General features: G+C 58.3%; 5 protein-coding genes across 5 annotated transcripts in view; 3 read left to right on the forward strand and 2 right to left on the reverse strand.

Moving 5' to 3' along the window:
- LOC133750540 (2-acylglycerol O-acyltransferase 3-like) overlaps positions 1-10,008 on the forward strand; it is a 16,166-nt gene extending 6,158 nt beyond the window's left edge. The window contains exons 2-9 of the mRNA XM_062180114.1: positions 6,139-6,343; positions 7,498-7,692; positions 7,909-8,016; positions 8,098-8,168; positions 8,401-8,605; positions 8,843-9,017; positions 9,565-9,767; positions 9,854-10,008. Coding sequence (XP_062036098.1) covers positions 6,139-6,343; positions 7,498-7,692; positions 7,909-8,016; positions 8,098-8,168; positions 8,401-8,605; positions 8,843-9,017; positions 9,565-9,767; positions 9,854-10,008 — 1,317 coding nt within the window. The remainder of the gene's footprint in view (positions 1-6,138; positions 6,344-7,497; positions 7,693-7,908; positions 8,017-8,097; positions 8,169-8,400; positions 8,606-8,842; positions 9,018-9,564; positions 9,768-9,853) is intronic.
- Positions 10,009-32,390: 22,382 nt separating this feature from the next.
- Positions 32,391-34,817, forward strand: LOC133750541 (2-acylglycerol O-acyltransferase 3-like). Its single transcript, XM_062180115.1, has 7 exons — positions 32,391-32,499; positions 32,717-32,824; positions 32,904-32,974; positions 33,211-33,415; positions 33,653-33,827; positions 34,374-34,576; positions 34,663-34,817. Exons 1-7 carry the CDS (start codon positions 32,391-32,393, stop codon positions 34,815-34,817), a joined length of 1,026 nt encoding a protein of 341 aa, XP_062036099.1.
- Positions 34,818-43,784: 8,967 nt separating this feature from the next.
- Positions 43,785-49,258, forward strand: LOC133750542 (2-acylglycerol O-acyltransferase 3-like). The gene is made up of 9 exons (XM_062180116.1): positions 43,785-43,890; positions 44,093-44,200; positions 44,281-44,351; positions 44,585-44,789; positions 45,019-45,193; positions 45,750-45,952; positions 46,039-46,184; positions 49,032-49,125; positions 49,173-49,258. The coding sequence occupies exons 1-9, from the start codon at positions 43,785-43,787 to the stop codon at positions 49,256-49,258; spliced, it is 1,194 nt and encodes a 397-aa protein (XP_062036100.1).
- Positions 49,259-50,874: 1,616 nt separating this feature from the next.
- LOC133750594 (2-acylglycerol O-acyltransferase 2-B-like) lies at positions 50,875-52,388 on the reverse strand. The gene is made up of 5 exons (XM_062180175.1): positions 52,178-52,388; positions 51,861-52,064; positions 51,556-51,730; positions 51,291-51,475; positions 50,875-51,114 (listed from the first exon to the last, which is right to left on the reverse strand). The coding sequence occupies exons 1-5, from the start codon at positions 52,347-52,349 to the stop codon at positions 50,960-50,962; spliced, it is 891 nt and encodes a 296-aa protein (XP_062036159.1). The 5' UTR covers positions 52,350-52,388; the 3' UTR covers positions 50,875-50,959.
- Positions 52,389-55,091: 2,703 nt separating this feature from the next.
- LOC133750543 (2-acylglycerol O-acyltransferase 3-like) lies at positions 55,092-57,506 on the reverse strand. Its single transcript, XM_062180117.1, has 7 exons — positions 57,386-57,506; positions 57,060-57,167; positions 56,910-56,980; positions 56,473-56,677; positions 56,070-56,244; positions 55,333-55,535; positions 55,092-55,246 (listed from the first exon to the last, which is right to left on the reverse strand). Exons 1-7 carry the CDS (start codon positions 57,504-57,506, stop codon positions 55,092-55,094), a joined length of 1,038 nt encoding a protein of 345 aa, XP_062036101.1.
- Positions 57,507-67,228: the final 9,722 nt, after the last annotated feature.

Raw genomic sequence — 67,228 nt, forward strand, 5'->3', positions numbered from 1 at the left:
TGCCTGTGAGGCAGAGGCTGGAGTGACAGGCTCTTATCACTCACAGATGATTCACTGTGTTTGGTAATCTGTGCAGGATTCTGAGAGGGGGGTCTCTTTCCCATGTTTGAGTGTTTAAGAGCTGCACACCACGCCAACTCTAGCCAAAGGAGACACGCACAGCACTGCTGCCATAACAATGCAAATTCCTAGCACCTCAGCAGCTGATGGCATTCTGCAGGGGTTCCCTACGTTAGACAAAGAGACAGTGGTGTATCAGATCGTACATATGTCCTGTGCTTAGTGGGGGACTTCCTTGATTTGTTAGGTTAAGGCCGTATGCCCACACGGTGTCTCCGGAGCGTCACCTCTCTCGAGTGAGGGAAGATGACTTGGTTGCGAATTCTGGGATGATCAGTCCCTTATGTGAATTCACCAGACAAACCGAAAGTAAAAGGAGGAGCCAAGAAGCAACGTATGCTTCTGGGCGCTGTGTGCCTAACCTGGGGTCACTTAGAGGACAAGGACAAGGAAAGGGGCATAGGAGGGGGTTCTGTGCTGTGCTCACCCTCACAGAACCGAACAGCACACAAAACACCGAGGGGCCTACTTGCCGAAATCAAGAGGGGACTTCTCCGTGTCCAACATGCTGTCTCTCTCTCAGTCACATTGTCGCCCCAGATGTTGCTGTGGATTCGTTCTGAGAGGAGGAGCTTGGTGGGGACAAGAGGTGAGGGGTCACCACACAGACTCCGGGAGTCGGGTGAAAGCGGGCCAGAGGCGAGCAGCCTGCAGACTCGTTTATTTCAGTGGGTACAGCAGCTTAAATAGCCAAGGCAGCCAATCCGGTCAAGGGGCAGTCAATGCCCTAACCAATCACAGCCTGTTGCCAGGCAGGCTCTGTTGTCAGGTGGGTTTCCCAGGGTTTTTGCAGGGGGTTTCCGAAGCCCCTCCTGAAAACTGACGCTCGCTTGCCAGCGGCCATCTTAGCATGACCTTCTCATTCCACCACAGCTTTGTTGCTCCAATAAAGGCTGAGATAGACAGAGATGAGAGCCAGGGGGCCCCTACAACCACTCTTGTTGTCATCATTGCTGGCGTGGCAGTACTGAGACCAGTGGTCCCAGAGTCAGTCTTCATCAGTTTGGTGTCACAGCTAGTTGCTAAGAAATGCTGTTAGAAGTTCAGATCTCGGCCTCAGTGGTACATGAGGTCATGGTCATGCCTCCACGGAGAGTGGCAGGTTTGAAGTTCCACTGGAACCAGGTCACACAGAGACAGAGAGCCTGGGGTCGCAGAGGCCTCTTGCAAATGACCCCAGGTGACCCCAGCTCCTCCCTCCAAGGGATCCACACATTTCCCCTTCTGCCTCCCTGGGGACTGAGGCCCCACCACAGGGACATTGAAGGGGACACTCAGCACAGTGGGTATGGACAGAGCATCCTCCGTGCTCCCCAGCGCTGTGCGCCCCTGACATAAACAGGCAGCACATGCGGGCTGTCCCGGGCAGCTACTTCATCCTTCCCTTTCCAGTCCAATAGTCCCTCATCCTGTGGACAACGCTGGGCGGTGCCCTGGCCTCTGGGGTCACCCGGGGCGAGAAGCGCTGCGGTCACTGAAGCTGCTGATGGAAGTGCGTCCCTCAGATGGGAATCAAGTGTCCAGCACGGGTCCCAGGGTGCGAATCTCGCCCTCTTTGGCAAGGAGGCTGCAGGGGCTCTGGCCTGGGCCTGGGCCTGGTGTGGGGCTGGGGAGAGTGAGTGGAGCTGAGTGAGGGCGGCCCAGCTCCTCCATGAGCCTTGTTAGGAGCTGTTTGGAGCCCGCGAGGGGCGGGACTGGGAAAAGGGGCCCCAGGTCCTGACGTGGCTGGGCTGACCGAGCTCTGCGCTCTCTGCTGTCCCCCGTGCACTGTGGATTTCTGTCCCCGTTGTCCCTCCAGGAGCCTTCAAGGCCCTGTGACAGCTCAGTGTTCTTGCTGCCTGCTCTGTGTCTCACTTTGCTGTTGTAAAAATGGATGCAGTGTCCATCTGAGAGGCTCAGGGACCCACAGCCGTGGGAGCCCCCGTCCTCTGGGTCATCCACAAATGCCCACAGCGGCTTCAGGGCCGGGGCTGAGGTGAGGACCTGGTGTCTCCACCCAGGACTCCCTGTGAGTGACAGGAACCAGTCAGGGCAGCCGGTCCCGCTGTCATTGGCAAGGAGCTGGGTCAGGAGCCGGAGCTGGTGTTCACCCAGGCACTCGGGCTGGGCCAGGGTACTTAGTGCTAAGCAAACGCAGCCCTAGGCCCTGGCTCTCTGCCCATGCACCTGCCAGGCGGTCCCTGTGGGAGCCTCCTTATCCTCTAAGCTAAGGCAATGGGGAAAAACAGTAAAGAAACAGCCGGTGGGGTGAGGACCTTGGCCTGGGTGCGCTTGCAGTCCGGGCCTTGACAAAGCCTCTGTGCTTCCTCCTTTGCTGGGGCGGGAGCGAGGCCAGCCTCCTGCCGACCACTACACAGCCCACCGGGCACGTTCCCCAGACACCGGGGCTGCCCCAGCTCTGTGAGTGTGTAGCGTGCGCACTGAGCCCGCCCAGGTGGCCTTGCCCTTCAGAGGGGGGCTCTCAGCCTCTCAGAGTCATCCCCAGCTCTGCTGGCCATTTTCCTGGGTTCCTCCCTGCCATCTCCAGCTCCCCGCATTTCCGCCCCTGCCTCTTCTGCTGTGGGGGACTCTCCGTGCCTTCCTGCACACTCCGTGCCCATGCCCACGCAGCCCCTGCACACTGAGCATCTCACACCCAAGCCCAGTTGCCGTGGAGTGGGGCCGACTTGAACGCTGGCGTCTGAGGTCCACGCAGGGCTCCAGAGCGAAACCGCTCAACCGCGTCCCAGGCTCCGCCTCCCTGTGCCCTCAGTGCTGCCAAAGACCACCCTGCGGGCACCCTTTCTGTCCCCAATGTCCGCACTCCGGCCTGGCTCAACCCAGCTCATCAAGGTTGAGGGCAGCATTCCAGAGATGGACTCAGCAGGGACCCACCCCCTAGTTGGAATGGGGTTGCACATCCTGCCAGGACCCCTCCATAGCCAGAGACCAGAGTCAAGTGAGGATGGCACTGGGGGTCCCGGGTGGCTGGCTGCCCTCCTCGCCCCTCTGGTGGTGTTTGACTCCACCTGCACCTGCATCCCCAAGTCCAGAGAAACCTGCCACCCCAATTGCCACCCACATTACCTTCCCCTCACTCTAATCCCCCCAAGTGCCCCTTCAGGGAAAAGGGCAGAGGGGAGACCCCACAGCACAGCCCCTCGTGCACCCCCAGGACCTGGGGATCAGCCCCTCCCCCACAGACTTCCTGATCCCGCCTCTGCCCCCAGGGCAGCCTTCCACAGGCCCACCCCTAGGGCCTCCCCTGTCTTCCAGGGGTCCCAGTGCACACTTCCTGATTCTGAGATGGTGGGAAGGGGGGACTTGGGGGTGCTCTCTGGCTGGAGCTGGGTCCAAGAGGAGCCTCTGCCATGCATGCTTACCGGAGGGCACCTGAGTTCCAAGGAGCCAGGTGTAGCCGCTGTGCTGGGTGGGAAGGGGCCAGCTCCTGCCATGCCTTGGCTGGAGCCCCTGACCAGCCTTGGGCCCTATCTCACCTGTGACCAGCTCACTTTGAGCCTGGGAGCTTCCAGCCCCACCTCACCCCAACCCCCACCACCAACCACAGACCCCAGATGCAGGCTCCCTTAGGAAAGAGTCCCCACCCCATCCCTTCCTGAGAGCCAGAGGGAGGAGGGGGAGCTGTGGGCTGAAGTCCTGAGGTGGTCAGGTGACTTCCGGTGAGCAGGTGGCTCTCTCCTTCTCCACTGAGGGGTGGTGGTGTTACCTGTGAATGGCAGGGTTCTTATCTTCACACAAGAAAGAATTCAGGCGTGAGACAGAGTAGTGGAAAGTAGAAGTAGCAAAGTTTATTAGGTAAGGGACATCCGTAAGAATGGATGGGCACCTCTCCAGACAGTACCTGAGAGAGAGTGCGCAGTCACTCGGATGGGGGAAAGGAGCGAGGTTACATGGTTGAGTGGAGAGATTACATCTGACCAGGCCAGGCTGGCGGCTCAGCAGAGAGGCAGAGGGCTGAGCGTGCAGTCCGGTTGAGGCCGGTGGGGAGGGGTTTAAGGAGATGGGTCTTTGTGGTCACACATCTCCTCCTGAAACAAAGGGTTTTATGGCTGTAAATATTAAGAAGCTCCTATCTGAGTTTTCCCCTGAAGGTATCAGACAGGAGGAAGCCTAGCTGGCGCCATCCTAACCCAGGATCTGGACCAGGTCTGGAGCAGGGTATTTGAAATGCAGATACTGGGCTGCATCTGGGAGATTGTGGAAGATTTGTCAGGCAGAAGGGGCAGGGACCCCCACCTGGCAGGTTATCAGGTAGAAGGGGGCAGGGCAGGATGCGAGGGCCAGGCTGCCCCTGAAACATTATCGTGACAACTTTGAGAAGTAAAAGCATATGCTGGACATAGATGTCTTCTCTTTGGGCCTGTCATACACACATAAGCTCATACCTAACTTCTTACCTAACAGTGGGGCATTGCTGGGGCCACCCGGGAACCCAGCTTGTGTTTCCCAGAACCGGGGAGCAGTGGCTCAGGTCGGCTGGGGATGCAGAGGGGACGTATTTTCTGTTTTAAAAATCTTTATTTTATTTTTTAAAAGGAATATTTATTTATTTGAAAGGCAGAGTTACACACAGAGAGAAGGCGAGCAGAGACTGAGAGAGAGAGGTCTTCCATCTGCTGGTCACTCCCTATTTGGCCACAATGGCCAGAGCTGCACTGATCTGAAGCCAAGAGCCAGAAAGAAGCCTCCTCCAGGTCTCCCACATGAGTGCAGGGTCCACAGAGTTGAGCCATCTGCTACTGCATTCCTAGGACAAAGCAGAGAGCTGGATCAGAGGTGGATCAGCAGGACTCGAACAGGTGCCCATAAGGGAAGCCGAAATTGCAGGTTGTGGCCATACCCACTATGCCACAGTGCTGGCTCCAATAAATCTTTAAAAGAAAAAGAAAAAAAAAAAAAAAAAAAAAAAGAGGCCGGCACCACGGCTCAATAGGCTAATCCTGCGCCTGAGGCACCAGCACTCTGGGTTCTAGTCCCAGTCGGGGTGTCGGATTCTGTCCCGGTTGCTCCTCTTCCAGGCCAGCTCTCTGCTATGGCCCGGGAAGGCAGTGGAGGATGGCCCAAGTGCTTGGGCCCTGCACCCGCATGGGAGACCAGGGGGAGGCACCTGGCTCCTGGCTTCAGATCAGCGTGGTGTACCGGCCGCAGTGGCCATTGGGGGGTGAACCAATGGAAAAAGGAAGTTTTTCTCTCTGTCTCTCTCTCTCACTCTTCACTCCTCTGCCTGTCAAAAAAAATTAAAAATAAATAAATAAATAAAAAGAGCTCACCCCTGTGCGAGGCCCGCTACAAGATTGCAGCCTCTTGCACCCCCCTCCACAGGGGGGTGAGCACAGCCTCATCCCTCGTTCCACACCTGGGCAGCTGTCCAGGCCCAGAGCTCTGTCCCCAAAACTCAAGCCAGTGGGATCCGGCTTGATGCCTGTGTGTAGCGGAGTGGACTTGAAGGTGGGAAGGATCAGAGCAGATGCCCCTGCCAGTGTTCCGTGCAGGTGGAGGAGCCGGGCTGCAGAACTGGGCTTCTCAGGCACATTAACGTTTCTTTCTCACCTTTCCGCAGTCCCTTGCTCCCTCCTCCTCCTCTTCACATGACTCTGGTCCCTGTCTGTTCTCTGCTTGATTGGATCCACGTGGACAGGGACACAACCAGCCAAGGTGACCTCCGGGCAGGGCTCCAGGTGGGGGGAGATATGGAGGGTGCATCCGGGACTCTGCCACCTGCATCTCTGCCCGCAGGGGGAAGGCGGTGTGGGTGCACAAGGAACTCAGTGATTTGGAAACACCAAAGGGATTATTTTCCACCCATCCCAGAGACACCTCCTCCCCCTTCCTTATCACACTGCCAATACTCCCCCTTCCCTGTCCAGCAGCCTGAGACCCGCTGCCTAGGCTCACAGAGGGGCAGGGTGGACAGGTGCACCTGATCCCCTCCCAGGGCCTTGACCTCTGAAGTCAGCAGGGGCAGAGGCAGCACCTGCAGCTGCTGTCTCCCCTCTCTGCCTCCCTCCTCTCCTGCAGCTGGTGAAGACAGCAGAGCTGTCCCCCAGCCAGAACTACGTGCTGGGGGCCCACCCCCACGGGGTCATGTGCACCGGAGCGTTCTGTAACTTCACCACCGAGTGCAATGACTTCTCACGGCTCTTCCCGGGGCTGCAGCCCTGGCTAGCCACACTGGCCGGCCTCTTCTACCATCCTGTGCTCCAAGATTACATCACATTCACAGGTGAGCCTCAAAGTGAATGAGAGGAAGCAGCCCCTGGCCTGACCATTCCCCACCACTACAAGGGCCACCACCCAGATGACGGGACCCAACCTGAGCACTGACCACGCTCTGCAGGGGCACAGATCGGGGAATGCAGGGTTTGGAAGAAACAAGATGTGGGAGTGAGGGAATCGGGAGCCACAAGGGAGCGGTAACTGCCTCCACTGCTCATGACCCAGGATTGCATCCTCTTAGGCTCTGTGCTGTCTCAGCCCCAGTGGGGCCAGGCAGTGGTCATCATGATCAGGGTGCCCAGGAGGCTCCATACAAGGCCCCACGGCGGCACAGCCTGGATCTCCTGAATTGCAAACTTTTCATGCGCCGGGTGCTGAGGCTCAAGTGAGTGGGCAGTCCTGGGTTCCCGTATCAGCCCTGCGACAGCCCCTGGGGTCCCTTTTGTGACCCGGCCTCCCAATCTGGGCCGCGCCTCTGGAGAGAGCATTGTCCCTGCCCTGCGAGAACCCCTAGGATGTTTCTTGGGAAACGGCTCCAGTCCTGAACTCCATGGCTGTGGCTCCTGTGAAACAGGCAGACCAGGGGATCCCAGTGACCACTGTCCACCCGCAGAGGGGGCCCCAGACCCGGTGCAGCGATGCCCATGGCCCAGCCGGCCTCAGGAGGATGCGCTGCACACACTCTACCTGGAGTGACTCACACAGCTGCACAAGGGGAGCAGGTGCGCCACGGCGTCCACACAGATGGGCATCTGGTCCTCCCCTGGGCAAGGCGCTGACATTGGCCCCAAACCAGAGCCTTCGGTAGGGGAGTGGAACTCAGGTGGGAAGGCACCTGCAGCATCTGTGTGTCTGCCTGCACGGTAGGTGGTCCAAGATGCAGTGGCAAGAAATGGAGAGGCTTCCCAGGGAGCCCCGAAATTCCCAGAGACCCCCAAAGAGGCCAGAGTGGGGTCCTGCTCTGTGCAGTCTCAGTTGGGCTCCTGGTACCTGGCACGGTCAGGGAGTAAATGGGGCTGAGCCAGGCTCTGTCCACTCCCTGCATCCAAGTGCTGCCCCTCCCCCTGCACACCCTCCTCCCCCTTCCAGCCCCTCCCAGGCTCAGCCCACATTAAGGAGCATTCTCAGAGGGACTGGACACTCCTGGGGCTCCAGACACAGGCATCTTCCTGGACACAGCCTGGACCCTGGCAGAGGGGACGCCTGTGACCCCACCTGGAGCCCTGCAGGCAGAGGGAGGCACCGGGATGGCCGACGCCACAGCCTCCACGCCCCCTCGCCCTGTGAAGACGCTGAAGAAGCAGTGGCTGGAAGTACTAGGCGCCATGCACTATGTGCTTGCTTTCGTGGTCCTAGGTGAGAACAAGGGGGATGCAGAGGTGCCTGGGGCTGCTTGGTGGAGAGGGACTGGCTGGAAACAGCTGGGCTGCTGTCCGGGACACTTGGGTCAAGGGGCGGGACAGGACCAGGGCAGATGCCCTAGCTCAGTGTTCATAGAGATGGAGGAGGGCTGGAGCTGGCTAAGAACTGGACTTCCCATGGGAATTCATTTTTCTTTCTCACCTTTTGCAGTCCCTTTCTCCATTGTTCTTCTCCTCTTCCTCCTCTTCACACGGCTCTGGCCTCTGTCTGTTCTCTACATGCTGTGGATCTACCTGGACAGGCACACACCCAGCCAAGGTGAGCTCTGGGCAGGGCTCCAGGTGGGGAGAGATGGGGAGGGTGCCTCGGGGACTCTGCCACCCGCATCTCTGCCCACAGGGGGACGGCTGTGGAAGTGGACAAGGACCTGGGCCATCTGGAAACACCAAAGGGATTACTTTCCTATCAAGGTGAGGGGTCACCTCCCCAGAGAAGCCTCCTCCTCCTTCCCCACCCCACTACCCTGCCCCTGCCCCCCTTTCCCTGTCCAGCAGCCTGAGACCCGCTGCCTAGGCTCACAGAGGGGCAGGGTGGACAGGTGCACCTGATCCCCTCCCAGGGCCTTGACCTCTGAAGTCAGCAGGGGCAGAGGCAGCACCTGCAGCTGCTGTCTCCCCTCTCTGCCTCCCTCCTCTCCTGCAGCTGGTGAAGACAGCAGAGCTGCCCCCCAGCCAGAACTACGTGCTGGGGGCCCACCCCCACGGCATCATGTGCACCGGAACGTTCTGTAATTTTACCACTGAGTGCAATGACTTCTCCCGGCTCTTCCCAGGGCTGCAGCCCTGGCTAGCCACACTGACCAGGGTCTTCTACATCCCAATCTTCCGGGACTACATCATGACTGCTGGTGAGCCTCACCTGAAGGGGAGGAAGCAGCCCCTGGCCCTCATCTCCCCCAGGAGCTCCTGCCCTCATCAGGACCAGACTTGCCCTCAGCACCGCCATGCTCAGCAGGGGCTTAGTTGGGGATCCAGGGCTCAGAAAGCACAAGATGTGGGGCTCCCTCTTCCCAGTTAAAGGGTGGGGTGAGGGAATTGGGAGCCGCAGAGGGACTGGTGACTGCTCCCTACTGCTCATGACCCAGGACTGCGTCCCGTGAGCCGCCAGAGCCTGGACTTTGTCCTCTCTCAGCCCCAGCGGGGCCAGGCAATGGTCATCATGATTGGAGGAGGCAAGGAACTCTTCTCCACGGCCCCAGGACGGCACTTGGCCAAGCTCCATGATCGCAAAGGCTTCGTGCGCCTGGCACTGAGACATGGGTAAGTGGGTGTGCAGGTGCCAAGACCGGGCTGGTCTTGCCCTGCCCAGGCGTCCCAGCCCCTGCAGGTGAGGCTGTGGGTCCCCAGGGTTTCACATCTTGCACCTAGAGGTTCCTTTCAGCCTGCGTGCCTTCTCTGCTGTGCCCATGTCCCAGGCTCCTAACCGTCTGAACAGGGCAGGATCAGACTGAAAACAGCAGGGCTCTAGGTTCCAGACACCCTGGGTTCCCCTTGTAACCTTATCTCTGAGACAAAGCCTTGGACTTGACCTTGACCTGTACACACGGCTCTCGCCTGCCTTGCCACCAGGCTGCAGCTGTAAACACTGAATGAGAACACGAATATGCCAAGCCCAACACACAGCCATTGGTCAAGACAGCTGAGGCTTCCTTCCAGAACTTTCTGTGCAGATATGGTCATGTGTCTCCAAAGACCTTGGGAAGTGGAATCAGGAGGCTACAGAAGAGACAAGCAGTCCCCAAGGTACCCTTTGGGGGTGTCAGACTGGAAACTGACCAGTGTCTTCTCTCTTCCTCACCGTTCCCAGGGCCTCCATGGTACCTGTGTACTCCTTTGGGGAGAATGACATCTTCAAAACTAAGGCTTTTATCGAAGGCTCCTGGCAGCACCTGTGCCAGTCCCTCTACCATGAGATCGTTGGTTTGCCTTTCTACATCTTCTGGGGCCGTGGTCTCTTCTCACCCAACTCCTGGGGTCTGCTGCCCCTGCCCGTGCCCATCACCACCGTGGGTGAGTGCCCTCCTGCAGGGAGGAGGCTGCCATGGGCGGCATGGCCAGCGGCAGCTCTGGCTCACCCGTGTCTCCCTCCCCTGCAGTGGGCGGCCCCATCCCCGTGCCCCAGTGCAGCAATGCCAGCGAGGAGCAAGTTGACCACTACCACAGGCTCTACATGGACGCCCTGGAGCGGCTGTTTGAGGAGCACAAGGAGAGCTGCGGGGTCCCTGCCTCCACCCGCCTCACCTTCTTCTAGGCCTGGCTCAGCCTCCCTGCTCAGCCCCTGAGCCCTGTGCACTGGGACCCCAGCTCCCGCCTTGACCTCCCCTCCAATAAAGGCTGGTTCTGGAGGGAGCGCGGCCAGGCACAGCCACCCCGTCCTGTCTGCTGCAGAGGGGCGCCTGGGGTGGGGTCTCAGCACCCTGCATTCTCCTGCCAGGAGAGCTGACTGTGCCCCAGGACCTGGGAGACGTCTCCCCCTCCCGGCCCTGCTCCCTGTGTGAAGCAAGGCTGCCGCTTAGCTCAGAGCTGGCAGTTATGAGAGTCAGGTTCCAGAGATGTGGATTGAACCCGGGCTCTGTGTGGCAATTGTGCTTCTTTATAATATTACTTTATTTAAAGGGGGGAGAGACCGAGACAGAGAGATGTGAGGCAGAGAGAGAGAGAGAGAGAGAGAGAGAGAGAGAGAGAGATGCTGCTGCTGCTGATGTGGATCTGCTATCTCTCGGAGACCAAAGACCACAGGGTTAAGTGACAGGCCCGGGGCCAGTGAGAGCCCAGAGCCTCCCCCGAGCCCCCGCGGGAAAGGGAGCTGCAGAGCCTAGCAGAAGAGCAATGCCCCGGCTGCCACCCACTGCCTGCTGAGTCCCGGAGCCACAGCTTCCTTATCTGTAGGTGGCTGCACCTGTCAGCATGAGTGTCCATCACGTCTCCACCCCTCATGCATCCACCGTGGACGTCAAGCCATTGGTGTGCAGGCTCTGCAGGTCTTTAGGGGAAATGAGTCCTGCTCACGGGGTGACAGGGACAGTGACACCAGGCTGACCACATCCGCAAGGGCGTCCAATCGGATATAGGAAACTCAGGCTCCTAACACAACCCCAACCAGCCACAGAGGAGCGGTGTGACATGGCTGAATTGTCACATCCCATCCCCCAGTCAGCAGGTTCACGTCTCCAGGACACAGAGGCCACCGCGGCTGTCGTGTTCTCCCCTTGCTGGTTTACTCAGACAATATCAGTGTGGTTTGCCAGGGTCTGATGGATTCCACAGGAAGGCAGCCATGGTGACTCAGGTAGCTGGCTTCTTTTTTTCTATTTTTTTAAAGATTTATTTATTTATTTGAAAGTCAGAGTTATACAGAGAGAGAAGGAGAGGCAGAGAGATAGAGGACTTCCATCCACTGGTTCACTCCCCAGTTGGCCACAATGGCCAGAACTGGGCCCATCTGAAGCCAGGAGCCAGGAGCTTCTTCCAGGTCTCCCATGCGGGTGCAGGGGCCCAAGGACTTGGGCCATCTTCTCCTGCTTTCCCAGGCCACAGCAGAGAGCTGGATTGGAAGTGGAGCAGCCAGGACTCGAAGCAGCGCCCACGTGTGATGCTGGCACTGCAGGCAGCGGCTTTACCAGCTACGCCACAGCACCGGCCCCAAGTAGTTGGGTTCCTAGCGACCACCTGAGTTCCTGGCCTGAATTCCCAGGCTTGGTCCGGTTCTGGATGTTGCGGACATTTTAGGAAGAAATTAGCAGATGGGAGACAGGTATGTCTCGCTGCCGGTGTCTCTCAAATAAGTAAATAATCTTAAAAAAATTAGTTGGGAGTATATTTGACACACCACTGGAGAGAACATGGATTTCAAAAACACCGTGTTATGCATAGTACGTATCTTTTTATTTTTTTTCATCTAAAATGAGTCATCTCGTTAGAAACAGAGGCATCGGAACAGGGCAGCCCCGGCACGCCCTCTGCGGCGTCGGCGGTGATCCTCTGCGATCAATGCTGTCCTGGTTGTCTTGTAGCTACCTCCCGTCTCCCCAACCACCTTACAGTCAGTTGCAGATTTTTCTCTCGTTTCATCGGTAAATAGTTCTGTATGTCTCTCTAAAGTAAGGATTCTTGAAAAATCTGTGCCCAGTGTTATTAAGCTGCAGCAATGCCAGTGTCCCACATGGGCTCCGTTTGTGTCCCGGCTGCTCCACTTCCCATCCAGCTCCCTGCTAATGCACCTGGGAAAGCAGTGGAGGATGGCCCAAGTGCTTGGGCCCCTGCACCCACATGGGAGACCTGGAGGAAGCTCCTGGCTTCAGATTGACACAGCTCTGGCCGTTGTGGCCATCGCGGGAGTGAACCAGTGGATGGAAGACCTCTCTCTCTCTCTCTCTCTCTCTCTCTCTCTCTCTCTGCCTCTGCCTCTGCCTCTGCCTCTCTGTCACTCTGCCTTTTAAGTGAATGGATAAATCTCTTTAAAAAATACAAACTATCTATAACCACAGTATCCTTATCGCGGTGGGTGTGAGGCTGGGCCACTCCTAAGGGAACGCCGGCGCCTGTGTGTGGGCCTCCCCCTCCGTGTCCATCTCTGTCTGTCTGTCTGTCTGTCTCTCCTCTCACTGGCCGCCGGGAAGTCCTCTGCCCTGTCTTGAGCAGCCCAAATTGGGGCACACACTTAGGGACGCGTCTCTCCCAGAAGCAGGGCCCGACCTTGACCTCCAGCACCCTTGTGTTTCCTGCCTTGGCCTCTGCCCCCAATCGCATCCTTCAACCAGGAAGCTCGCTCCCTCCGGGTGTCCTACTCTGTCCATTCAGACGTGATCTCGCCACTTTCTGGATCAACTTGCCCTGCAGGCTTCCCAAGCCCCAGGCAGCTCCCACATGGGCCTGGCTTGGGCTCAAGGTCAGCTCCGCGTCCTCAGTGGGGTTGTCCTGGCTTCTCTGTCCCAGCTGGGCTTCTTGGCTTCTGTGGTCCTCTCCAGCCTCCCGCTGAGCCCTCCCCACCCTACCCCTCACCCAGGGCTCCTTGGGCTTGGAATGGAGGTTGGGGCCTGATGGGGAGGGAAGCCCGTCCCCCCTCCCCCAGCCCACAGAGAGGCCCTGCCCCTCCTCTGGCTCCACCCCCACCTGTGCAGAGAGGCCCCCAGCACCCCGGCATGGGGGGGCAGTACCTGCTGGCAGGGTCTCACCTGACCTTGGTGCCTCTGCCCCTCAGGGGAGGAACCCAGGGAGAACACGTGGCGGGGAGCAGGGCTGGGGACGACTCTGAGAGGTGAGAGCCCCCCCCGAAGGCCGAGGCCACCTGGGCGGGCTCAGTGCCCACGCTGCACACTCAGGGAGCTCGGGGCGAGCCCGGTGTCTGGGGAAAGTGCCCGGCAGGCTGGCCTCGTGCCCGCCCCAGCAAAGGAGGAAGACGGGACGCCGTGGGGTCTGAACTCCTAGTGTTGTCCAGGTCACGCATGGTCCAGGATCCTGCTGGCTTTTCCCATCCCGCTCAGCTTGGAAAACTCCGGGGTCTCTCACAGGAAAACCCACCAGGTGCATGGGCAGAAAACCGGGCTCTAGCATTTGGTCTCGCACTTTGCCAGATCTGGGTTGAGGATCCTGGGGGGCACCTGCGCTGGCTCCTCACCCAGCTCCTGGCTAATGACGATCCTGAGAGGCAGGGGGATGGCTCCTGTGGTTGGGTTCCTGCCACGCACAGGGAGTCCTGGACGGAGACACCAGGTCCATGGGTTTGGGCCTCTGCACCCACGTGGGAGACCCAGGTAAAATTCCTGGCTGTTGGCTTTGGCTGGCCCAGCCCTGGCTGATGTGGTCATTTCGGGGGTGAATCAGCAGGATGGAGGTTTCCTCTCCTTCTCTCTCTGTAACCCTGACTTTCAACATAAATAAATAAATCTGAAAGAATAAAAGCAATGAAAGAACCAGAATCAAAGAGGGACAGAGAGCCTGGGGTCCCACAGCCCCTCCCAAATGAGCCCAGTACCTCCCACCTACAGATCACACAGCCCCCAGCCTGCCGCCCTGGGGACCGAGGGCCCACAACATGGACGTCTAAGGGGACACCCGGCACAGGCTGCGGTCAGTGTCCTCTCTGCTCCCCTGGCTCTGTGTCTGCGCCCAAGGGTCAACAGGAAGCGTGTGGGACATCTCCCAGGAAGCAACCTCATCCATCCCTTCCACTCCCCCGGGGCCTCTCTGGGGGCTCCTTGGGACCCGGATGGGGCCCGTGATGGGCGGGAATGGGAAAAGCAGCCCTGGTCCTGACGGAGCTCTGTGCTCTCTGCCCTCCCCGCCCCACCCTCTCTGTGGATTTCTGTCCCACTGGTCCCTCCAGGGATTCTTCAGGGCCCTGTGACAGCTCAGTCTGCTGCTGCCTGCTCTCCGTCCTCGGTTTGCTGCTGTAGAATTGTATGCAGAGTTCATCTGTGATCCCCAGGGACACAGACAGCGGCAGGGGCAGCGCCCACAGCAGCCTCAGGGGCCAGGGCTGAGACCAGGACCCGCTGTCTCCATCCAGGACCCCCTGTGAGTGACAGGAACAGTCAGGGCAGCCGGTCCCGCCCTCATGGGCAAGGAGCTGGGCAGGAGCCAGAGCTGGTGTCCACCCAGGCACTCGGGCCGGGAGAGGCCATCTTCAGCACTGGGCCACACGCCGGCCGCTGCCCCGGGGTTCTGCCCTGCACCCGGCAGGCTCGCTCTGGGGGAGCCTCCTTATCCTGCTCTGCTGGGGGTCAGAAAGTCAACAGCTGGGATCTGAGTGCCCTTGGCCTGGTGCGCTTGCTGTCCGGGCCTTGACAAAGCCTCTGTGCTTCCTCCTTTGCTGGGGCAGGAGCAAGGCCAGCATCACGCTGGCCACTGCACTGCCCGCCAGGCACTTTCCCCAGACACCAGAGCTGCCCCAGCTCTCTGAGCCTGACCCCGCCCAGGTGGCCTCGCCCTTCGGAGGGGACTCTCAGCCCCTCAGAGTCCTCCCAAGGAGCCCTGGGTGAGGGGTGGGGTGGGGAGGGCTCAGCGGGAGGCAGGAGAGGACCACAGAAGCCAAGAGGCCCAGCTGGGACAGAGAAGCCAGGACAACCCCGCTGAGGACGCGGAGCTGACCTTGAGCCCAAGCCAGGCCCATGTGGGAGCTGCCTGGGGCTTGGGAAGCCAGCAGGGCAAGTTGATCTGGAAAGGAGCCAGGGAGAACGGACAGAGGTGTTCATCCCGGAAGAGCGTCAGCCTCCTTGTAGGAACACAGGGTGGGCAGAGGCCGCAGCACGAAGCAGAAAGGCCCTGGGGGGTCGGGGTCAGGCCCTGTGACAGGCTGGGAGGTTGAGGGGTAGAGGGGGGTCGGGGTTGGCCTGCAGCAAGCAGAAGGAGCTGGGTTCCTGCTGAGGTGCTGGCAGCCCTGTGCAGGCAGAGGGCGCTGGAACAGCACCCAGACCATCACAGACGTGGCTTCCTGCAGAGAGGAGCCCCCTGTTCCTGTTCCCCCTGGCCACTGTGGCCTCTCCCTGACCCCTCCCCGCACTGTCACAGACCCCAGCTCCATGGGACCGAGAGGCCCCGCGGAGTCTCACAAAGCCTGCTAGCAGAGGGGAGCAGGGATGGTGCCACCCCTCCCCAATTCCTGCAGCTGCTGCTGTCCAGGCCCCACTCGCAGGGGAACCCCCCACCCCAGTCAGCATCCGCGTGGCTGATGCTCAGGCTGGGCTGAGCGATGGGGGCGGGGCCTCGGAGCCCAGCAGCGCCAGAGGGGCCCCAGGAGGAACAGAGATGGCTCCCTGGGGTGGGCGTGACACACAGTGGTCAGGATTCCGTGGGAGACTCCTCCCCCCAGGGCAGAGTTCAGGGGTTCAGGCCCAGCTCTCTTCCTGCTGACGCCCACACGGGGAGGCGGCCGGTGGTGGCTCAGGTCCTTGGTGCCCACGCAGGGGAGACCCGGGTTGGGTGCTGGCTCCTGGACGGAGGCTGGCCAGCTCCTCACGGTGCAGCGTCTGAGGACGGAGCAGCAGACTCTCCAGCCTCCATCTGTCGGTCTGTCCATCAAAAACCAACACAGTGGGCAGGTGGGGCGGGGTGTGAGCCGGTGGCGACCTGGGAGCCATGGTCCCCTGACCTGTGAGGGTGCTGGGGGGCGGCGGCAGGAGGGGAAAATTAAAAAAGAACAAAGGACCCTGCCACAAAGGCTTGTGCCCGGGTGTCAGAGCAGGGTGACCCCTCTCCTTTTGCCTTCCCCCCGGGCCTGACTTCATTTTGAGAGGAGGAGCGTGGTAGGGCAAGAGGCACGGAGTCACACACAGACCCCGGGAGTGAGTTGAATTCAGGCCAGAGGTGAGCAGCCTGCAGACTCATTTATTTCATTGGTTACAGCAGCTTAAATAGCCAAGGCAGCCAATCCGGTCAAGGAGCGGTCTATGCCCTAACCAATCACAGCCTGTTGCTAGGCAGTATCCAAAGGCATCCAATCATAGCTGTTGCCAGGCAGGCTCCATTGCCATGTGGGTTTCAAAGCCACTCCTGAAAACTGTCGCTCTCTTGCCAGTGGCCATCTTGGCATGGCCTTCTCATTCCACCACATTTCCCCCTTTTCGTTTATTTTTGACCAACGGGAGGCATGATTCTTGGCCATACCATTGTTGACCACGTTTCCATTTGGTCTCCCTACATGGCAGTGCCTCTCTTAGGTTGTCCCCCAGGGGATCTTACCCATCATTGACTAACCAGCGCACAAAATGGGAGACCACAGGAGTGCTTGCTCAGATGGGGGTAGGAATGAGGAACAATGGTGATCAGGAATGCATGACTGCACGCAGGCTCTGGGCTGTTCGAGTGGCTGACCAGAGCCAGTGGGGTATAAAACAGTAATGGATGTGGCTATGGGCAGTTTCTTGGGATAGGATGATAGGGCAGGTGCATCTGCTACCAAGGCGGACTCTCTGTCTTGTTCAGCTGGTTCTGGTTGGCTGTCAGTTGCAGGCTTGATGTTTCTGGCTGGTACCCAAATGGGTTGTCCCACATTCTCTGGAAAGACACAAGCATATCCTCAACCCTTGGTTAGCAGAAGCCTTTTTACAGGCGTTGGAATCCAGGGCCTGAATTCTATGTCCACTCCTACGTTAACGGCAAACATGTGGGTGGGCTGGGGTCTAGCAGCTGCCCTGAGAGCCTGGGGTGCCCGGGGATTACCACAAATCTGGGGATCCTCACTGGGAGCAGACGGGATGACCTCGTGTGGGTTATTGCCTGGAGGTCTTCTAAGTTCATCCCACGGGTATTTGGGGGGTGGCTGACTAGGCTCAGCTACATTGTTTGCTGCATTGTTTGCTATGTTGTTTGCTACATTATTTGCCATGTTGTTCACTGCCTTTTTTGCTACCGTTTTGGCTACATTGTTGGCTACTTTGTCATTTTCACTGTCTGAGGTCTCTCTCCCTAAGTCATCAACTGTTGCCTGTGAAGCAGAGGCTAGAGTGACAGGCTCTTATCACTCACAGATGATTCACTGTGTTTGGTAATCTGTGTGGGATTCTGAGAGGGGGGTCTCTTTCCCATGTTTGAGTGTTTAAGAGCTGCACACCACGCCAACTCTAGCCAAAGGAGACACGCACAGCACTGCTGCCATAACAATGCAAATTCCTAGCACCTCAGCAGCTGATGGCATTCTGCAGGGGTTCCCTACGTTAGACAAAGAGACAGTGGTGTATCAGATCGTACGTATGTCCTGTGCTTAGTGGGGGACTTCCTTGATTTGTTAGGTCAAGGCCGTATGCCCACACGGTGTCTCCGGAGCGTCACCTCTCTCGAGTGAGGGAAGATGACTTGGTTGCGAATTCTGGGATGATCAGTCCCTTATGTGAATTCACCAGACAAACCGAAAGTAAAAGGAGGAGCCAAGAAGCAACGTATGCTTCTGGGCGCTGTGTGCCTAACCTGGGGTCACTTAGACCGAGGACAAGGACAAGGAAAGGGGCATAGGAGGGGGTTCTGTGCTGTGCTCACCCTCACAGAACCGAACAGCACACAAAACACCGAGGGGCCTACTTGCCGAAATCAAGAGGGGACTTCTCCGTGTCCAACATGCTGTCTCTCTCTCAGTCACATTGTCGCCCCAGATGTTGCTGTGGATTCGTTCTGAGAGGAGGAGCTTGATGGGGACAAGAGGTGAGGGGTCACCACACAGACTCCGGGAATCAGGTGAAAGCAGGCCAGAGGCGAGCAGCCTGCAGACTCGTTTATTTCAGTGGGTACAGCAGCTTAAATAGCCAAGGCAGCCAATCCGGTCAAGGGGCAGTCAATGCCCTAACCAATCACAGCCTGTTGCCAGGCAGGCTCTGTTGTCAGGTGGGTTTTCCAGGGTTTTTGCAGGGGGTTTCCGAAGCCCCTCCTGAAAACTGATGCTCGCTTGCCAGCGGCCATCTTAGCATGACCTTCTCATTCCACCACAGCTTTGTTGCTCCAATAAAGGCTGAGATAGACAGAGATGAGAGCCAGGGGGCCCCTACAACCACTCTTGTTGTCATCATTGCTGGCGTGGCAGTACTGAGACCAGTGGTCCCAGAGTCAGTCTTCATCAGTTTGGTGTCACAGCTAGTTGCTAAGAAATGCTGTTAGAAGTTCAGATCTCGGCCTCAGTGGTACATGAGGTCATGGTCATGCCTCCGTGGAGAGTGGCAGGTTTGAAGTTCCACTGGAACCAGGTCACACAGAGACAGAGAGCCTGGGGTCGCAGAGGCCTCTTGCAAATGACCCCAGGTGACCCCAGCTCCTCCCTCCAAGGGATCCACACATTTCCCCTTCTGCCTCCCTGGGGACTGAGGCCCCACCACAGGGACATTGAAGGGGACACTCAGCACAGTGGGTGTGGACAGAGCATCCTCCGTGCTCCCCAGCGCTGTGCGCCCCTGACATAAACAGGCAGCACATGCGGGCTGTCCCGGGCAGCTACTTCATCCTTCCCTTTCCAGTCCAATACTCCCTCATCCTGTGGACAACGCTGGGCGGTGCCCTGGCCTCTGGGGTCACCCGGGGCGAGAAGCGCTGCGGTCACTGAAGCTGCTGATGGAAGTGCGTCCCTCAGATGGGAATCAAGTGTCCAGCACGGGTCCCAGGGTGCGAATCTCGCCCTCTTTGGCAAGGAGGCTGCAGGGGCTCTGGCCTGGGCCTGGGCCTGGTGTGGGGCTGGGGAGAGTGAGTGGAGCCGAGTGAGGGCGGCCCCGCTCCTCCATGAGCCTTGTTAGGAGCTGTTTGGAGCCCGCGAGGGGCGGGACTGGGAAAAGGGGCCCCAGGTCCCGACGTGGCTGGGCTGACCGAGCTCTGCGCTCTCTGCTGTCCCCCGTGCACTGTGGATTTCTGTCCCCGTTGTCCCTCCAGGAGCCTTCAAGGCCCTGTGACAGCTCAGTGTTCTTGCTGCCTGCTCTGTGTCCTCACTTTGCTGTTGTAAAAATGGATGCAGTGTCCATCTGAGAGGCTCAGGGACCCACAGCCGTGGGAGCCCCCGTCCTCTGGGTCATCCACAAATGCCCACAGCGGCTTCAGGGCCGGGGCTGAGGTGAGGACCCCGTGTCTCCACCCAGGACTCCCTGTGAGTGACAGGAACCAGTCAGGGCAGCCGGTCCCGCTGTCATTGGCAAGGAGCTGGGTCAGGAGCCGGAGCTGGTGTTCACCCAGGCACTCGGGCTGGGCCAGGGTACTTAGTGCTAAGCAAATGCAGCCCTAGGCCCTGGCTCTCTGCCCATGCACCTGCCACGCGGTCCCTGTGGGAGCCTCCTTATCCTCTAAGCTAAGGCAATGGGGAAAAACAGTAAAGAAACAGCCGGTGGGGTGAGCACCTTGGCCTGGGTGCGCTTGCAGTCCGGGCCTTGACAAAGCCTCTGTGCTTCCTCCTTTGCTGGGGCGGGAGCGAGGCCAGCCTCCTGCCGACCACTACACAGCCCACCGGGCACGTTCCCCAGACACCGGGGCTGCCCCAGCTCTGTGAGCGTGCAGCGTGCGCACTGAGCCCGCCCAGGTGGCCTTGCCCTGCAGAGGGGGGCTCTCAGCCTCTCAGAGTCATCCCCAGCCCTGCTGGCCATTTTCCTGGGTTCCTCCCTGCCATCTCCAGCTCCCCGCATTTCCACCCCTGCCTCTTCTGCTGTGGGGGACTCTCCGTGCCTTCCTGCACACTCCGTGCCCATGCCCACGCAGCCCCTGCACACTGAGCATCTCACACCCAAGCCCAGTTGCCGTGGAGTGGGGCCGACTTGAACGCTGGCGTCCGAGGTCCGCGCAGGGCTCCAGAGCGAAACCGCTCAACCGCGTCCCAGGCTCCGCCTCCCTGTGCCCTCAGTGCTGCCAAAGACCACCCTGCGGGCACCCTTTCTGTCCCCAATGTCCGCACTCCGGCCTGGCTCAACCCAGCTCATCAAGGTTGAGGGCAGCATTCCAGAGATGGACTCAGCAGGGACCCACCCCCTAGTTGGAATGGGGTTGCACATCCTGCCAGGACCCCTCCATAGCCAGAGACCAGAGTCAAGTGAGGATGGCACTGGGGGTCCCGGGTGGCTGGCTGCCCTCCTCGCCCCTCTGGTGGTGTTTGACTCCACCTGCACCTGCATCCCCAAGTCCAGAGAAACCTGCCACCCCAATTGCCACCCACATTACCTTCCCCTCACTCTAATCCCCCCAAGTGCCCCTTTGTGGCGAGCCTTGACCAGCAAGGCACAGAATTAACGGCACGAAGATCCTTCTTCGATCACGGTTTATTGAGACGCCACTCGGTTGTCAATACAGATGTAGGCGGAGAGGCGCTAAACACATTTCTTCCACTGCTTATGTACCCATCCCCTGTCCCAGTACATAGTTAAACATTATCTTAAGTCTAAACATGGCGAAAGAGCAGCACAATACAAACCCACAAAAGCAGGAAGCTTCAGAGTAAACATGCCTTGCCAGGAGCGCAGAAACTGGTCCTGTTAAACATTAGTGCCTTCGCATAGACACTTATCTAAGACTTGTTGGGAGAGCACACAAGCAACCTTTACTCCAGCACGTAGGCATGCAAGCAACCTTTACTCCAGCACGTAGGCACCCTGCCACAGTTCCCCCTTTTTTGTTTTTTACAGCAAATGAGGTCTTATCCCCGATCAGGCCTTCACCTCATGATGTGCTGGCCAATCAAGGGGCGCCTGTGCTCAGGGATACTCCTATTCCGGTGCAATGAGCAAAAGCTCTCGGAGTGCTAAGGCAATATCCCAGATGAAAAGAATTCCTATCAGGTGCAATGGCACTATGGCCCCTGAGTGCAAGGACATTCTTTTAAGCTTCTTTAAACATGCTGAGCCAAACCGCGGGGGAACTGCCTGCCTCAATTGCGGCCATTGCTTGCAGGAGAGCAATTTTTTCGCGTTTGCGGCTCCGTACTAATCGGAAAAGAACAAAAAGAGTACACAATAGCCCTAATAGTAATACAGCTCCGAACAATCCAACCCCCACCCATTCTTTGAACCATTGTAACCCCTGTAATATATAATCAGAAAACCCTTTCAGAGTGACAACAGATGCTCTAGTTTCATTCAGCTGCAAAATCATGATAGTAAGATTTTGCTGAAGTTCCCCAAATTCCATAGACCAGTTCCCTGATAGATAAGACCCAAGTTTTCTTGACTCATTTAGAGAGGCTGGATATGGCGTAACACACATATGGTGCAGTCTCTGAACGCAACCTAGGCTGGTGACTTCAAAAAGATCTTCCATAGCTGCTTGCAGCAAGTCCATGCGTTTATTTAATAGTAGCACCCCCGAAGCCAGATGATCATTTATGCGTTCCTGGACAAATAGAGCGTCTGATGATCTTTTTACGACGTCATTAATAGTCTGCACAGTTTGAACAGTGGAAGCCATGGCCACTCCCGCCATAACAGCCGCTGCGGCAGAGGCGACAATTGCCGTTACAATGGCTATAATCCCAAAGTCCCGTGGCTGTCGAAACAAGACTGCTAGAGGAGATTCCTCTGGGTCAGTCACTACTGGTATAGGAACATAGGTAGGTACACGCATTACTACCATAGTTTTCTGAGTTCCATTCCAACACTGGGTTAAATAGCATGTATCATTTCCTGCACATTCTATTATCGTCCCATTATCTTGTTTATCTGTCAAAAGAAAAATAAAGGGAGGATCGACACAAACATGACTAGACAGGAGGCTCATATTATGCAAAGAATGCGATGTAAAGTTACTGAGTATGTGACTAGTTATGTTATAACTGCCACTAGCATTATAGAGGCTTATATTAATAGAATCAAGCCTTGCCAAAGGGGACAAATCCATACTAGCTCCACGTCTATTCCACAATACCCAGGAGGCTAAAGGATTGCCCGCTTTGGGTTTCTGATATAATTTGAATTTAGGAGAAAATTTATACGGTTCTTGGGTTTCTACATTTTCTGTGCAATCACCAAATTGCGGGGGATAGCTGAATTCCCGAGTGATGCACTTTGGTACAGGTCTAGATATGTTCCATGAAGCACTGGAATTGGTTCCTGTCTGTATTAAAATAGGGACTGTTATGTTGGCTGTGATCAGGAGTGTAGTGACATTAGCCACGGTGCTATTACCTCCTCCTCCTGTTCCATTTGTGCTCCCTAGAGCAATCTTTGTAAGGGCCTCGAGCAACATTGGGATCGAGAGGTCAGGATTTAGATATTTAAAGGGATCATATATCCAACTAAGGTTATATGAAAGAATCTGTATACAGGGACTCTGCGAGTTCATAGAAAAACACAAGCTATTATAGAGGGTAACATTAGTGGCATTATATCGCATTTGTTGCATATTTTGTGGTGTTTTGCACGGTATTTCTAACTGACAGTCTCTATTATACAATTGAGGAAACATCTTATCACTAGAGAACACTGGCTTAGGTATTGGCCATGTTCTCGCAATGGCCCACAGGGTCACATCCTTTGATATCGTCATGGGAAATGTCAACCATAGTCCCATCAGTATCCATGTCAGACGTTTCATTATCATGCCTCGTGTTCTCTTGTCGTTCCTCTTCTTTCTTATCTGTCACTCTCCTTGTCAGTCTTTCTGGAATCCAGATCGGGTCTGGTCGTTCCTGCGGAAAAACACAGATTGCTCCCCTGGATCTCTGTATCACAGGATCCGGGCCATACCATTTGTTATCTAGTACATCTTTCCACATGACCTTTTGACTAGTTTGTACAGGATTTTTTGTATGCCTCATAGCCGCTGATTCATTCTCTGTATTAAAATGTAAGAAATTGAGGGTGTATAATGCAATAGCGAGGCGTTCTCTGGGGGTTGCATGGAGTGCAATTCCCCCTCTTTGTCTTTGCAATGTTTCTTTTAGGGAGCGATTAGCGCGCTCCACAATGCCTTGGCCTTGAGGATTATACGGTAGGCCAGTTTTATGAGCTACTTGCATTTGTGACATAAAGGTAGCGAAGCCTTTTGAAGTATAAGCGGGCCCGTTGTCAGTTTTTATGAGGGCAGGCTTTCCCCAAGCTGCCCAAGCCTCAAGACAATGAAGTTTCACCTGTGCTACACGTTCCCCAGACAAGGAAGTGGCATGAATGACACCAGAATATGTGTCCACTGAGACATGTACGTATTTTTGCCTACCGAATTTTGGGATGTGTGTAACATCCATTTGCCATAAGGATAAAGGTTTTAGTCCCCTAGGATTAACACCAGAATGTGGCGGATGGAGGAATATTGCACAATCTGGACAGGCCTTTACAATTTGCCGAGCTTGTTCTCTGGAGATATGAAAGCGCAAGCGCAGCGTATTAGCTGGAACATGATAAGAGGCATGAAAGTTTTTTGCTAGGTCAACAGAAGTCAGAGATACAAAGACACTATTACGGGTTGCAATATCTACCTTGGCATTAGTTTTACTCATAGGTCCAGGGAGGCCAGAATGAGCTCTTATATGGCCAATGAAAAAGGGCATACGTCTAACCAGGATAGCTTGCTGGATTTGTCGAAATATCGGGGCTACCGTGCTATGCGACTGTATATGAGCTACAACTTCTAGTGAACGGACAGCATTCACCACATATTGGGAATCTGAGATAATATTAATGGGTTCATCTGAAAATGTGCGAAATACTGTCAATACCACTAAGCACTCTACCACTTGAGGGGCGTTAGGGCGAAAATGAAGAATCACAGGCTCCGAATCAGTTGTAGCATACGCTCCACGACCAGTCTTGGAACCATCAGTATAAATAGTTGTCGCAGCGGGAATGGGTTTGCTCTTTGTAAGTTTAGGAAAGTAGACTAAATTTCGCTGCACAAAAGTTAATAATTTGTCCGCTGGCAAGTGATTATCAATTACACCTGAGAAAGCAGTTAGAACAATAGGCCAAACATTAGTGGTACCGGCAAGAGTCTCAATTTGCATTTGAGTATAAGGCACAATCAGCTCATCAGGATGTTTACCAAAATGCATTGTGCAAAACTTGAGACCCAGAAGAGCATAATGAGCTACTAATTCAGGATAATACCGCAATGTTCTTACACCCGCTGAATTACCATGTATCCACCATAAAGGAGCATTTTGCCACACCACTCCAGTAGGTGTAGTGGGCGTAGCAAGAATGCATAGTAGTAATTTTTTAGACGGATCGAACCTACATAGTTGGGCTTTACTAATGGCCTTTTCTACGAGTTGCAAAGCTTTAACGCCCTCAGGAGTAAGTTGACGAGGAGAGGCAATATCTGGATTGCCCTCCAGAATAGAGAACAAAGGTTGCAGGTCGTTTCGGGTCAGCGGTAAATATCCACGTAGCCAATTTATGTCCCCTAGCAGTTTTTGAAAATCATTCAGTGTGCATAGGTTTTGAGTGCTAATGCAGAGCTTCTGTGGCCGAATGGAAGTTGTAGTAATTTTTGCTCCTAAAAATTGCACCACATAAGATTGTTGTATTTTTTCTGGGGCAATAGAAAGACCATATGCGTTAAGGCAGGAGGAGAGCAATGCAAAGGCCTTATCTACTAATTGCTGTGAATGAGCTGTGATAAGAATGTCGTCCATATAATGAATGATACGGACTTGTGAAAACTGTTTTCCTACTGGTGCGATAGCCTGATCAACATATAATTGGCAAAGAGTAGGGCTATTAGCCATGCCTTGAGGCAACACTTTCCATTGATACCTTGCGTCAGGCATTTCATGATTCTCTGAAGGGAGAGTAAAAGCAAATCGCTCTCGATCTAAAGAATGTAAAGGTATGGAAAAGAAACAATCCTTAATGTCTACCACTAGCATAGGCCAGCCCTTTGGAAGGGAAGACAGAAGAGGCAGTCCTCTCTGTACTGGTCCCATCAATTGCATCTGTCTATTGACTGCTCGCAGATCATGCAAAAGCCTCCATTTGCCTGATTTTTTCTTTATGACAAAAATTGGAGTATTCCAGGGCGATACTGAGGGCTCTATATGTTCTAACATCAGCTGCTCTTGCACAAGTTCTCTAGCGGCGGCGAGTTTTTCACGACTGAGGGGCCACTGGGGCACCCACACTGCCTTATTCGTATTCCAGGGAATACGTAATAGCTTTTCCTCAGTGGCCCCTAGGAAAAACCCACGCCTTTGCGGTCTGTTTTTTGAACTAACTCCACCGGTTCTGATATACCCTGAAGATTTTTCCCTAACCCTTTATTGGGCATATATCCTTGTCTTGCCATGATATTTTTGCTAGTCTGCGAATACTCATTAGTCAATATGAGTTTCATCTGGGTTTGTATATCCCTACCCCATAAATTTATAGGTAAATCTACCACAAAGGGACGAAAGGTGCCTTGTTGTTTATCGACTGTCCAGTGGAGTTCCTTAGAACTTATTTCTGGAGCCTGTCGATATCCCAATCCTACCAAGTCTTGAGAGGCATGCTGCAAAGGCCATCCCTTTGGCCAAAATTGTTTACTCATAACGCTACGATCTGCTCCTGTATCCACTAAGCCTGAAAAATGTTTACCCTCCACCTCTATCTGTAACATTGGTCGGTCATCTAATTCCATGCTTAGACATGCGAGATCGATTCCTGTAGATCCAAAACCAGATGCGCCGCGGTTATGTGACCGGGCGGGGTATTTTTCATGACCTGATTGCAGTATCAGAAGTTGTGCTACGCGATCGCCAGGGGAAATGGAAATTATTCCAAAAGGGGAGTAGCACATTACTTTAATAACACCCTCATAGTCAGGATCAATTACTCCTGGTAAAACAATTAACCCTCGTAGCGTTGATGATGATCGTCCAATGATTAATCCTGCGGTATTCTTTTCTAATGGGCCCTGCATGTCTGTATCTATTATCTGTACTCCCATGCTCTGTGTTAATACCAAGCCGGAGGTGGCACGGAGGTCCAGCCCTGCGGAGCCCGCGGTTGCTCTGCGGACTTCAGGGGTGGCTGCATGGAAGGTTCCTGTAGTGCCCCATATGCTTTCGGGCCCTGGGGACGGGGGCCCCGATATCCGTTTTTTGACTCCTTTTCTATCGTCTCGAGGGGTTGTCCGTTAATGTCTTTTACTGACCTACATTCATTAGCCCAATGCTTCCCCTTTTTGCATCTGGGACAAGTGCCAGGTATTTGTCGCACAGGATTGTTATGCTCCTTTTGTTCTTTACAATTTTTCTTAAAATGACCAATTTTCCCACACTTAAAACATGCACCATTATTGTTATTACGTTTTGTTGCAGTTAAAATAGCAGCAGCAAGCCCAGCATTAGTTAATGGTCCCCCAATTTCCCTACATGCCTTCAACCAGGCTTCTAGCCCTTTTCCTTTCCATGGAGTTATGGCTCGTTTGCAATCTTTAGTAGCTTGCTCATATATAAGCTGCTGAATTAAGGGCATTGAACTCTCCACGTCCCCAAAAATTTTTCCCGCTGCTTCCATCATTCTACCCACAAACTCTGAAAAAGGCTCATTGGACCCTTGAATAATTTTTGTTAAATTCCCCGAGACCTCACCTCTTTTGGGTAAAGTCTTCCAAGCCCTGAGATATATGTCATTAATCTGTATACTTCAAGGGGGTAGCGAGTTTGATCAGCCGCCCATTGTCCTTGTCCTAAAAGCATATCTGCTGTCCAATGCGGCTGACCATCCCGCACATTTTGTCTAGCCTGTGTATGTGCAGCATCGGTAACAATGGATCTGTAATCGAGATATTGTCCCGTGCTGAGGCTGCCTCGTGCAATCTCAAACCAATCTGAAGGTGTCATAGCATTAGTGGTTAATCGTCCTAACAAAGTTAAAGTATAGGCGGCATTGGGACCAGATTGGCGAGCGGCCTCCACTAGATCTTTTAACTGTTTATATGGTATAGGCTCATGAAATCGGCGTTGAGTCTGTTGTTCCTCAAATACCGGGAAGGCTGATGCCAACTGGGCCCACGTTTCCCTTTTAATAAAATGGCTGCCTTTACTGTGCTTAACATAAGGGGGAGGGCGCACGCTAGCAGCCTGAACTTTATTATCTGTATCCTGTTCCTCAGTCTCAGTGAAATCATCATCCAAATCTTCTTCATACTGCTCCTCTTCTGCCAATCTAAGATCCTCAAACTCACTTAAGGCGGGGTACAAAGGTGCTGAAGGTTTTTCTTTTTCTGAGCTCAAAATTTTCTTCATTTCCTTGTGAGATCTCTCATCTTTTACCTTGCCTTTTCTTTTGGTATGTTCCCTCTCCTCCGTAATACTTTGTTCCGACCAACTATCCTGCTGGTCAGCTAGTGCTCTTCTCCCTTGTTTGATAATTTCCACATTTTTACCAGTTTGTAAGCAGGAATGTACCAATTTCCAAAACGGAAGGGTTCCTGCCCTAAGCGACCCCTTTTCTTTAGCCTGCTCCAAATCCTTTCCTAATTTTTCCCAACATTTCAAATTAATATCTCCAGTGTAAACAAACCAAGGGGCTTTCCTGTCTATATCTTCTAAAATCGTCTTTATTGTTTTTGTGGAAACTTTTAATCCCCTTTCTTTTAACAATGCTTGTATGGGATCCACGAAATTTTCACTTTCATGACTATTGGTAGTACCCATATCTATGATTCTAAAAGGCACTGTTTCCTTTTACTCTGGGCCGCACACAACTTTAGAACTATAACAGCGAGTATTAAAACAATAACAAGAGAGAAGGCAAAAAATGATAATAACCAGGAGAAATTCTTCTAACATACCCTTCCTCGACGTCGACCCGTCTCCCGTGTGAAGTTCTGGACCTTACCTCTCCAGTCGTGCAATGTTACGCGTCTGGTTCGAGTTCCCGGGTTTCGGCACCACCCCTTCAGGGAAAAGGGCAGAGGGGAGACCCCACAGCACAGCCCCTCGTGCACCCCCAGGACCTGGGAATCAGCCCCTCCCCCACAGACTTCCTGATCCCGCCTCTGCCCCCAGGGCAGCCTTCCACAGGCCCACCCCTAGGGCCTCCCCTGTCTTCCAGGGGTCCCAGTGCACACTTCCTGATTCTGAGATGGTGGGAAGGGGGGACTTGGGGGTGCTCTCTGGCTGGAGCTGGGTCCAAGAGGAGCCTCTGCCATGCATGCTTACCGGAGGGCACCTGAGTTCCAAGGAGCCAGGTGTAGCCGCTGTGCTGGGTGGGAAGGGGCCAGCTCCTGCCATGCCTTGGCTGGAGCCCCTGACCAGCCTTGGGCCCTATCTCACCTGTGACCAGCTCACTTTGAGCCTGGGAGCTTCCAGCGCCACCTCACCCCAACCCCCACCACCAACCACAGACCCCAGATGCAGGCTCCCTTAGGAAAGAGTCCCCACCCCATCCCTTCCTGAGAGCCAGAGGGAGGAGGGGGAGCTGTGGGCTGAAGTCCTGAGGTGGTCAGGTGACTTCCGGTGAGCAGGTGGCTCTCTCCTTCTCCACTGAGGGGTGGTGGTGTTACCTGTGAATGGCAGGGTTCTTATCTTCACACAAGAAAGAATTCAGGCATGAGACAGAGTAGTGGAAAGTAGAAGTAGCAAAGTTTATTAGGTAAGGGACATCCGTAAGAATGGATGGGCACCTCTCCAGACAGTACCTGAGAGAGAGTGCGCAGTCACTCGGATGGGGGAAAGGAGCGAGGTTACATGGTTGAGTGGAGAGATTACATCTGACCAGGCCAGGCTGGCGGCTCAGCAGAGAGGCAGAGGGCTGAGCGTGCAGTCCGGTTGAGGCCGGTGGGGAGGGGTTTAAGGAGATGGGTCTTTGTGGTCACACATCTCCTCCTGAAACAAAGGGTTTTATGGCTGTAAATATTAAGAAGCTCCTATCTGAGTTTTCCCCTGAAGGTATCAGACAGGAGGAAGCCTAGCTGGCGCCATCCTAACCCAGGATCTGGACCAGGTCTGGAGCAGGGTATTTGAAATGCAGATACTGGGCTGCATCTGGGAGATTGTGGAAGATTTGTCAGGCAGAAGGGGCAGGGACCCCCACCTGGCAGGTTATCAGGTAGAAGGGGGCAGGGCAGGATGCGAGGGCCAGGCTGCCCCTGAAACATTATCGTGACAACTTTGAGAAGTAAAAGCATATGCTGGACATAGATGTCTTCTCTTTGGGCCTGTCATACACACATAAGCTCATACCTAACTTCTTACCTAACAGTGGGGCATTGCTGGGGCCACCCGGGAACCCAGCTTATGTTTCCCAGAACCGGGGAGCAGTGGCTCAGGTCGGCTGGGGATGCAGAGGGGACGTATTTTCTGTTTTAAAAATCTTTATTTTATTTTTTAAAAGGAATATTTATTTATTTGAAAGGCAGAGTTACAGAGAGAGAGAAGGCGAGCAGAGACTGAGAGAGAGAGGTCTTCCATCTGCTGGTCACTCCCTATTTGGCCACAATGGCCAGAGCTGCACTGATCTGAAGCCAAGAGCCAGAAAGAAGCCTCCTCCGGGTCTCCCACATGAGTGCAGGGTCCACAGAGTTGAGCCATCTGCTACTGCATTCCTAGGACAAAGCAGAGAGCTGGATCAGAGGTGGATCAGCAGGACTCGAACAGGTGCCCATAAGGGAAGCCGAAATTGCAGGTTGTGGCCATACCCACTATGCCACAGTGCTGGCTCCAATAAATCTTTAAAAGAAAAAGAAAAAAAAAAAAAAAAAAAGGCCGGCACCGCGGCTCAATAGGCTAATCCTGCGCCTGCGGCACCAGCACTCTGGGTTCTAGTCCCAGTCGGGGCGTCGGATTCTGTCCCGGTTGCTCCTCTTCCAGGCCAGCTCTCTGCTACGGCCCGGGAAGGCAGTGGAGGATGGCCCAAGTGCTTGGGCCCTGCACCCGCATGGGAGACCAGGGGGAGGCACCTGGCTCCTGGCTTCACATCAGCGTGGTGTACCGGCCGCAGTGGCCATTGGGGGGTGAACCAATGGAAAAAGGAAGTTTTTCTCTCTGTCTCTCTCTCTCACTCTTCACTCCTCTGCCTGTCAAAAAAATTAAAAATAAATAAATAAATAAATAAAAAGAGCTCACCCCTGTGCGAGGCCCGCTACAAGATTGCAGCCTCTTGCACCCCCCTCCACAGGGGGGTGAGCACAGCCTCATCCCTCATTCCACACCTGGGCAGCTGTCCAGGCCCAGAGCTCTGTCCCCAAAACTCAAGCCAGTGGGATCCGGCTTGATGCCTGCGTGTAGCGGAGTGGACTTGAAGGTGGGAAGGATCAGAGCAGATGCCCCTGCCAGTGTTCCGTGCAGGTGGAGGAGCCGGGCTGCAGAATTGGGCTTCTTAGGCACATTAACGTTTCTTTCTCACCTTTCCGCAGTCCCTTGCTCCCTCCTCCTCCTCTTCACATGACTCTGGTCCCTGTCTGTTCTCTGCTTGATTGGATCCACGTGGACAGGGACACAACCAGCCAAGGTGACCTCCGGGCAGGGCTCCAGGTGGGGGGAGATATGGAGGGTGCATCCGGGACTCTGCCACCTGCATCTCTGCCCGCAGGGGGAAGTGGTGTGGGTGCACAAGGAACTCAGTGATTTGGAAACACCAAAGGGATTATTTTCCACCCATCCCAGAGACACCTCCTCCCCCTTCCTTACCACACTGCCAATACTCCCCCTTCCCTGTCCAGCAGCCTGAGACCCGCTGCCTAGGCACACAGAGGGGCAGGGTGGACAGGTGCACCTGATCCCCTCCCAGGGCCTTGACCTCTGAAGTCAGCAGGGGCAGAGGCAGCACCTGCAGCTGCTGTCTCCCCCTCTTTGCCTCCCTCTTCCCCTGCAGCTGGTGAAGACAGCAGAGCTGCCCCCCAGCCAGAACTACGTGCTGGGGGCCCACCCCCACGGGGTCATGTGCACCGGAGCCTTCTGTAACTTCACCACCGAGTGCAATGACTTCTCGCGGCTCTTCCCGGGGCTGCAGCCCTGGCTAGCCACACTGGCCGGCCTCTTCTACCATCCTGTGCTCTAAGATTACATCACATTCACAGGTGAGCCTCAAAGTGAATGAGAGGAAGCAGCCCCTGGCCTGACCATTCCCCACCACTACAAGGGCCACCACCCAGATGACGGGACCCAACCTGAGCACTGACCACGCTCTGCAGGGGCACAGATCGGGGAATGCAGGGTTTGGAAGAAACAAGATGTGGGAGTGAGGGAATCGGGAGCCACAGAGGGAGCGGTGACTGCTCTCCACTGCTCACGACCCAGGATTGCATCCTCTTAGGCTCTGTGCTGTCTCAGCCCCAGTGGGGCCAGGCAGTGGTCATCATGATCAGGGTGCCCAAGAGGCTCCATACAAGGCCCCACGGCGGCACAGCCTGGATCTCCTGAATTGCAAACTTTTCATGCGCCGGGTGCTGAGGCTCAAGTGAGTGGGCAGTCCTAGGTTCCTGTATCAGCCCCGCGACAGCCCCTGGGGTCCCTTTTGTGACCCGGCCTCCCAATTCTGGACCGCGCCTCTGGAGAAAGCATTGTCCCTGCCCTGCGAGAACCCCTAGGATGTTTCTTGGGAAACTGCTCCAGTCCTGAACTCCATGGCTGTGGCTCCTGTGAAACAGGCAGGCCAGGGGGATCCCAGTGACCACTGTCCACCCGCAGAGGGGGCCCCAGACCCGGTGCAGCGATGCCCATGGCCCAGCCGGCCTCAGGAGGATGCGCTGCACACACTCTACCTGGAGCGGTTCACACAGCTGCACAAGGGGAGCAGGTGCGCCACGGCGTCCACACAGACGGGCATCTGGTCCTCCCCTGGGCAAGGCGCTGACATTGGCCCCAAATCAGCGCCTTCGGTAGGGGAGTGGAATTCAAGATGGGAAGGCACCTGCAGCATCTGTGTGTCTGCCTGCACAGTCGGTGGTCCAAGATGCAGTGGAAAGAAATGGAGAGGCTTCCCAGGGAGCCCCGAAATTCCCAGAGACCCCCAAAGAGGCCAGAGTGGGGTCCCGCTCTGTGCAGTCTCAGTCGGGCTCCTGGTACCTGGCACGGTCAGGGAGTAAATGGGGCTGAGCCAGGTTCTGTCCACTCCCTGCATCCAGGTGCTGCCCCTCCCCCTGCACACCCTCCTCCCCCTTCCAGCCCCTCCCAGGCTCAGCCCAGACATTTAAGGAGCATTCTCAGAGGGACTGGACACTCCTGGGGCTCCAGACACAGGCATTTCACCAGCCAAAGCCTGGACCCTGGGAGAGGGGATGCCTGTGACCCCACCTGGAGCCCTGCAGGCAGAGGGAGGCACCGGGATGGCCGACGCCACATCCTCCATGCCCCCTCGCCCTGTGAAGACGCTGAAGAAACAGTGGCTGGAAGTACTGGGCGCCATGCACTATGTGCTTGCTTTCGTGGTCCTAGGTGAGAACAAGGGGGAGGCAGAGGTGACTGGGGCTGCTTGGTGGAGAGGGACTGGCTGGAAACAGCTGGGCAGCTGTCCGGGACACTTGGGTCAAGGGGCGGGGCAGAACCAGGGCAGATGCCCTAGCCCAGTGTTCATAGAGATGGAGGAGGGCTGGAGCTGGCTAAGAACTGGACTTCCCAGGGGAATTCATTTTTCTTTCTCACCTTTGCACAGTCCCTTTCTCCATTGTTCTTCTCCTCTTCCTCCTCTTCACACGGCTCTGGCCTCTGTCTGTTCTCTACATGCTGTGGATCTACCTGGACAGGCACACACCCAGCCAAGGTGAGCTCTGGGCAGGGCTCCAGGTGGAGGAGATGGGGGGGTGCCTCCGGGACTCTGCCAGCCGCATCTCTGCCTGCAGGGGGAAGGCGGTGGAAGTGGCTAAGGAGCTGGGCCATCTGGAAACACCAAAGGGATTACTTTCCTATCAAGGTGAGGGGTCACCACCTCCCCAGAGATGCCTCCTCCCCCTTCCCCACCCCACTCCCCTGCACCTGCCCCCCTTTCCCTGTCCAGCAGCCTGAGACCCACTGCCTAGGCTCACAGAGGGGCAAGGTGGACAGGTGCACCTGATCCCCTCCCAGGGCCTTGACCTCTGAAGTCAGCAGGGGCAGAGGCAGCACCTGCAGCTGCTGTCTCCCCCTCTTTGCCTCCCTCCTCTCCTGCAGCTGGTGAAGACAGCAGAGCTGCCCCCCAGCCAGAACTACATGCTGGGGGCCCACCCCCACGGGGTCATGTGCACCGGAACGTTCTGTAATTTTACCACTGAGTGCAATGACTTCTCCCGGCTCTTCCCGGGGCTGCAGCCCTGGCTAGCCACACTGACCAGGGTCTTCTACATCCCAATCTTCCGGGACTACATCATGGCTGCTGGTGAGCCTCACCTGAAGGGGAGGAAGCAGCCCCTGGCCCTCATCTCCCCCAGGAGCTCCTGCCCCCATCAGGACCAGACTTGCCCTCAGCACCACCATGCTGAGCAGGGGCTTAGTTGGGGATCCAGGGCTCAGAAAGCACAAGATGTGGGGCTCCCTCTTCCCAGTTAAAGGGTGGGCTGAGGGAATTGGGAGCCGCAGAGGGACTGGTGACTGCTCCCTACTGCTCATGACCCAGGACTGCGTCCCGTGAGCCGCCAGAGCCTGGACTTTGTCCTCTCTCAGCCCCAGCGGGGCCAGGCAATGGTCATCATGATTGGAGGAGGCAAGGAACTCTTCTCCACGGCCCCAGGACGGCACTTAGTCAAGCTCCATGATCGCAAAGGCTTCGTGCGCCTGGCACTGAGGCATGGGTAAGTGGGCGTGCAGGTGCCAAGGCCAGGCTGGTCTCGCCCTGCCCAGGCGTCCCAGCCCCTGCAGGTGAGGCTGTGGGTCCCCAGGGTTTTGCATCTTGCACCTAGAGGTTCCTTTCAGCCTGCGTGCCCTCTCTGTGCTGTGCCCTGTCCCAGGCTCCTAACCGTCTGAACAGGGCAGGATCAGACTGAAAACAGCAGGGCTCTAGGTTCCAGACACCCTGGGTTCTCCTTGTAACCTTATCTCTGAGACAAAGCCTTGGACTTGACCTTGACCTGTACACACGGCTCTCGCCTGCCTTGCCACCAGGCTGCAGCTGTAAACACTGAATGAGAACATGAATATGCCAAGCCCAACACACAGCCATTGGTCAGGACAGCTGAGGCTTCCTTCCAGAACTTTCTGTGCATGCATGGTCATGTGTTTCAAGGCCTTGGGAAGTGGCATCATGAGGCAACAGGAGAGACAACCAGTCCCAAAGGTACCCTTTGGGGGTGTCAGACTGCAAACTGACCAGAGTCTTCTCTCTTCCTTGCCCCTCCCAGGGCCTCCCTGGTGCCTGTGTACTCCTTTGGGGAGAATGACATCTTTAAAACTAAGGCTTTTATCGAAGGCTCCTGGCAGCACCTGTGCCAGTCCCTCTACCATGAGATCGTTGGTTTGCCTTTCTACATCTTCTGGGGCCGTGGTCTCTTCTCACCCAACTCCTGGGGTCTGCTGCCCCTGCCCGTGCCCATCACCACCGTGGGTGAGTGCCCTCCTGCAGGGAGGAGGCTGCCGTGGGCGGCACGGCCAGCAGCAGCTCTGGCTCACCCGTGTCTCCCTCCCCTGCAGTGGGCGGCCCCATCCCCGTGCCCCAGTGCAGCAGCCCCAGCCAGGAGCAAGTTGACCACTACCACAGGCTCTACATGGACGCCCTGGAGCGGCTGTTTGAGGAGCACAAGGAGAGCTGCGGGGTCCCTGCCTCCACCCACCTCACCTTCTTCTAGGCCTGGCTCGGCCTCCCTGCTCAGCCCCGGAGCCCCGTGCACTGGGCCCCCAGCTCCCGCCTTGACCTCCCCTCCAATAAAGGCTGGTTCTGGAGGGAGCGCGGCCAGGCACAGCCACCCCGTCCTGTCTGCTGCAGAGGGGCGCCTGGGGTGGGGTCTCAGCACCCTGCGTTCCCCTGCCAGGAGAGCTGACTGTGCCCCAGGACCTGGGAGACGTCTCCCCCTCCCGGCCCTGCTCCCTGTGTGAAGCAAGGCTGCCGCTTAGCTCAGAGCTGGCAGTTATGAGAGTCGGGTTCCAGAGATGTGGATTGACCCGGGCTCTGTGTGGCAATTGTGCTTCTTTATAATATTACTTTATTTAAAGGGGGGAGAGACCGAGAGAGAGAGAGATGTGAGGCAGAGAGAGAGAGAGAGAGAGAGATGCTGCTGCTGCTGCTGCTGATGTGGATCTGCTATCTCTCGGAGACCAAAGACCACAGGGTTAAGTGACGGGCCCGGGGCCAGTGAGAGCCCAGAGCCTCCCCAGAGCCCCCGCGGGAAAGGGAGCTGCAGAGCCTGGCAGAAGAGCGATGTCCCGGCTGCCACCCACTGCCTGCTGAGTCCCGGAGCCACAGCTTCCTTATCTGTAGGTGGCTGCACCTGTCAGCATGAGTGTCCATCACGCCTCCACCCCTCATGCATCCACCGTGGACGTCAAGCCATTGGTGTGCAGGCTCTGCAGGTCTTTAGGGGAAATGAGTCCTGCTCACGGGGTGACAGGGACAGTGACACGAGGCTGACCACGTCCCCAAGGGTGTCCAATCGGATACAGGAAACCCAGGCTCCTAACACAACCCCAACCAGCCACAGAGGAGCGGTGTGACATGGCTGAATTGTCACATCCCATCCCCCAGTCAGCAGGTTCACGTCTCCAGGACACAGAGGCCACCGCGGCTGTAGTGTTCTCCCCTTGCTGGTTTACTCAGACAATATCGGTGTGGTTTGCCAGGGGTCTGATGGATTCCACAGGAAGGCAGCCATGGTGACTCAGGTAGCTGGCTTCTTTTTTTCTATTTTTTTAAAGATTTATTTATTTATTTGAAAGCCAGAGTTACACAGAGAGAGAAGGAGAGGCAGAGAGAGAGAGAGAGAGAAAAGAGATAGAGAGAGAGAGGACTTCCATCCACTGGTTCACTCCCCAGTTGGCCACAATGGCCAGAACTGGGCCCATCTGAAGCCAGGAGCCAGGAGCTTCTTCTGGGTCTCCCTCGCGGGTGCAGGGGCTCAAGGACTTGGGCCATCTTCTCCTGCTTTCCCAGGCCACAGCAGAGAGCTGGATTGGAAGTGGAGCAGCCAGGACTCGAAGCAGCTCCCACGTGCGATCTGGCACTGCAGGCAGCGGCTTTACCAGCTACGCCACAGCACCGGCCCCAAGTAGTTGGGTTCCTAGCGACCACCTGGAGTTCCTGGCCTGAATTCCCAGCATTGGGCCGGTTCTGGATGATGCGGACATTTTAGGATGAAAATAGCAGATGGGAGACAGGTGTGTCTCGCTTTCTGTGTCTCTCAAATAAGTAAATAATCTTAAAAAATTAGTTGGGAGTATATTTCACACACAACTAGAGGACACGTATTTCCAAAACACCATGTTATGCACAGAATGTATCTTTTTTTTTTTTTTTGTCATCTAAAATGAGTCATGTCTATAGAAACAGAGGCATCGGAACAGGGCAGCCCCGGCACGCCCTCCAAGGTGTCGGCAATGATCCTCTGCGATCAATGCTGTCCTTGTTGTCTTGTAGCTACCTCCCGTCTCCCCAACCACCTTACAGTCAGTTGCAGATTTTTCTCTCGTTCCATCGGTAAATAGTTCTGTATGTCTCTCTAAAGTAAGGATTCTTGAAAAATCTGTGCCCAGTGTTGTTAAGCTGCAGCAATGCCAGCATCCCATATGGGTGCCGTTTGTGTCCCGGCTGCTCCACTTCCCATCCAGCTCCCTGCTAATGCACCTGGGAAAGCAGTGGAGGATGGCCCAAGTGCTTGGGCCCCTGCACCCACATGGGAGGTCTGGAGGAAGCTCCTGGCTTCAGATTGACACAGCTCTGGCCGTTGTGGCCATCGCGGGAGTGAACCAGTGGATGGAAGACCTCTCTCTCTCTCTCTCTCTCTCTCTCTGCCTCTGCCTCTGCCTCTCTGTCACTCTGCCTTTTAAGTGAATGGATAAATCTCCTTAAAAAATACAAAATATCTATAACCACAGTATCCTTATCGCGGTGGGTGTGAGGCTGGGCCACTCCTAAGGGAACGCCGGTGCCTGTGTGTGGGCCTCCCCCTCCGTGTCCATCTCTGTCTGTCTGTCTGTCTCTCCTCTCACTGGCCCCCAGGAAGTCCTCTGCCCTGTCTTGAGCAGCCCAAATTGGGGCACACACTTAGGGACGCGTCTCTCCCAGAAGCCGGGCCCGACCTTGACCTCCAGCACCCTTGTGTTTCCTGCCTTGGCCTCTGCCCCCAATCGGATCCTTCAACCAGGAAGCTCGCTCCCTCCGGGTGTCCTACTCTGTCCATTCAGACGTGATCTCGCCACTTTCTGGATCAACTTGCCCTGCAGGCTTCCCAAGCCCCAGGCAGCTCCCACGTGGGCCTGGCCTGGGCTCAAGGTCAGCTCCGCGTCCTCAGCGGGGTCGTCCTGGCTTCTCTGTCCCAGCTGGGCTTCTTGGCTTCTGTGGTCCTCTCCTGCCTCCCGCTGAGCCCTCCCCACCCTACCCCTCACCCAGGGCTCCTTGGGCTTGGAATGGAGGTTGAGGCCTGATGGGGAGGGAAGCCCGTCCCCCCTCCCCCAGCCCACAGAGAGGCCCCGCCCCTCCTCTGGCTCCACCCCCACCTGTGCAGAGAGGCCCTCAGCACCCCGGCGTGGGGGGGCAGTACCTGCTGGCAGGGTCTCACCTGACCTTGGTGCCTCTGCCCCTCAGGGGAGGAACCCAGGGAGAACGCGCGGCGGGGAGCAGGGCTGGGGACGACTCTGAGAGGTGAGAGCCCCCTCCGAAGGCCGAGGCCACCTGGGCGGGCTCAGTGCCCACACTGCACACTCAGGGAGCTCGAGGCGGGCCCCGTGTCTGGGGAAAGTGCCCGGCAGGCTGGCCTCGTGCCCGCCCCAGCAAAGGAGGAAGACACGGGACGCCGTGGGGTCTGAACTCCAAGTGTTGTCCAGGTCACGCATGGTCCAGGATCCCGCTGGCTTTTCCCATCCCGCTCAGCTTAGAAAACTCCGGGGTCTCTCACAGGAAAACCCACGGGTGCATGGGCAGAAAACCGGGCTCTAGCATTTGGTCTTGCACTTTCCCAGATCTGGGGTGAGGATCCTGGGGGGCACCCGTGCTGGCTCCTCACCCAGCTCCTGGCTAATGACGATCCTGGGAGGCAGGGGGATGGCTCCTGTGCTTGGGTTCCTGCCACGCACAGGGAGTCCTGGACGGAGACACCAGGTCCATGGGTTTGGGCCTCTGCACCCACGTGGGAGACCCAGGTAAAATTCCTGGCTGTTGGCTTTGGCTCCCAGCCCTGGCTGATGTGGTCATTTCGGGGGTGAATCAGCAGGATGGAGGTTTCCTCTCCTTCTCTCTCTGTAACCCTGACTTTCAACATAAATAAATAAATCTGAAAGAATAAAAGCAATGAAAGAACCAGAATCAAAGAGGGACAGAGAGCCTGGGGTCCCACAGCCCCTCCCAAATGAGCCCAGTACCTCCCACCTACAGATCACACAGCTCCCCAGCCTGCCGCCCTGGGGACCGAGGGCCCACAACATGGACATCTAAGGGGACACCCGGCACAGGCTGCGGTCAGTGTCCTCTCTGCTCCCCTGGCTCTGTGTCTGCGCCCAAGGGTCAACAGGAAGCGTGTGGGACATCTCCCAGGAAGCGACCTCATCCGTCCCTTCCACTCCCCCAGGGCCTCTCTGGGGGCTCCTTGGGACCCGGATGGGGCCCGTGATGGGCGGGAATGGGAAAAGCAGCCCTGGTCCTGACGGAGCTCTGTGCTCTCTGCCCTCCCCGCCCCACCCTCTCTGTGGATTTCTGTCCCACTGGTCCCTCCGGGGATTCTTCAGGGCCCTGTGACAGCTCCGTCTGCTGCTGCCTGCTCTCCGTCCTCGGTTTGCTGCTGTAGAATTGTATGCAGAGTTCATCTGTGATCCCCAGGGACACAGACAGCGGCAGGGGCAGCGCCCACAGCAGCCTCAGGGGCCAGGGCTGAGACCAGGACCCGCTGTCTCCATCCAGGACCCCCTGTGAGTGACAGGAACAGTCAGGGCAGCCGGTCCCGCCCTCATGGGCAAGGAGCTGGGTCAGGAGCCAGAGCTGGTGTCCACCCAGGCACTCGGGCCGGGAGAGGCCATCTTCAGCACTGGGCCACACGCCGGCCGCTGCCCCGGGGTTCTGCCCTGCACCCGGCAGGCTCGCTCTGGGGGAGCCTCCTTATCCTGCTCTGCTGGGGGTCAGAAAGTCAACAGCTGGGATCTGAGTGCCCTTGGCCTGGTGCGCTTGCTGTCCGGGCCTGACAAAGCCTCTGTGCTTCCTCCTTTGCTGGGGCAGGAGCAAGGCCAGCATCACGCTGGCCACTGCACTGCCTGCCAGGCACTTTCCCCAGACACCAGAGCTGCCCGGAGCCCTCTGAGCCTGACCCCGCCCAGGTGGCCTCGCCCTTCGGAGGGGACTCTCAGCCCCTCAGAGTCCTCCCAAGGAGCCCTGGGTGAGGGGTAGGGTGGGGAGGGCTCAGGGAGGCAGGAGAGGACCACAGAAGCCAAGAGGCCCAGCTGGGAGAGAGAAGCCAGGACGACCCCGCTGAGGACGCGGAGCTGACCTTGAGCCCAGGCCAGGCCCACGTGGGAGCTGCCTGGGGCTTGGGAAGCCAGCAGGGAAGGAGCCAGGGAGGAGAACAGACAAAGGTGTTCATTCTGGAGTTTCATCAGTGTCCTCATAGGAACACGGGACAGGGAGAGAGGGCAGCAGGAAGCGAAAGGCCCTGGGGCGGCGGGGTCAGGCCCTGTGAGGGGGGATGGAGGCGGGGTCAGGCCCTGTGCGGGGTCAAGGTCAGGAGTGGGTGGGGGTCAGAATGAGGCCCTGTGTGGGGGAAGGGGGATTGGGGTCAGGCCCTTTTGGGGAGGTGTCAGGGTGTTCAGGGTCAGGCCCTGTGCAGGATTGGAGACTGGAGTCGGGGGGGTCAGAGTCAGGCCCTGTGCGAGTGGCCAGGGGGGCTGGACTCAGTCCCTGTACGGGGTTGGGGGCTGGGGGGGGCGGAGTCAGGCTCTGTGCGAGGTTGTCAGGGGGTAGGGGTCAGGCCCTGTGCAAGGGGGTTTTCGGGGTCAGGCCCTGTGAAGGGTCGGGGGGGGCAGGGGCAGGCCCTGTGACAGGCTGGGAGGTCGAGGGATGGAGGGGGGTCGGGGTCGGCCTGCAGGAAGCAGAAGGAGCTGGGTTCCTGCTGAGAGTGCTGGCAGCCCTGTGCAGGCAGAGGGCGCTGGAACAGCACCCAGACCATCACAGACGCGGCCTCCCGAAGAGAGGAGCCCCCTGTTCCTGTTCCCCCTGGCCACTGTGGCCTCTCCCTGACCCCTCCCACACTGTCACAGACCCCAGCCCCATGGGACTGAGAGGCCCCGCGGAGTCTCACAAAGGCCGCGTGCCCCCCCTCCCCACTTTCCTGCAGCTGCTGCCGTCCAGGCCCCTCTCGGAGAGGAACCCCCCACCCCAATCAGTTTAATAGAATGCTTTTTACGGGCATTGGAATCCAGGGCCTGAATTTGTGTCTGCGCCTACATTAACGGCAAACATGCGGGTGGGATGGGGTCTAGCGGCTGCTCTGACAGCCTGGGGTACTCGGGGACTGCCACAAATGTGGGGATCCTCACTGGGTGCGGATGGGATGACCTCGTGTGGGTTATTGCCTTGAGGTCCTCTGTGTTTATCCCAGGAGTATTTGGGGGTGGCTGACTAGGCATTGCTACCTTGTTTGCTACCTTGTTGACTATGTTGTTTGCTGCATTGTTTGCTACATTGTTTGCTACACTGCCATTATCACTGTGGGAGCTCTCACTCCCTAAGTCATCAACTGTTGCCTGTGAGGCAGAGGCTAGAGTGACAGGCTCTTATCACTCACAGATTCACTGTGTTTGGTAATCTGTGTGGGATTCTGAGAGGGGGGTCTCTTTCCCATGTTTGAGTGTTTAAGAGCTGCACACCACGCCAACTCTAGCCAAAGGAGACACGCACAGCACTGCTGCCATAACAATGCAAATTCCTAGCACCTCAGCAGCTGATGGCATTCTGCAGGGGTTCCCTACATTAGACAGACAGTGGTGTATCAGATCGTACGTATGTCCTGTGCTTAGTGGGGGTCTTCCTTGATTTGTTAGGTCAAGACTGTATGCCCAGCCGGCACCGTGGCTTAACAGGCTAATCCTCCGCCATGCGGCGCCGGCACACCGGGTTCTAGTCCCGGTCGGGGCACCGGATTCTATCCCGGTTACCCCTCTTCCAGGCCAGCTCTCTGCTATGGCCCGGGAAGGCAGTGGAGGATGGCCCAAGTCCTTGGGCCCTGCACCCGCATTGGAGACCAGGAGAAGCACCTGGCTCCTGGCTTCGGATCAGCGCGGTGAGCTGGCCGCAGCGGCCATTGGAGGGTGAACCAACGGCAAAAAGGAAGACCTTTCTCTCTGTCTCTCTCTCTCTCACTATCCACTCTGCCTGTCTAAAAAAAAAAAAAAGACTGTATGCCCACACGGTGTCTCCAGAGTGTCAACTCTCTCAAGTGAGGGAAGATGACTTGGTTCCGAATTCTGGGATGATCAGTCCCTTATGTGAATTCACCAGACAAACCGAAAGTAAAAGGAGGAGCCAAGAAGCAACATATGCTTCTGGGCGCTGTGTGCCTAACCTGGGGTCACTTAGACCGAGGACAAGGACAAGGAAAGGGGCATAGGAGGGGGTTCTGTGCTGTGCTCACCCTCACAGAACCGAACAGCACACAAAACACCGAGGGGCCTACTTGCCGAAATCAAGAGGGGACTTCTCCGTGTCCAACATGCTGTCTCTCTCTCAGTCACATTGTCGCCCCAGATGTTGCTGTGGATTCATTCTGAGAGGAGGAGCTTGATGGGGACAAGAAGTGAGGGGTCACCACACAGACTCCGGGAGTCAGGTGAAAGCAGGCCAGAGGCGAGCAGCCTGCAGACTCGTTTATTTCAGTGGGTACAGCAGCTTAAATAGCCAAGGCAGCCAATCCGGTCAAGGGGCAGTTTTTGCTCTAACCAATCACAGCCTGTTGCTAGGCAGTATCCGAAGTCATCCAATCACAGCCTGTTGCCAGGCAGGCTCTGTTGCCAGGTGGGTTCTGAAGCCATTCCTGAGTAACTGACCCTCGCTTGCCAGCGGTCATCTTGGCATGGCCTTCTCATTCCACCGCACTTAAAGACTTATCTATTTGAGAGACAGAGTTACAGAGAGAGGGAGAGACAGAGAGGGAGGTCTTCCATCCACTGGTGCTCACCCCAAACAGCTGCCTCGGCCAGGGCTAAGCCGATCTGAAGCCAGGATCCAGGGGTTCCTTCTGGGTCTCCCACGTGGGTGCAGGGCCCAAGCACTTAGCCAACCTCCACTGCTTTGCCTTGCACATCAGCAGGGAGCTGGACAGGAAGAGGAGCAGCCGGGACTCAAACTGGTGTCCATGTTGTTGTGGGCTGGGTTAGGCTCAAACTCCCATCTCAGTTTCTTGCCTTTGGCTGAGAGAAATTCTAAGTGCAGGCTCAAACACGCCATTCAGCGTGATGAGGTTTATTTAGAAATTGAGAAGATACTTGGGAACCTGAGTCTTTATTAAGGGAGACTGGCCCATGAAGGGGCAATGCGGACTCCATACCAGCCTTTCCCTGGTCCAGGAGGGGAGAGAGCCCCCTCCTCTTCCCCAGGCTTATTCATTTCAAAAAGGGAATGGAGGCTGGCGCTGTGGCATAGTGGGTAAATCCACCATCTGCAGTGCCAGCATCCCATATGGGTGCCAGTTCAGGTCCTGACTGCTCCACTTCTGATCCAGCTGTCTGCGGTGGCCTGGGAGAGCAGTGGAAGATGGCCCAAGTCCTTGGGCCCCTGCATCCACATGGGAGACCGGGAAAAACCTCCTGGCTCCTGGTTTTGGATCAGCCCGGCTCCAGTCGTTGTGGTCATTTAGGGAGTAAACCAGCTGATGGAAGACTCTCTCTCTCTCTCTCTCTCTCTCTCTCTCTCTGCCTCTTCCTCTCTTACTCTGTAACTCTGACTTTCAAATAAATAAATAAATCTTTGAAAAGGAAAAAAGAGGAGGGGAGTGGTTCAAGAGTCTGATTGACAGCTGGGTGGGTACAGATGGGAATACGTGGGCTGGAGAGGTGTGGTCTCCAGCTCATGAACTAGCGATCTCCTTGACTTTTCCTGCTTCACTCCCCACTCAGAGATTCCGGACCCTTAATCTTAAGCAGACGCTGCAGAACAGACTCGTCTTAGTCCCTGTGTCTACTTCCTGCTCATCGTGGGCGCAGACCCTGCCCATCTTGGGTCCGGAAATCTCTTCTGTTTTATCTAATCAGCTGGAGAAGTTTCAGTCACTGCCAATGGCTGGGTTGCTCTCAGGGATTTCATCACTCTCAGAAGTCGAATTCTGAAACACACAAGATTATCAATCAGCGTGAACAAAACAAAGTTGCAAGTGGAGTGATTGGCCTCTCCCTGCATCCTGAGCTCTGAGGTGCAGGCGCTGCCCCTCCCCTGCACACCCCCACCCCTGCATGGCTCCTCCCAGGGCCAGCCTAGACTGAGGGACGCAGGACATTCACGGTCAGTGTCAGAGGGACTGGGCACTCCTGGGGCTCCAGACACAGGCATCTTCCCAGCCAACCCCTGGACCCTGGGAGAGGGGACACCTGTGACCCCACCTGGACCCTGTAGGCAGAAGGAAGCTACTGGGATGGACGTCTCCCCAGCTCCTGTGCCCCCCCACCCTGTGAAGACCTTGCAAAAGCAGTGGCTGGAAGCACTGGGCGCCTTCAGCCATGTGCTGACTTTAATGTCAGGTGAGGGGAGAGGAGGCAGCACTGCTGGGAACCAGCAGGGAGAAGGGATGCAGGCAGCATGGCTGAGCTGCTGGGCAGGACACTGCATAGATGGGCAGGCGCAGGACACAGGACATGCCACAGCCAGGCGGAGGAGCGGAGGAGCCGGGCTGAAGAACTGGGGGTTCCAGGTGACCTCGTTGTTCTTTCTCACCCTTCCCAGCCCCTTTTTGCTTCCTTCTTCTCTTCCTCCTCCTTGTCACATGGCTCTGGCCTCTGTCTGTTCTCTACATGATGTGGCTCTACCTGGACAGGGACACACCCAGCCAAGGTGAGCTCTGGGCAGGGCTCCAGGTGGAGGAGATGGGGAGGGTGCCTGGGGAACTCTGGGAGCCGCATCTCTGCCTGCAGGGGGTAGGCAGTTTGTGTGGCCAAGGACCTGGGCCATCTGGAAACACCAACGGGATTACTTTCCTATCAAGGTGAGGGGTTACCTTCCCCAGAGAACCCTCTTCCCTCTTCCCCACCCCACTCCCCTGCACCTGCTCCCCCTGCCCTGTCCAGCAGCCTGAGACCCACTGCCTAGGCTCACAGAGGGGCAGGGTGGACAGGTGCACCTGGTCCCCTCCCAGGGCCTTGACCTCTGAAGTCAGCAGGGGCAGAGGCAGCACCTGCAGCTGCTGTCTCCCCTCTCTGCCTCCCTCCTCTCCTGCAGCTGGTGAAGACAGTAGAGCTGCCCCCCAGCCAGAACTATGTGCTGGGGGCCCACCCCCATGGCATCATGGGCACCGGAGCCTTCTGTAATTTCCTCACTGAGAGCAATGACTTCTCCCAGCTCTTCCCGGGGCTGCAGCCCTGGCTAGCCATGCTGTCTGGTATATTCTACCTCCCATTGTTCCAGGAATACATCATGATGCATGGTGATCCTCACTGTGAATGGGAGGAAGCAGCTCCTGGCTAGAGTGTGCCCCACCCCCACCGAGACACCCATGTGGACCCTTGGACCTGCCCAGACTGTTGGACAGGCTCTACATGGGCATGAGATGTGGGATGGAGAGTTAGGGCTCCTCCATAACCTGCTAATGACCAGGGGGAGGGATTCAGTAGCCACAAGGGAGTGGTGACTGCTCTCCACTGCCCATGACCCAGGACTGTGTCCTGTGAGCCTTAACAGCCTGGACTTTGTGCTGTGTCAGCCCCGGCGGAGCCAGGCAGTGGTCATCGTGATCGGGGGTGCCCAGGAGGCCCTGTACATGGCCCGAAGGCGGCACAGCCTGGAACTCCTGAATCGCAAAGGCTTTGTGCGCCTGGCGCTGAGGCACGGGTGAGTGGGTAACAGGTCTCAGCTCTGGACTGACTTCTCTAAGCCCACACCTCCACCTCCAGGTCCCTGTTGGTGGGGCTGTGAGTTCCCAGAGTTGAGCACTGTCCCCTGCACTTGGATGTAGCTGTCAGTCATGGCTGCCCTGTCTCGGTGCTGGACACTGCCCCTGTCCATATACCTTCCCTATGGGGATACTGGGTCAGACTCAAACAAGCTGGACCATTGGGTTCAGAAGCCCTGGGCTCTCTTCCCCAGTCCATGTCCAGGGGAACCCTTGGACTTGACCTTGACCTGGTCGCAAGGCTCTCGTCTGCCTTACCACCAGGTTGCCGCTGTAAACACTGAGTGAGAACATGAATACGCCAAGCCCACCACCCAGCCATTGGTCAAGACAGCTGAGGCTTCCTTCCAGAACTTCCTGTGCAGACATGGTCATGTGGCTCCAAAGACCTTTGAAGTGGCCTCAGGGACAGGGGAGGGACTCACAGACCCAAGGGCATTGTCAGGGCAGACCAGGCCCCTGAGCAGTGTCCTCTCTCTTCCTCGCCCCTCCCAGGGCCTCCCTGGTTCCTGTGTACTCCTTTGGGGAGAACGACACCTTCAGATGCAAGGCTTTCCCCAAAGGCTCCTGGCAGTACCTGTGCCAGGTCACCTGCAAGAGGGTCACCAGCATAGCTCCCTGCATCTTCTGGGGCTGTGGTCTCTTCTTGCCCAAGTCCTGGGGTCTGCTGCCCCTGTCTGTGCCCATCACCACCGTGGGTGAGTGTCCATCTGCAGAGAGGAGGCTGCCGTGGGTGGCACGGCCAGCAGCAGCTCTGGCTCACCCGTGTCTCCCTCCCCTGCAGTGGGTGGCCCCATCCCCGTGCCCCAGTGCAGCAGCCCCAGCCAGGAGCAAGTTGACCACTACCACACTACCACAGGCTCTATATGGACACCCTGGAGTGAACCTTCCATGCTGCGGACAGGGGTGGGGAGTGGAGAGGGACTGGAGGTGAGAGTGCAAATTAAAAGGTGGGAAGAGAGAGCATGAGTCTGTGTGTGTGGTGCGTGCAGGCTCCCCGTGGAGCCTTGAAATTCTCAGACGGCCACAAAGAGGTCAACACACAGGGTCTGGGTATCAGCTGGGCTCCCGGCCAGGGCCGCCTGCTTCTCTGTGCCCTGCATCAGTTGTTCAGGGTGCCCAGGTAAGCCCTCTCCCTTGCACACCGGCACCCTCTCCCAGCGCTTCCCAGGAGCCTGCCCACACTGACCGGTGGTCAAAGGTTATTCTGAGAAAAGCCTGGACGCTTCCGGGGCTCCAGATACAGGCTTCTCCCGAGCCTCACACTGGTCCCCTGGCAAAGGGACACCTGTGACCCCACCTGAAGTGCTGCAGGCAGAGGGTGACTATGGGGTTGTCCGACTCCTCAGCCCCTATGCCCTTCAGCCCCATGCAGTGGCTGGAAGCACTGGGCGTCCTCCACTATGTACTGGCTGTGTGGTTCTTTTTTTTTTTTTTTTTTTTTTTGGAAATTAGGTTTTTTTTTTTAATATATTTTATTTATTTGAAAGACTGAGTTAGAGACAAAGAGAGAGGTCTTCCATCTGCTGGTCAGAGCTATACTGATCCAAAGCCAGGAGCCAGGAGACTGGAGCTTCTCCCGGAACTCCCATTTGGGTGCAGGGATTCAAGGATTTGGGCCGTCTTCTACTGCTCTCCCAGGCCATAGCAGAGAGCTGGATAGGAAGAGGAGCAGCCGGGACTAGAACCAGCATCCATACGGGATGCCAGCAATTCAGGCCAGGGCTTTAACCCGCTGTGCCACGGTGGTGATGGGCATGGGCAGGGGCAGCAGACCCCAGGAGTTGGGCGAGAGGAGACCACGGCCCCAGCAGAAGCACAAAGGCAAGCCAGTGACCTTCTTGTAGCTGACCTGGCACAGGTACTGCCAGGAGCCTTTGGCGAAAGTCTTGCTTTTGAAGGAATCGTTCTCCCCAAAGGAGTACACAGGCACCAGGGGGCCCTGGGAGGGGCGAGAGAGAGCGAGTCGGGGAGAGGGGTCAGGTACCTGGACCGCCTACCTCAGCAAGCACCTTGGGAGCCAACGCGTCCCTCCCGTCTCCTGAGGCCAATTCCCCAGTGCCTGTGAACACTCAGGACCCTGTCTGCACAGAACATTCTGGAAGGAAGCCTCAGCTGTCTTGACCAACGGCTGTGTAATGGGCTTTGCATATTCATGTTCTCACTCAGTGTGTACAGCTGCAGCCTGGTGGCAAGGCAGGCGTCAGCCCTGTGTACAGGTCAAGATCAAGTCCAAGGGCTGGCCTTGGACACAGGACAGACAGAGAACCAGAACTTGGTTTCTGGAACCAAGAGCCCTGCTGTTTTCAGACTGAACCTGCTCTGCTCAGAAGGGCTGGGATCCTGGGAAACTGGCACCGTGCAGGGCAGAGACCCAGGCAGGCAGCCCGACTGAGACCACACAGGCGGGACCCCACGCTGGCCTCTTAGGGGAGTCTCTGGGAATTTCGGGGCTCCTTGGGGAGCCTCTCCAGATCTTTCCACTGCATCTTGGACCACCCACCGTGCAGGCAGACACACAGATGCCGCAGGTGCCTTCCCACCTTGAATTCCACTCCCCTACCGAAGGTGCTGGTTTGGGGCCAATGTGAGCGCCTTGCCCAGGGGAGGACCAGATGCCCGTCTGTGTGGGCGCCATGGCGCCCCTGCACCCCTTGTGCAGCTGTGTGAGCTGCTCCAGGTAGAATGTGTGCAGCACATCCACCTGAGGCCGGCTGGGCTGCGGGCATCGCTGCACCAGGACTGGGGCCCCCTCTGCGGTGGGCAGCGGTCGCCGGGATCCCCCGTCCATAACCACAGCCAGATGCCAGGAGATGGAGTGCAGGGCTGCGGAGTTTCCCAAGGCACACTTAGGGTGCAGGGCACAAGCAGCTGGGAGAGCTCCTTTTTCCCACAGATGTAGGAGATGGCACCAGGGAGGCCCTGGGGCAGCAGGGACACCACAGAGCTCTGGCCCCGTCGGGCTCGCTTGTACCCGAGGTGAGCCCTGGTGCCCCCCCCCCCGGTCACCTGTGAGCCTTATCAGAAGAGCCCAAACCTGGAGGGACAGCACAGGTTGGGGGACCTTACACCTGTTCTTGGAGAGAAGAGAGCAGACCACACTCGGAAGGTAGTGGCTGGGGCAGGAGCTGCTCCCCACCCCACACATGGGAGGCAGACAAGGCCCTCCCCCTAGATGTGGTCCCAGAACACAGGGAGGTGGAGCCAGCAGGGCAGCCTGAGCAGGTGCAGCGCAGGCCTGCGGGGAGGGGGGGGGAGACACGAGAAGCCCGAGGCCTCGAAGCAGAGGGTCCCCCACTCCACGGGGGAGGAAGCAAGGGCAGGAGGTGGCCCAGGAGGATCCAGCTCAGCCAGTTCCACCAGCTGGGCAGTAGAGGGCGCAGCCCCACCTGTCCCTGGGGCTGTTCTTGTTGGGGGGGTCCCAAGCCTCACCCCACCACAACCCAGCATGCCCAGTACCCTCGGCGAGTGGGGAAGTTATGGAAACGTCCCCCTATGTGCACGTGTCAGGAACTCGGTCTCCAGAGAGGCAGTATTGGGAGCTGCGGGGAACCTTAAAGAGATGGGGCCTGGTGGGGGTGCTGGGGCCCTTGGGGGAGCTTCGGAATGGGATTGTGGGGCCCAGCCTCTGTGTCTCTCTAATCCTGGTTTCTGACATAACCACCATCCACCACACTCCAGATCTGGAGCTGATACGGGCACTGTGCCCATGAACCTCCAACACCGAGCTGAATGACCCCCTCTTCACAAACGGCCTGCCCCGCTGTTTGCTTACAGAGACCAAAGCTGATGCAGACTGGGACCTTGGCCTCAGCCCTCGTCTCCCCGAGCCCTGGCTGTGATGACGGGGACAACGACGACGAGAAGATGGGTGGGAGCCTCCCCGGGCCCTCACCCTGAGCCCTTCTCTGTCCTAAGCCTTCAGGTCTTCATCCGTTGCATCTTCACCTCGGCCTGTGGGGCTGAGCCTCCTGCTGGCGGGCACTGGCTCTGAGCGCTGGTGACACACAGCCTGGCTTCGGCTGCTCTCCCAGCTCCAAGGACACTAAAGGCTGGGGAGGCCAGGAGCAGCTCTGTGCTCAGCACTCTCTGCTCCTGCCCTGGGTCCTCCCATCCCTGCACCTGCTGGCCTCTGACCCAGCTCAGCTCTGCCCCAGCTGCCCCCTCTCCGCCCCTCCCCCGGGGTCTCCTCCCAACCCTGTCCTGACCCTGCCAGCTCTGAGCTAAGCGGCAGCCTTGCTTCACACAGGGAGCAGGGCCGGGAGGGGGAGACGTCTCCCAGGTCCTGGGGCACAGTCAGCTCTCCTGGCAGGAGAACGCAGGGTGCTGAGACCCCACCCCAGGCGGCCCTCTGCAGCAGACAGGACGGGGTGGCTGTGCCTGGCTGCGCTCCCTCCAGAACCAGCCTTTATTGGAGGGGAGGTCAAGGCGGGAGCTGGGGGCCCAGTGCACAGGGCTCAGGGGCTGAGCAGGGAGGCCGAGCCAGGCCTAGAGGAAGGTGAGGCGGGTGGAGGCAGGGACCCCGCAGCTCTCCTTGTGCTCAGGCTGCAGGACAGGGAAGGGTGAGGAGTGCGGGGGAGTGGGGTGGGGAAGGGGGAGGAGGCATCTCTGGGGAGGCTGACCCATCACCTTGATAAGAAGATAATCCCTTGGTGTTTCCAGATCACCCAGTTCCTTTCCACCCCCACCGCTTGGCCCTGTTTGCAGAGAGATCTGGATGGCAGAGTCCCAGAGGCACCCTCCCCATCTCTCCCCACCTGGAGCCCTGCCCAGAGCTCACCTTGGCTGGGTGTGTCCCGGTCTGGGTAGATGGATATCAAGTAGGGAACAGAAGAGACCAGAGCGGTGTGACGAGGAGAAGAAGGAAGGAGCAGCAAACCGGGAAAGGTGAGAAAGAAAAATGGGTTCCCCTGGGAAGCCCAGTTCTTCAGCCCAGCTCCTGCCCCCCCACCTGCACGGATCACCTGGCAGGGGCCTGCTTCTGGCTTGTTCCTCTGCCTTTGCCCAGGCCTTGGGAACGGCAGCACAGCCTCCTCCCAGTCCCTTCTCCCCAGGCACCCGCCTCCCCACTCTTCTCACCTTAGAGGACAAATGTCCGCACCCCGTAGGAGGCGCCCAGTGCTTCCAGCCACTGCTTCTGCAGGGTCCTCACAGGGCAGGGGTGGGGGGCACAGGGGCTGGGGAGACGTCCATCCCTGCAGCTCCCCTCTGCCTGCAGGGCTCCACGTGAGGTCACAGGTGTCCCCCTGGCCCAGGGTCTGGGATGTGGCTGGAGAGATGCCTGAATCTGGAGCCCAGAGTGTCCAGGCTCCCTCTGAGACTGACCTCTAAACGCCCTGGGTCATAGGTCTAGGCTGGCCCCTGAGAGCGCTGGGCGGGGGGCAGGGGGTGGGGGGAAGGGCGGTGCCTGGGAGGCTGAGCAACTCACAGTGGGCGTGGCCAAGCAGCTGCCCACCAGCACACTGGGTGCCAGGGGCCAGGAGCCCAGCTGAGGCTGGGTGAGCAGGACCTTGAGTGCTGACCTCTTTGTGGGTGTCGGGAAAGGCAAGCCGCCCTGGAGACCCCGTTCCCCAGACCCTGTGCCCCAGCAGCCCCCGACTGAACACACAGACATGGAGAAGACACGGGTCTCTCCCACCTTTAATTCCACTCCCCCACCCGCACTCGCCCAGGGGAGGGGAGGGGCCTGATGGCGGGAGGTCCCGCTAGGTGAGGACGAGGTGCCTGTCCGCGGGGACACCATAGCGCGCCTTGTGCTCCTCAAACAGCTGCGTGAGCCGCTCCACGTAGAGCGCGTGCAGCGCGTCCACCTGCGCTCGGCTTGGCCGCGGGCATCGCTGCACTGGGATCGCCGCCCCCACTGCGGATGGAACGCGCTTGCTGGCATCCCCGGGTCGCAGGAGCGGCGGCCACTGGGTGGGGGCTGGGGCACTTGCCCACGCACGCGCTGGGGAACCAGGCGGCGCTCCAGCCCGCGGGCCCTGAGCCAGGGGATCGGGCACGGCGCGCGACCGCAGGGGCGAGGCCGGGGCTCACCGACGGTGTGGACGGGCGCGCGGAAGGGCAGCAGGAGCCCCAGGCGGCCGTGGAACAGCGGCAGGGCCACGCTCAGCAGCGGCTGCAGCGCTTCCTGCGCGCGGCGCAGCCGGGAGCCCCGCGGGTTCGGGCACTGCCGGAAGAGCTCGTTCTCCCCGAACGAAAAGACAGGGACTAGGGAGCCCCTGGGGGAGCAGGGGCGCTGGTGAGCCTGGGCCGCGACGTGGGCGCCTTGCTGGGCGCACCGCACCGCCCCGCGCCTCACCCCTGCTCCAGCGCCAGCTTAATGAATCCCTTCTGCTTGCGGATCCGCAGGCTCAGGCCTCCGGGTTTTGCTTCCAGCGCCTCCAGAGCGCCGCCCACGACCAGGACAGCCACCTGGCCGCCCTCTGGCCTGGACAGCAGATAGGCAGCACTGGCCTTGGTAGAGGAGACCAGACCTGGGCAGACGGCAGACGCTGGGGCACCTCATGCGGGGATACTGGGGAGGGGGGAGGGCGCGGAAGGGGGCGCTGGGGCCAGGAGTTCCAGCCCCGCCCCCATACACGTGGGAGGGGGGCAGGCCCTCACCACTGGACATGATGTAGTCCCGGAACAGCGGCAGGTGGAACCAGCAGGGCAGCATGAGCAGGTGCGGCCGGAGGCCAGGGAAGAGGCGGGAGAAGCCCGTGGCCTCCGTGCAGAAGTTGCTGAAGGCCCCCACCGCCAGGACTCCGTGGGGGTGGAAGCCAAAGAGGTAGTTTTGGGAGGGTCCAACGGGGCCGTCCTCACCAGCTGGGGAGCAGAAGGGGCAGCCCCACCCGTCCCTGAGACGGTGCATGGAGCAGGGGGCTCCCCAGTCTCCTCTGAGCCCCCCACCCCCAGCACAGCGTCCTCCTAGCCCTCACCGAGATGGGGAACTAGTCCCGGAAGTGTCTCCAGATGGCCCAGTCCCGGACCCAGGCAGAGCGGCGGCCTCCAGCCCTGGGTGTGTCTCTGTCCCAGTACAGCCAGACCAGATAGAGGACCCCAAGGGTCCAGGCCCGGCTCAGGAGCACAAAGATCAAAGCCACCAGGCATACCTGGGCTGGAGGAGGGGGCGCACTCAGAACCCAGGAGCTGCAGCCTGGTGTCCCCTCTGCCCCTGCCCTGGTTCCAGGGCCAAAGTCCCCTCCCCATTCCCATCCCCCCACCACGGGCTCCCCAGACTGCTTCAAGGGCCCGGGGTCCCTGGGCTGGCTCCCTGAGGGAAAGGGGAGGCAGAGGCACAGGGCCCCGGGCAGGGGAACCTGCATCCCCGGGCTCTGGGGACTCACCAAGCCCTAAGAAGGAGAAGACCCACTGGGAGACAGCGAGCATTTGGAGACCCCTGCGGAGGGGGCTGCAGGAGGCCGCCATCTTGTGGGGGCCTCACACAGGGGCACCCACTGCTCCTGAGCACCTTCCCCTTGTGGCCCCACCCACTGCCCCTGACCCCTGGACCTAGACCCAGGTCATCTCCACCCCCTCTGTGAGCCCCAGCAAGGAAGGGTGATGGCCACCTGAGCTCATGGAGCTGTGACCAATAGGACCCCTCGGATATACCAGGGGTGGGGCCAAGTGCTGGGAGAGGGGGAGGGGGGATTTGAACTTTGTGGGGGGCTGGGCTTTGGCTCAGCAGGGAGCTGGGCTGGCAGGGATCTGGGTCCCCCTAGACAGGGCGGGGCTTGCACAGGAGCAGCCTGAACCCTGAGCTCCTCTGCATCCCCAGGAGACCTGAGCCACGGCTCGTGGGTTCTGGGACACAAAGCTGAGCTCCCTTGTGACCCCTGCAATGCCCCACTGCCCCTCAGTGAGGAAAGGGAGAGCCACCTGCACACCCGAAGTCACCTGACCACCTAGGACCTCAGCCCTCAGCTCCCCCCCTCCCCTTGCACTCAGGAAGAACGGGGTGGGGGCTCTTTCCTAAGGGAGCCTGCATCTGGGGTCAGCTGGTTGGTGGTGGGGGTTGGGGTGAGGGGGGCAGGGAGCTCCCAGGGTCTCACCCTTTCCCACCCAGCACAGCGGCTGCACCTGGCTCCTTGGAACTCAGGTGCACTCAGGTGAGCAGGCGGGGCAGATGCTCCTCCTGGACCCAGCTCCAGCCAGAGGGCACCCCCTACCCCGCCCTGGGCCCTTCCTACCATCTCAGAATCAGGAAGTGCGCACTTTGACCCCTGGAAGACAGGGGAGGCCCTGGGGGTGGGCCTGTGGAAGGCTGCCCTGGGGGCAGAGGGGGGACCAGGAAGTCTGTGGGGAGGGGCTGGTCCCAGGGCCCGGGCTACAGGAGGGGCCATGCTGCCAGGTCTCCCCTCTGCCAATTTCCCTGCAGCAACACTTGGCAGGGGCTGTGCAGTGGAGGATGGGGGTAAAGTAGGGGTACATGGGGGATTCTTGAGGAAGCCATCTGTTGGCAGGTGCCTCTGGACATGGAGGGAGGTGAAGGTGCAGGTGGAGGCAAACAGCACCAGAGGGGCGAGGAGGGCAGCCACCCGGGACCCCCAGTGTTAGCCTCACTTGGCTCTGGGTCTCTGGGCATGGAAGGGTCCTGGCAGGATGTACAGCTCCATTCCAGCTAGTGGGTGTGTCCCGGCTCAGTCCCACACCCCAAAATCTATAGCCCTCGACCTTGATGAGCTGGGTTGAGCTAGGGCCGGAATGCGGACATCTGGGACAGAAAGGGTACCAGCAGGGTGGTCTTTGGGAGCACTGAGGGCACAGGGAGGCAGAGCTAGGGGCGCGGTTGAGTGGTCTCTCTGTGGATCCCTACACAGACCTCGGACACAACGTTCCGGTCCCATGGAAACCAGGCTTGGGCTTGAGCGGCTCAGTGTGCAGGGGCCACATGGGCGTGGGCGTGGAGTGTGCAGGAAGGCGCGGAGAGCCCTGCAGGCAGACGAGTCCAGGGAAGAAATGTGGGGAGCTGGAGATGAGAGGGAGGAACCCAGGAAAATGGCCAGCAGGGCTGGGGACGACTCTGAGAGGCTGAGAGCCCCTCCAAAGGGCGAGGCCACCAGGGCAGGGTCAGGAGGGCTCGGGGCAGCCCCAAGTCTGGGGAAACTGCACAGTGGGCAGTGCAGTGGCCAGAGGGAGGCTGGCCTCGCTCCCGCCCCATCAAAGGAGGAAGCACAGAGGCTTTGTCAAGGCCCGGACTGCAAGCGCACCCAGGCCAAGGTGCTCACCCACCAGCTGTTTTCTTTATTGTTTTCCCCATTGCCTTAGCTTAGAGGATAAGGAGGCTCCCACAGGGACCGCGTGGCAGGTGCATGGGCAGAGAGCCCGGGCCTAGGGCTGCATTTGCTTAGCACTAAGTGCCCTGGCACAGCCTGAGAGCCTGGGTGGACACCAGCACTGGCTCCTGACCCAGCTCCTTGCCAATGACAGCGGGACCAGCTGCCTGACTGGTTCCTGTCACAGGGAGTCCTGGGTGGAGACACGGGGTCCTCGCCTCAGCCTTGACCCTGAAGCCGCTGTGGGCATTTGTGGATGACCCAGAGGACGTGGGTCCCTGAGCCTCTCAAGAAAAACTGCATACATTTTTACAACAGCAAAGCTGAGCTAACGCAGAGGCCATGATTAGAACATCTAACAGAATTTCTTAGAAATTGGCTTTGAGACCGAAACTGATGAAGACTGACTCTGGAACCACGGATCTCAGCGCTCACTCAGTACTGCCACGCCCGCAATGATGACAACAAGAGTGGTTGTAGGAGGTCCCTGGCTCTTATCTCTGCCCATCTCAGCCTTTATTGGAGGGACAAAGCAAGGCAGAGAGGAGTGTATCAGAGCACAGGACTTGGGGTCTTAGTAGAAGGTGAGGTGGGTGGAGGCAGGGACCCCACAGCTCTCCTTGTGCTCCTCAAACAGCCGCTCCATGGTGTCCATGTAGAGCCTGTGGTAGTGGTCAACTTGCTCCTGGCTGGGGCTGCTGCACTGGGGCACGGGGATGGGGCCGCCCACTGCAGGGGAGGGAGACACGGGTGAGCCAGAGCTGCTACTGGCCATTCCACCCACGGCAGCCTCCTCCCTGCAGATGGGCACTTACCCACGGTGGTGATGGGCATGGGCAGGGGCAGCAGACCCCAGGAGTTGGGCGAGAAGAGACCACAGCCCCAGAAGATGCAGGGAGCTATGCTGGTGACCCTCTTGCAGGTGACCTGGCACAGGTGCTGCCAGGAGCCTTTGGGGAAAGCCTTGCATCTGAAGGTGTCGTTCTCCCCAAAGGAGTACACAGGCACCAGGGAGGCCCTGGGAGGGGCGAGGAAGAGAGAGGACGCTGCTCAGGGGCCTGGTCTGCCCTCACAAAGCCCTTGGGTCTGTGAGTCCCTCCCCTGTCCCTGAGGCCACTTCAAAGGTCTTTGGAGCCACATGACCATGTCTGCACAGAAAGTTCTGGAAGGAAGCCTCAGCTGTCCTGACCAATGGCTATGTGTTGGGCTTGGCATATTCGTGTTCTCACTCAGTGTTTATAGCTGCAGCCTGGTGGCAAGGCAGGCGTCAGTCCTGTGTACAGGTCAAGGTCAAGTCCAAGGGTTCCCCTCTAGATGGACTTGGGAAGAGAACCCAGGGCTTCTGAAAACAATGAACACCTTTGTTTATGTCCACAGGGATGGGATATGGGCAGGGGGCACTGCAAAGGGAGAGACCCAGGTCTCAGGACTGACGGGAGACTCCATTTGTAAGCGACAGGCTCAGCCTTGGGGACCCACGACCCCACCAAAAGGGACCTGGAATTTGCATATGGAGAAGGCAGCCAAGCGTTGAGGCCTGCTGCCCACTCACCCGTGCCTCAGCGCCAGGCGCACAAAGCCTTTGCGATTCAGGAGTTCCAGGCTGTGCCGCCCTGGGGTTGTATACAGGGCTTCCTGGGCTCCCCCGATCACGATGACCACGGCCTGGCTCCGCCGGGGCTGAGACAGCACAAAGTCCAGGCTGTTAAGGCTCGCGGGACGCAGTCCTGGGTCATGAGCAGTGGAGAGCAGTCACCACTCCCTTGGTGGCTACTGAATCCCTCCCCCTGGTCATTAGCAGGTAAAGGAGGAGCCCTAACTCTCCATCCCACATCTCATGCCCATGTAGAGCCTGTCCAAGAGCCAGGGCAGTCCAGGGGTCCACATGGGCGTCTCGGTGGGGGTGGGGCACACTCTGCCCGGAGCTGCTTTTTCCCTGTCAGGGTGAGGCTCACCATGCATCATGATGTATTCTCGGAAAAAGGGGACATAGAAGAGACAAGACAGCGTGGCTAGCCAGGGCTGCAGCCCCGGGAAGAGCTGGGAGAAGTCATTGCTCTCAGTGAGGAAATTACAGAAGGCTCCGGTGCCCATGATGCCATGGGGGTGGGCCCCCAGCACGTAGTTCTGGCTGGGGGGCAGCTCTGCTGTCTTCACCAGCTGCAGGAGAGGAGGGAGGCAGAGAGGGGAGACAGCAGCTGCAGGTGCTGCCTCTGCCCCTGCTGACTTCAGAGGTCAAGGCCCTGGGAGGGGATCAGGCGCACCTGTCCACCCTGCCCCTCTGTGAGCCTAGGCAGTGGGTCTCAGGCTGCTGGACAGGGCAGGGGGAGCAGGTGCAGGGGATTGGGGTGGGGAAGGGGGAGGAGGGGTCTCTGGGGAGGTGACCCCTCACCTTGATAGGAAAGTAATCCCTTTGGTGTTTCCAAACGGCCCAGGTCCTTGGCCACACAAATCGCCTTCCCCCTGCGGGCAGAGATGCGGGTGGCAGAGTCCCCGAGGCACCCTCCCCATCTCCCCACCTGGAGCCCTGCCCAGAGCTCACCTTGGCTGGGAGTGTTCCGGTCCAGGTAGAGCCACATCATGTACAGAACACACAGAGACCAGAGCCGTGTGAAGAGGAGGTGGAAAAGGAGAAGGACGAAGAATGGGACTGGGTTGAAGTGAGAAAAAAAAAAATGATTTCTCATCAAAACTGCAGGCTTCATCCCAGCTTGCCCTCCCTGCACCTGCTGCAACACTGGAGGGGGCACCTCCTGTGGTCCTGTTCCTGCCCCTTGCCACCGTTGTCCTGAGCAGGGGCACCGCCCTCCTCCCTGCAGCCCCTTCTCCCCTGGGGCGCCCAGGCAGCGCTGCCTCCCCACCTCTTACCTGAGCACAGTGTCAGCACAAACTGTAGGGCGCCCAGCTTTTCCAGCCACTGCTTCTGCAGGGTCTTCACCTTGCGGCTGGGCATGGGGCTGCCGGGCATGGGTGCTGTGGAGTCGGCCATCCCGATGCCACCCTGTTCCTGCAGGCTCCACGTGCAGTCACAGGTGTCCCCTCTCCCAGGGTCCAGGCTGTGGTCAGGGAGATGTCTGTGCCTGGAGCCCCTGAAGTGCCCAGGCTCCCTTTAGGACTGACCTTGGCTGTCCTGGTCAGTCAGTCTTGGCTGGTCCCTGGGAGGAGCTTGGAGGAGAAGTGGGTGTATGGGGGAGGGGTTGGCAGCTGGGAGCTGAGAGCTAGGAGCCAGTGTGCAGGGAGTGGACAAGCGGAAGCCCATTGTCCCACTGGGTTTGGGCCAGGCCGAGAGTGGCCTTTATAGGACCCCATGCTGACCTCTTGGGGGTCCCGCGAAAGTCAAGGCTTCCTGGGTGCCCTGGACTGCTTCGACCTTGTGCAGAAATACACCCACGGTCTCTTCCCACCCTTCATCTCACTCCCCTGTCACAGTCACCCAGGGCACTGGTTGGGAACAGAGGTCAGGGCCAGCGCGGGTGTGGACCAGGCACCTGCTGGGGAAGCCAGAGCTCGCCTGTGCTCCTGGAACAGCTGTGTGGGCCTCTCCATGTCGGTTCCCTGCAGTCGTCCACCTGCGCCCAGCTTCTGCTGGCATCACTGCACCGGGATCTTGTTCCCACCGCGGGTGGGTGAGCGGTTGCTGGCAGTAGAGTGGCGACAGAGTTTAGGGCTGGGCCAGTTGCCCACGGCTGGGCTGGGAGGACAAGGTGCAGCTCCAGGTGGGCCGCCCCTCAGCAGGAGCTCAGGCCCCCAGGGCCCTGCAGTCAGACTCAGGGTGTGAGTGAGCTGAGGCTCACGGATGGGCTGGGTGGGCGTGCGGAAGGGCACTCAGGTGCTGGCAGAGCTGAGGCAGGGTCAGGCTCGGCAGCTGCTGTGGCTCATCCTAGCCGGCACACCTGGGAGCCCAGGGGGTGTGTGGGAACTCTGGGAGAGTTCAAGAGCAGACAGGTCCAGGGAGCCCCTAAGGTAGCATGGGTGTGGCTGAGCCCCTTCCCCCTGCACTCCCAAGCATAGCCACTCCCTGGTCCTGCCACTCCTCACCTGTTCCATCGCCAAATTTACAATCCCTTCTAATTACAGGCCCCCAGGTCCACGGCTCTGATTTTGCCTGCATCACCTCCAGGGACCCGCTCCGGACCAGCATGGACACCTGACCACCTCAGGCCGGGACAGCAGACAGGCCGCTGTCTTGAGCACCTTCCCCGTGGCCCCACAGACTGCCCTGACTCCCTGACCTGCCCCCTCCATTTCCATCCCTCTGCTGCCCTCTGAGCCCCAGCAAGGGTCATTGCCACCTGAGCTCATGGAGCTGTGACCTTAGGACCTGGCAGAATGACCAGGGAGGGGCCAGGACCTGGGGGACAGGGAGTGAGCGGTTTGAACTTGTGGGGGGCGGGTGCTCGGGCTCAGTGGGGAGCCGGGCTAGGGTGAGGCTATGCATAGGAGTAGCCTGAAACCCTGAGCTGCCAGTTGTGGCCCCAGGGCCCTGGACCTGGGGGAGGAGGATTCCCTGGGAGCAGTCTCAGGGCCTCCCCGCCCTGTGGGAGTCCTCAGCCCGTCACAGAGTGTCACTTCTTCTTTAAAGATTACCTTTTGAATGGCAGGGTTAGAAAGAGAGAGAGAGATCGTCCATCCACTGGTCATCCCCCAGATGGCTGCAACAGCTGGGGCTGGGCGAGACCAAAGCCCGGAGCCTAGAACTCCATCCGGGTCTCCCACATGGAAGCAGGGCCCAAGCACTTGGGCCATCCTCCACTGCTTTCCTAGGCTCATTAGCAGGGAGCAGGATGGGAAGTGGAGGCAGTGGCCACACCCCCAGCAGGTGCCTCTGTCACACACCCTCCTAGCCTCAGGGCGATTCTCTGACTACATTCACCTCCTCAGAGAGGACTTGGGGAAGGCAGCTGTGCCCTGGCCCCACACCCCCTTCTCCTGTGGAGAGGAGCCAGGGGAGGCATCGAAGGGGCTGGAGAGAACACCTGGAACACAGAGGGAGCCCGTGAGGCCGCCCCGTGGAAGGATCCCCTGAGGTTGGGGTGGGGGCGGAGACAGGGAAGATGGCCTGGCCTGGAGGCGTGGGGCAGTCCCAGAGGGGCCGCGGGAGCAGAGGGGCTGTGCTGCAGGCCTCCCCTCCGCGGAGACTTTAGCCGGGGACGTAGGAGGGAGACTGCACTGGGAGCCAGCTGCTTGGCAGTGGGCCCTGGGGACAGGTGGGAGCAAGAGGGTGAAGGAGGGGCCAGAAGCCAGGGTAGCCACGCGGCGCCTGAAAACAAAGCATCTACCTAGGCGCTGGGTCCCTGGGTGCGGGCAGCGGGGCTTGGGGGAGCGCCACTGCTCTTCTTAGGGGGCGGTACCCAGATCTCCAGCCCGGCCCGAGAAGCACGGAGTGGGGAACAGTGCCCGCGGCTATGGTTATCTTGGAGCCCCGGGGGTCCAGGGAGGATGACTCGCGTCTTGCTGTGGGTCCCGACTGGGACTTTGGATGACAACGCCGAGTGCACGACACAGCTCTGTGGGGACTAAGCTTGGGCTTTGGCGGCTCAGCGTGCAGTGCACGCAACACCTGGGCGTGGGGCCCGTGGCTGCAGGCAGGGCCGGAGACCCCGGGGGGGGTGGAGGGAACCCCGCAGTGGGGGGTGCATCTGGGGGACCTGGAGTGGGCGGGACTTGTGAGGGTAGGGGCCTCCCTGGTACTGGGGGTCATGGCTCCATCCCTGCTCACCGCCTCCCGTGCGGGGACATCCGCCTCAATCTGAGGTCTGCTGGCTGAAGTGGGAAAAGGGGGGCCTGGGGCCCCAGTGGGTGCAGCGCTACAGCTGCTCTAATGATGGGGTGTCCCAGGCTCTCAACACCTGCGGGGCTGCCTGCCCCACCCACAGCTGAGAACCCGCACCTGCAGTCCCACCTGGTCAGAGCAGCTCAGGGACAGACACAGCCCCTTGCTGGCTGTCAAGTGCTGTGGACGTGACCGAGTGGGGAAGACCGCTAAGGTCAGCCCAGGACCTCCCGCGGGGCTCCCAGCTCTCACGCCCCACTCCCCACAGGTGTGGCTCTCCCACCGGATTCCCTGTTGCAAGCTCCCAGGTGAGCTGACCATTCTGGGCGTGGTCGTGCGCTGGGGGTGGGAGATGGTGTCCTGTGTGTCCTACAGGCAGCATGGGTCACAGGCAAGAAAAGCAGGAGAAGGAACCTGAGACCTGCCTACAAGGAACCGCTAAGTCCCTCAGCCCAAGGCTTGTTCCCTGCTTGGGCCAGTGTGCTCTACTGCCGGCAGGTGGTGCCATTGATCCGTGTTGTTTCCCTGCACTGCCCTTCCCTGCCCCTTCCTCCTTCCTCCCCGCCCCGCTGTGGCCCCCAGGGGCCCTGACCCTTCACCCCTGCCCTCTGAGGGTCTCTGCATCTGGGCGCTCAGGGCACCTGGCCTTGCTCCTGCACGCTTTGATCTGAGCTTCTCCCTTTCCCTCCCTCCCCTCCCTCGGGCTCTGCCGCCGAGACCCAGGCCAGTCCTCTTCCAGCCCTTCTCTCTCCTCATCAGCCTGTCCACCTGGGCAGTTCCCACCTAGGGGGCCGGTCTCGACTTTCCAGGTGGCCTCCAGCTCTCAAGGGGACACCTGCCCTGGGGTGAGAGCAGCGAGGGGGGGAAGATGCAAGTGCTGGGCAGGAAGGGGATCCTGCACCTGCACCACCTTCCCAGCCCGCGCCCTAGCAGCTAAGGAGGAGACCAAAGACCACAGGGCTAGGTGACTGGCCCGGGGCCAGTGAGAGCCCAGAGCCTCCCCCGAGCCCCCGCGGGAAAGGGAGCTGCAGAGCCTGGCAGAAGAGCGATGTCCCGGCTGCCACCCACTGTCTGCTGAGTCCCACAGCTTCCTTATCTGCAGGTGGCCCGCACCTGTCATCCAGTCCGTATGAATAAGGCGCTGTGTGCAGAGCCTGGCCCGGAGCCTATTGTTGTAACCATCTGGGGAGTGAATCAGTGGATGAAAGATTTCTCTCTCTCTGTGTCACTCTTCCGCTTAGCTAAGTAAGCAAGTAAATCTTCATAAAAAATACATGCAGCCACAATATCATTATCCCATCTAAAATACTAGGTCAGTCCTTGACAATATCAAAGTGCACGTGTTACATTATGAAAAGCATCCAAGTGTTCCAACGCCACAGGAAGGGCATTTGATTTTTTTTTTTTAAGATTGATTGATTTATTTGAAAGGCACAGTGACAGAGGCAGAGGCAGAGAGAGTGAAGTCTTCCATCCGCTGGTTCACTCCCAAATGCCAGCAACAGCCCCAGCTGGGGCTATTCAAAGCCAGGAGCCAGGAGCTTCTTCTGGCTCTCCCACGCCGGTGCAGGGGCCCAAGCATTCGGGCCATCTTCTGCTGCTTTCCCAGGCCACAGCAGCATCAGAAGTGGAGCAGCCAGGATTCGAAGTGACGCCCTTATGGGATGCTGGCACTAGCAGGCGGCGGCCTCACCTGCCAGGCCACAGTGCCGGCCCCAGGAAGGGCATCTTAAAACGTTGTTTATTTCAGGGGCAGAGACTTCTATCGGTGGGAACGTGGGCTGTGTGCTTGGACTCTGTGCACTCACTGGGTTGTCAGGAGCAGTCCAGGAAACCAGACTCTGAAGTGGCGGGCCCCTGTCATCAGGGGAAACTGAGGCTGGGAGTCAAAGTCACGGTCAGTAGGTGGAGGGGCTGGGGCTCATGGACAAGTGTCCTCCCCCTGTGACAGCTCCTGGGCTGCTGTCCTGGCCCTCAGTGTGTAACCCAGCTCCCGGGCCACACCTCCCTTTCAGACCTGTGTCTGCCAACTCACTTGTTTCCTGTCCATTGTCGCAGCCCAAGAACATCATCAGGCACACACACACATCCAGGTCAGAAGCCAGGCCCCAGGCAGGATCATGGGCAGCGGGGCATCCTGCACTGATCTCACACAGTCCCCATTTTTTTTCTAAGGTAGAGGGAAACACACACACACACACACACAGAGACACACAGACACACACAGACACACAGACACACTCATGTACACACACACATGACACACAGACACACGACATACAGATACATACACACACACGACAAACACAGACACACACACGACATACACAGACACACATGACACACATGACACACAGACACACACACGACACACAGACACACATGCAGACACAGACACACAACACACACGCAGACACACACATGACACACACACACACACGAACACAAGTTCTAGAGTCCTCCCTTTGGCTGCTCCACCCTCTGATGCTTCCAACTGCTAGGGCTGGACCTGGCTGAATCCAGGAGCCCAGAACTCCACCTGGATCAGCCATGTAGCCACCCAGGGAGGGCACCAGCTGGAAGTGGGGGAGGAGCTTCAGCACGGGAACTCTGGTCTGGGATGAGCCCCAGGCTAAAGGGCAGGAGACAGCCCCTGGCCAGGGCTCATGCCTGCCTTCCCACCAGGCTGCAATGTAAACACTGAGTGAGAACATGAATATGCAAAGCCCACCACACAGCCATTGGTCAAGACAGCTGAGGCTTCCTTCTGGAACTTTCTGGGCAGACATAAGAGCTTCAAAAGCCTTAGAGTGGCCACAGGAACCAGGAGGCAGGACATTTTGCCCCCAGGGTGCAGGTGGTGGGCCATCTAGGACCCTGAGCAGCGTCTTCTCTCTTCCCCGCCCTCCAGGGCCTCCCTGGTGCCTGTGTACTCCTTTGGGGAAAACGATCCCTTCAAAGGTATGAGGTTTCCCAAAGGCTCCTGGCAGTACCTGTGCCAGGTCACCTTCAGAAGTTTGCTGGATTTCCTCCGTACATCTTCTGGGGCCATGGGGCCATGTCTACCTAGGCACTCGGGCTGGGAGAGGCCATCTTCAGCACTGGGCCACACACCGGCCGCCGCCCCGGGGTTCTGCCCTGCACCCGGCAGGCTCGCTCTGGGGGAGCCTCCTTATCCTGCTCTGCTGGGGGGTCAGAAACTCAACAGCTGGGATCTAAGCACCCTTGGCCTGGGTGTGCTTGCTGTCTGGGCCTCCTTTGCTGGGGCAGGAGGGAGGCCAGCCTCACGCCGGCCACTGCCCGCCGGGCACTTTCCCCAGACACCAGAGCTGCCCCAGGTCTCTGAGTGTGCGGCGTGGGCTTGATCCTGCCCAGGTGGCCTCGCCCTTCGGAGGGGGCTCTCAGCCCCTCAGAGTCCTCCCAAGGAGCCTTGGTGAGGGGTAGGGTGGGGAGGCCTTAGCAGGCGGCAGGAGAGGACCACAGAAGCCAAGAAGCCCAGCTGGGACAGAGACGCCAGAAAGACCCCGCTGAGGACGCGGAGCTGACCTTGAGCCCAAGCCAGGCCCACGTGGGAGCTGCCTGGGGCTTGGGAAGGCAGCAGGGCAAGTTGATCTGGAAAGGAGCCAGGGAGAATGGACAGAGGTGTTCATCCCGGAACAGCGTCAGCCTCCTCGTAGGAACACAGGGTGGGCAGAGGCCGCAGCACGAAGCAGAAAGGCCCTGGGGGGTGGGGTCAGGCCCTGTGAAGGGTCGGGGGTCAGGGTCAGGCCCTGTGACAGGCTGGGAGGTCGAGGGGTAGAGGGGGGTCGGGGTTGGCCTGCAGGAAGCAGAAGGAGCTGGGTTCCTGCTGAGGGTGCTGGCAGCCCTGTGCAGGCAGAGGGCGCTGGAACAGCACCCAGACCATCACAGACAAGGCCTCCTGAAGAGAGGAGGCCCCTGTTCCTGCTCCCCCTGGCCACTGTGGCCTCTCCCTGACCCCTCCCCGCACTGTCACAGACCCCAGCCCCATGGGACCGAGAAGCCCCGCGGAGTCTCACAAAGGCTGTGTGCCCCCCCCCCCCCCCGTTTTCCTGCAGCTGCTGCTGTCCAGGCCCCACTCGCAGGGGAACCCCCCACCCCAGTCAGCATCCGCGTGGCTGATGCTCAGGCTGGGCTGAGCGATGGGGGCGGGGCCTCGGAGCCCAGCACCACCGGAGGGGCCCCAGGAGGAACAGAGATGGCTCCCTGGGGTGGGCGTGACACACAGTGGTCAGGATTCCGTGGGAGACTCCTCCCCCCAGGGCAGAGTTCAGGGGTTCAGGCCCAGCTCTCTTCCTGCTGACGCCCACACGGGGAGGCGGCCGGTGGTGGCTCAGGTCCTTGGTGCCCACGCAGGGGAGACCCGGGTTGGGTGCTGGCTCCTGGACGGAGGCTGGCCAGCTCCTCACGGTGCAGCGTCTGAGGACGGAGCAGCAGACTCTCCAGCCTCCATCTGTCGGTCTGTCCATCAAAAACCAACACAGTGGGCAGGTGGGGCGGGGTGTGAGCCGGTGGCGACCTGGGAGCCATGGTCCCCTGACCTGTGAGGGTGCTGGGGGGCGGCGGCAGGAGGGGAAAATAAAAAAAAAAAGAAAAGAAAAGAACAAAGGACCCTGCCACAAAGGCTTGTGCCCGAGCTTCGGAGCAGGGTGACCCCTCCCCTGGTGCCTGCCCCCCAGGCCTGACTTCTCACCCAGCTGTGTGCCTCACCTGGCGCTGGGACAGCTCACAAGAAGCAAACAGCAATTCAAGGGCACAGGCCCCAGGGGAGGTGTGGCCCGGGAGCTGGGTTACACACTGAGGGCCAGGACAGCTGCCCAGGAGCTGTCACAGGGGAGGACACCTATCCATAAGCCCCAGCCCCTCCACCTACTGACCTTGACCTTGACACTCCCAGCCTCAGTTTCCTCCTGGTGACAGGGGCCCGCCCACTTCAGAGTCCGGTTTCGTCAGCTCTTTGTGAAACCACAACCCAGATGAGTGCACAGAGTCCAAGCGCACAGCCCACGTTCCCACGGACGGACACCCGAGGGTCGCTCTGAAGAACGCCGGAAATGCAGGAGGCTCACAGCGCAGGGCCCGGGAACAGGCGTCTCTGAGCTCGGGCAGAGAGCTGTCACCACTGCCTCCCCACTCTCCACCCGGCCTTTCTCCCCTTCCCCCTCCCCCCAGCCCTGAGCAGGCTTCTAGAAGACTTGCTGGACAAAGAGGAGAGAGGGAGGGGAGGAGAGAGTCTGCAGAGCCAGTGTGGGGACGGGGCCAGTGGGCTGCGGCCACAGGGGCAAGAGGGGGCACAGGTGTGGACGTCTGTGCAGCTGTCTGGGGTGCTCCGGGCTTGGACAGCGAGAATCTCACAGGGCGTGGGTCTGAGCCCTGGGCCTGGTGCTGTCCCCTTCCACCCACCACCTGTGCCGACCCCTACAAGCCTTGGGGTCCCAGGTCCCCCCCAGATAATGGCTCCTCCGTGGTCCTCATGTTGGTCTCTCCTCCACCACTCCAGCCCCTCTGGGTTCTGCCTGCCCAGCTTCTGTCTCTGGCCTCACAGAGGCACCCTGTGTGCAGCCCCAGCCTGGCATTCATGCACCCCACACGCCCTGCCCTGGGCCCTGCCTGCTGCCACCCCATCACCCACTGGACATGCCACAACCACCTTTGCCACTCCTCTTCCTCCAGTTCCAGAGCCTTTGAGGTCCTTGTCAGGAAGGCCTCTCCATGGGCTGGATGCAAGCACAAGTCTTCCATGGAACCAGGAGGGGACAGACACACAGACACGGAGAGCGGGTCCCACACACAGCCACCATTGATCATTTAGGAGCGGCCCAGCCTCACACCCAGCAGGTGCTGCCGGGCACACAGACCAGCGCTGACACGGAGTGGGCGGGACCAGGATGTGAACCCAGGAGGCAGGACCAGTGAGCACGGACCTGGGGCCTGGCTGCTGCCCCCACCTCCAGCATAGAGTTTAAACTCATCTGGGTTCCCTGTGCAGATCATTTCTTGAAAATAGCATCTATAGCACAGCGGTGAAGGTACCCCCATCACACCTCAGAGGACCTGGGCTTTGCTAATGCTGACGCTGGCAGGCAGCAGTGACGGGGCCATCCTGGCACTCAGCTGGGAGACCTGGATGGAGTTTGCATCTTGCCACTTAAGCCCTGGTTCAGAACTGGCTCTTTCAGACATTTGGGAAATGGATGGGAGCACTCCCTCAACCTTTCTCCTTTTCTCTCGCTCACCAAGTCTCTGCCCCTGAAATAAACAACGTTTTAAGATGCCCTTCCTGGGGCCAGCACTGTGGCCTGGCAGGTGAGGCCGCCGCCTGCTAGTGCCAGCATCCCATAAGGGCGTCACTTCGAATCCTGGCTGCTCCACTTCTGATGCTGCTGTGGCCTGGGAAAGCAGCAGAAGATGGCCCGAATGCTTGGGCCCCTGCACCGGCGTGGGAGAGCCAGAAGAAGCTCCTGGCTCCTGGCTTTGAATAGCCCCAGCTGGGGCTGTTGCTGGCATTTGGGAGTGAACCAGCGGATGGAAGACTTCACTCTCTCTGCCTCTGCCTCTGTCACTGTGCCTTTCAAATAAATCAATCAATCTTAAAAAAAAAAAATCAAATGCCCTTCCTGTGGCGTTGGAACACTTGGATGCTTTTCATAATGTAACACGTGCACTTTGATATTGTCAAGGACTGACCTAGTATTTTAGATGGGATAATGATATTGTGGCTGCATGTATTTTTTATGAAGATTTACTTGCTTACTTAGCTAAGCGGAAGAGTGACACAGAGAGAGAGAAATCTTTCATCCACTGATTCACTCCCCAGATGGTTACAACAATAGGCTCCGGGCCAGGCTCTGCACACAGCGCCTTATTCATACGGACTGGATGACAGGTGCGGGCCACCTGCAGATAAGGAAGCTGTGGGA

Source organism: Lepus europaeus, chromosome 21 (assembly GCF_033115175.1).
Source record: "Lepus europaeus isolate LE1 chromosome 21, mLepTim1.pri, whole genome shotgun sequence".
Taxonomy (NCBI): Eukaryota; Metazoa; Chordata; class Mammalia; order Lagomorpha; family Leporidae; genus Lepus; species Lepus europaeus.

Excerpts from the sequence above, each read along its gene's own strand:
- LOC133750541 (XM_062180115.1), top strand. The coding sequence starts at position 32,391 with ATGGCCGACGCCACATCCTCCATGCCCCCTCGCCCTGTGAAGACGCTG. Across the intron at positions 33,416-33,652 it reads GGACTACATCATGGCTGCTG|GACTGCGTCCCGTGAGCCGC; the intron begins GTGAGCCTCACC and ends CTCATGACCCAG. Across the intron at positions 33,828-34,373 it reads CGCCTGGCACTGAGGCATGG|GGCCTCCCTGGTGCCTGTGT; the intron begins GTAAGTGGGCGT and ends TGCCCCTCCCAG.
- LOC133750542 (XM_062180116.1), top strand. The coding sequence starts at position 43,785 with ATGGACGTCTCCCCAGCTCCTGTGCCCCCCCACCCTGTGAAGACCTTG. Across the intron at positions 44,790-45,018 it reads GGAATACATCATGATGCATG|GACTGTGTCCTGTGAGCCTT; the intron begins GTGATCCTCACT and ends CCCATGACCCAG. Across the intron at positions 49,126-49,172 it reads CAACGACGACGAGAAGATGG|CCTTCAGGTCTTCATCCGTT; the intron begins GTGGGAGCCTCC and ends CTCTGTCCTAAG.
- LOC133750594 (XM_062180175.1), bottom strand. The coding sequence starts at position 52,349 with ATGCCTGGTGGCTTTGATCTTTGTGCTCCTGAGCCGGGCCTGGACCCT. Across the intron at positions 51,731-51,860 it reads GGACTACATCATGTCCAGTG|GTCTGGTCTCCTCTACCAAG; the intron begins GTGAGGGCCTGC and ends CCGTCTGCCCAG. Across the intron at positions 51,115-51,290 it reads CGCGCCCGTCCACACCGTCG|TGGGGGCGGCGATCCCAGTG; the intron begins GTGAGCCCCGGC and ends TTCCATCCGCAG.
- LOC133750543 (XM_062180117.1), bottom strand. The coding sequence starts at position 57,506 with ATGGCCGACTCCACAGCACCCATGCCCGGCAGCCCCATGCCCAGCCGC. Across the intron at positions 57,168-57,385 it reads TGTGCTGACACTGTGCTCAG|TCCCATTCTTCGTCCTTCTC; the intron begins GTAAGAGGTGGG and ends ACTTCAACCCAG. Across the intron at positions 56,981-57,059 it reads CCGGAACACTCCCAGCCAAG|GGGGAAGGCGATTTGTGTGG; the intron begins GTGAGCTCTGGG and ends CTCTGCCCGCAG.